Source organism: Anolis carolinensis, chromosome 5, assembly GCF_035594765.1.
Source record: "Anolis carolinensis isolate JA03-04 chromosome 5, rAnoCar3.1.pri, whole genome shotgun sequence".
NCBI classification, from domain to species: domain Eukaryota; kingdom Metazoa; phylum Chordata; class Lepidosauria; order Squamata; family Dactyloidae; genus Anolis; species Anolis carolinensis.
Window position 1 is genome coordinate 147,665,443 of NC_085845.1, and position 72,089 is coordinate 147,737,531.

The 72,089-nt window shown below is 38.4% G+C and overlaps 2 protein-coding genes and 1 long non-coding RNA gene across 6 annotated transcripts; 1 reads left to right on the forward strand and 2 right to left on the reverse strand.

Moving 5' to 3' along the window:
- Positions 1-12,311: 12,311 nt before the first annotated feature.
- On the reverse strand, positions 12,312-39,167 carry rpap3 (RNA polymerase II associated protein 3). 2 transcript variants are annotated; one of them, XM_008111090.3, is made up of 17 exons: positions 39,014-39,167; positions 34,693-34,858; positions 33,257-33,397; positions 32,061-32,183; positions 30,645-30,772; positions 29,453-29,574; positions 27,846-27,916; positions 27,362-27,493; positions 26,492-26,619; positions 25,132-25,253; positions 24,017-24,087; positions 23,762-23,878; positions 22,803-23,032; positions 20,596-20,794; positions 17,979-18,076; positions 13,835-13,935; positions 12,312-12,801 (listed from the first exon to the last, which is right to left on the reverse strand). In XM_008111090.3, exons 2-17 carry the CDS (start codon positions 34,843-34,845, stop codon positions 12,716-12,718), a joined length of 2,022 nt encoding a protein of 673 aa, XP_008109297.3. In that variant the 5' UTR covers positions 34,846-34,858; positions 39,014-39,167; the 3' UTR covers positions 12,312-12,715. The 2 variants fall into 2 exon arrangements, with proteins under 2 accessions (XP_008109297.3, XP_008109298.2); XM_008111091.2 differs by having other exon boundaries at positions 34,693-34,853; positions 39,014-39,150.
- A 131-nt stretch (positions 39,168-39,298) lies between these two features.
- atp23 (ATP23 metallopeptidase and ATP synthase assembly factor homolog) lies at positions 39,299-49,829 on the forward strand. 3 transcript variants are annotated; one of them, XM_062982522.1, is made up of 7 exons: positions 39,559-39,697; positions 40,232-40,376; positions 45,915-45,960; positions 46,079-46,160; positions 47,090-47,227; positions 48,013-48,096; positions 49,374-49,829. In XM_062982522.1, the coding sequence occupies exons 3-7, from the start codon at positions 45,944-45,946 to the stop codon at positions 49,575-49,577; spliced, it is 525 nt and encodes a 174-aa protein (XP_062838592.1). In that variant the 5' UTR covers positions 39,559-39,697; positions 40,232-40,376; positions 45,915-45,943; the 3' UTR covers positions 49,578-49,829. The 3 variants fall into 3 exon arrangements, with proteins under 3 accessions (XP_062838591.1, XP_003221233.2, XP_062838592.1); XM_003221185.4 differs by lacking the exon at positions 40,232-40,376 and having other exon boundaries at positions 39,305-39,697; XM_062982521.1 differs by lacking the exons at positions 40,232-40,376; positions 47,090-47,227 and having other exon boundaries at positions 39,299-39,697.
- On the reverse strand, positions 47,225-51,684 carry LOC134299508 (uncharacterized). Its single transcript, XR_010006727.1, has 3 exons — positions 51,336-51,684; positions 50,876-51,054; positions 47,225-47,529 (listed from the first exon to the last, which is right to left on the reverse strand). It is a non-coding gene; the product is annotated as an uncharacterized LOC134299508 (long non-coding RNA).
- Positions 51,685-72,089: the final 20,405 nt, after the last annotated feature.

Sequence of the window (72,089 nt, forward strand, 5' to 3'; positions counted from 1 at the left end):
ACTGTAGTTTTTGTAACCACCAGGGACCCAAACTTTGATTTTAAAAACCATTTGCCCCTTAACACTCTCCAGGGTCTTAGAGGCTATTTTCCTATAAACATTCCCTCTCCACCCAATAGCCCAGGCAAGGCCTATTTTTCAACATACCCTGTTTCCCCGAAAATAAGACATCCCCGAAAAATAAGACTTAGCAGAAGTTTTGCTGAATTGCTAAATATAAGGCCTCCCCTGAAAGTAAGACCTAGCAAAGTTTTTGCTTGGAAGCATTCTCACCGAACAGAACACCAAAGCATGCAGGATTGGTAAATGTAAGTACCATAGAGTGTTGTACATGGAAATAATGGTAGTAACAAGAAATTCTTGATAGGATTCACAGTTTGTCTGGTTATGCTGGTTTGTGATGACAACTACTGTACAGTATATAATAAATGTTCATTTTTTTGTTCAACAATAAATGTGAATTCCTCTTCATGGAAAAATAAGACATCCCCTGAAAATAAGACCTAGCACATCTTTGGGAGCAAAAATTAATATAAGACACTGTCTTATTTTCAGGGAAACACGGTAGAGTGACCTAGATATTGAGATTTATAGACAATTTGTATTTAAGTTTTTCTGGGTAGAAGGCAATGTGGGGTAGGGTGGTCTTCCAAAGAGGGGAGTTCCAGCCAAGAACACCATTCTCAGAGCTTCTCAAGGAGGTCATTCCCCCTTTCCTTCCCTATCTAATATTTTATTTTCTAACCAACACTCACGAATTAGTTGTATTAAAGATACTTATCCTTGCTGGGCTTAAGTGTGAGTGGTTAGATCTAGATTATATTAAATAGTTTTAAAAATTTTATTATTGTAAACTTGAGTGTTTTTCCAAGCAAGCTGATTCTCCTCCCTGCTATTTTTCAGTTGTCCCTTTTTCATTGCTCACTGTCTGGATTTGCTATTTAAATAAGAAAGACGTTTTCTACACCTAAAATAGCAGGCATAATACAGCCAGCATTGCTGAAGTTTAGTCAGAAAGTTTCAGTAATAACTTTATTCATTTCCCACACTCATTGCCCTGCTGTGGCTGTTGTCAAACCAAAACAAAGAGAGAGATCAAGCATCTTGATTTTGGAATTAAACTAGAATTAAAACCAAACAAAACTGCAGACATCTAGTGAGGTTACACATGGTGGGGTGAATAAAATAACCTTAGAGGCAAATACTGGAATAAATGAAAGGTGAAAGACCTGTTTACTTAGCAGGAATAATTTAATGAAAGCTGAAGGGTCTCTGTTTAGCGGTATGCCTGCATTTCTGCATAGCCCTATGTAACAGTTTGACAAGAGGAAATAAAAAGATCCCGCTTTTTGCTCTATTCTGTTTTCCTTCCAGACTGATGTACATATTGTTTATTTGCTAAATGGATGAGACTACCTCTATAAGTGAAAATTAAAAAGAAGAACCAAGTCATTTCATAGGACACTATTGAAAATACTCACTAAGAGAGCAATGAGTCAGTTGGCATAGTGGTTTGAGCATAGCACAATTATCCTGCAGAACATCTTTCTAATCCCAACTCAGTCATGAAAAACCACTGAATGACCTTGGGCAAGTCACAAACCTATCCCCAAAACCCCTCTCCCCCAAAAGTTTCAACTCAGGATTACCCTTGGTTAGAAATGATTTGAAGCCACACAAGAACAACAAAAGAGCAACCACCATCCCATTTAATGGGGATTGTAAGAGTATATTTAATCACGAATTTTAAAGTTGTGTCTTGTCTCCACTATATCTTAATTATTATTTTGTGCATTTTAATATATGTATTTTGTACAAATAGAGTTTAATATGTGTATTTTTAAACAACAATTGTGTATTTTTAGAGCCACAAGGAGATGAAGGTAAAAAATAGAATAATAATAATAATAATAATAATAATAATAATAATAATAATAATTGCTATTTCTCCACACATTAAAATTAGGCCTTCTAGAAATTGATTGACAATTTCATTGCACAGGCAAACAGATCTGTACTAGGACGCTTCCAGCACAGTTCCTGGATGAAGCTCGCTGGGTTCCATCAAATGACGCACAGCTACTTCCAGCAGTGTTCCGTCCAGGAACTGTACTGAAAGCATCCTACAATGAAACAAGGATTACATGGGTGTGGTGAATTTTAATCTACAGTCATGTATAATTATAGGTAGGTGGTTAAAGAGGTAAGTACTTAAAATAGCATGACAAGGGAATGGTGGCCAGCTCAGCTCATTCCGAGATGGGTTGCCATGGAAAAGGGGAGGAGCCACCTGCCACTTGGCAAGGGAGGCATTTTAAAAATAGGCAGTCTGTGGTCAGAGAACCTCAGGAAAAGTCGGTTCTACTGTGTTGAGAATCAAGAAGGTTCAGGCTTTTAGTCTGTGTGGTTTGGATAAGTCAAGTTGACTTATTTAGATTAGTAGTTAGGGTTGGAGTATAAAGGGGAAGAGAAAACCCAGTAAGAGTCTTTGTTGTAACAGAAATAACAGAGGGAAAGAATAGGCTAGAACCTGGAGTGATTTATAAAAGAAAGAACACATTCTGAAGTAAATAAGTATAAAATTTGTCTAGTGGAAAGAACAATCCTCTTAAGAGTTGTTTTATGAAAGGTTATAAAGGTAACCACTAAAGGAATGTACCTCTAGGAGTTAAGAAACATTGAAACCATTAAGCTTCTATACTTCAATAAACTTAAATACAGTTCCTCTTAAATTCAAGTCTCTGTTTCTTATACTTTCGAGTCAAGCCGCGCTACACATCAAAGGAAGATAAAAATCATATTACAGGCAAGTGGCTGTGGTGTCGATTTTATAGATTCATTACAAATTGTAGGAGACCTGACAAATCATCCCTTCAACCGGTGGCGTTGTTACAATGGGAAGCTCCCCGTGTTCTCAAAAAGCATTATGGGGAAAGTGCAGGGGGAAGTCGAGTAGTGATGCTTTCCCCCATGAGATGGAGAAGGGAGCAGTGTGGAGCATGGGGCAACAAGTTCCCACACTGCTCACTAGATTTGCCCTGCCATCCAACAAATGCCCCACTGTTCCCTGGCTTCAGGATCTCCATGTGTTGAGGTCCTTAGTGTGATCTTGGATCTGCTGTTAAAGCCAAAGCTCATCTGTTCCCTGATAGACCTCAGGACTAGGCTCTTCAGATCATCCTGGATGATCCCTTATAGCTGAGTACTAAGATTTTCTTCCAGAGGTAGAGTCTTGGCAGTGGATCCGTAAACGATTGTGAAGACATATTCTAGATCCACATGGTCTTTCCAGATGGAAGGCTATCACAACAAAGCTTTACCTGACGCGCCTTCCTCTTGGCATGTTTCTTCCTTTCACCATGTATTCGTGCCTCTTCAAAATCCATAGTAAAATCCATTGGAAACAGCTGACCTGGTTATAATGCTCCAGTGCCAGGGCTTTCTAATTCTTAGGGTTTATACCACATCTAGCTCACATGATTAATTTCTCCTTCACCTCTCAATTGTAATGAGACAATTTAAAAAATAAAGCATTTCCCACCCATCAGGCACTATTCAGTATGGGTCAGCATGTTTTTGGAAGCAACAGACAGTGATCCTGGATAATAATAGATTGTTGTCCCAAAGATGACACCACTCCCTTATGCCACATATAGAAGCTGACTGGACTGCTCATGGAATTCAGCTTCGATGCTAGGGAGCTTTTTCCTTAGTTTTCCCTATTTTAATTCATTTAGCCTGTTTAAATTTCTCTCTACACTTTCAATATTTTCCCATTTTAATTATTAGTCACAACATAAATATGTACAAATGGTGCATCTTCCACCACAACAGAGATCAATAGTAGGACAGTTGTCCTCTAACAGGACACAATGGACAAGGCAATGGTAGAATTAAGCATTGCTTCTTCATTTTCTAGTGAGGACCTCTGTTGCCAAATGAAATATGTTCCCATTCCCTCACAGTTAACATCCAGGTAATTTCTGGCATTATCTAATAAGATCTATCTCTCATGAGCAAAACATTACATCTCTTCCGTTAATTGAAGAAAAACATAGGGATTGCAGACTTGCCACATAGTGACAAATATAGCTTGAAGTTTTTGACGTGGTTTGTATCAGCTCAAAAGTCACAATGCCAATTTTCTAATCACCTGCATTTTATTCATGAATTCAACTGTCTTTGACTGGAATGAACTAATGTAGTAGGAGTAGATGTGATCCAGAGGACAGCATGACAGACTAGGCCTGGACTTTTTCTAGCAGGCAAGCAATTTCTGTCATTCTCAGATCCTATCCAAATAACTGTAGAAACAATTGCCTGCCTAATAGACTTTTCCTTTCTCAGGATAATAAGAATAAGGACTGAGACTGTCAATCACAGCCTAATAGTGGTATTGTTAATGTTACAGAAATTGCTACCTTCTACTATTATATTTTTTATCTCAAAAATGTGGGTTTTTAACTCTTGAAATCACATGTTCTACACAATTATAACACTATGATTCCATTGTGGCTACCATGGCAACATCCTATGGAAGTCTGGGGTATATAGTTTGGTGGAGTTTTAGAGTTCTCTTGCTGGGAGTTCTAAATATGCCTCCTTGAATTACAAATCTCAAGCTCAAATGAGGTTGCCATGACAGTTACAGTGGAATCATAGTATTATAACTACATGCTGTAAAAGGGCTCCATTGGCAGAATCTTTATCCCAATGATGTGTCCGTGAGAGTCTGGGTTGTTATACTCATTCCTACTGGTGTCTGATGATATGATGTTTACCAAATACAGATTGGACCCCTCCATTTGTCCATATGCTAGTGCTTCATGGGAAAATGTTTAATTTCCATCTATCAGCAACATTCTTATGAAAACGATGCATACATACATCTCTGCCCCTCTTGATGCCTCCATGCAAGAATTTAGTAAGTGGCAGAATGCATGAAGAATCTCAATTTTCCCCTTCCTTTAAAATATGTATTAGGTTTATTGCATATAGTGATACTACTGTATATAACACATACTAATACAACAAGAGACGTGTGTGTGTGTGTGTGTATGTATGTGTGTGTGTGTGTGTGTGTGTGTGTGTGTGTGTATATTAGGCTTATGCATTACGGGTAAACTGCTATCCGTTTCAGTGTCCCGGATTTCGGTGGGGGTCCCGATCTGTTTTTCAGGAGCCTCCGAATTCGGGAGGACAAAAATCCGTTTACGGTCTGGGAAGTCAACATATTCGTATTCTATCCAGCCCATTATGGGGGGGGGGGGATGACTTCCCAGGCTCCTCGTCATTTTAGCCATCGTTTGTCTTTATGTCTTTCATTAAGACTTGGATTAAAAGCATCAGAGTTAAGATACCACTTTTTCCATGATCCTTTCCCTTCTGTTTGTAGAGGAGACCTGAGTTTAATGCTTAGTTAAAGTTGTTTCTTCTCTAGAGGAGACAGGAGCTGCAGGTGTGCACACCAAGCAGCTCTATCCCTACAGGAGGCAGTTTTCCAAGGCATTTTAAGGGGGCTTCCCATTTACCAGGGAAGGAATAGGGATTGATCTGGAGGTATCCTACCCTGGGCTTCTTTAAAAAAAGCCCTCCCTTCTCTTGATTTGGAGGCACCAGAAAGGAGAACTTATGACACCTTAGAATGCCTTTCACCCCCTTGGTGCTTCAATCTTCTTTCTGCTTCCAAATCAAGAGAGAAGGGAGGGCTTAAAAACCCTGCTGGGATCCTTTCTCTTCTGACTTTAGAGATGACCTGGGTTGAGTGCTTCATTAAAGCTGTTTCTACTCTAGAGGAGACAGGAGCTGTAGATGCACGCAGCTCTTTCCCTGCAAGAGGCAGTTTTCCAAGACATTTTAAGGAGGCTTCCCATTTCCCAGAGAAGAAGGAGGGATCAACCTGGAGGTATCCTATCCTAGGCTTCCTTTAAAAAGCCCTCCCATTCTCTTTTGATTTGGAGGCTCTGGAAAGGAGAACTGGCACCTTTACCCCCTCATGCTTCAATCTCCTTTAAGTTTCCAAATCAAGAGAGAAGGGAGGGCTTAAGAAACCTTGATTCCTGGGATCCTTTTCTTTCTAGAGGCTGACTCCCTCCTTGCACTCCAAGTGTAACTAAAATAAACCGAAACCAGCCGGTTTTCGACAGCCACTGTTCTGTTGCAGCCAGTAAAAAAATGGGTGCAGAGCCCATGCTGTTACGGGCTTCCGAACAAGCCAAATAAGCTGAAGGCAAACGTCCAAAATTCATACATAAGCCATATATATGGCTTTTTGTACTGGAAACATAAACTTAAATAGTAATCTCTTCCTTGTTTATACACAATATATATCAATCTACCTATCTTTCTTGTACAAAGTATTTTAATATTCAAAGCCTCTATATCTTTAAGAAATATAAGAATGGTCCCTAATCCTTTATAAATTAGCCTGTTAAGTTCTCTTTAATCATTATTGACAGTTGATTCATTTCAGCCAATTTAACTACTTTATATATCCATCCAGTCATCTATTACACTATGTAACAAAATTTGAAATATTTGCTGTTCCTGGTTTGAAAGTATTATTTCATGTTTAATTGTGTGGTACTTACTTTGAAAGTAGTTGTCATATTTCAGAAACTTCGTTTTTGTGGCTGCAACAAACTATGTTGAATTGGTTGAGACTTGATGAAATATTCATTGAAAAACTCTAGCAACATGCATTGCAAGATGTCCTGCAAACACAAAGTTTTTGCAGTTTAATAGAACCAATTAGGAAATGACATTTATAACCCAGGAACAAAAAATGTATTGCATAGTGTTTTATATTTCTCAGTCTTTCCCCCAGTTTTGTGATAATTTTCTTTTCCAATCTCCAAATTAGGAATTTTGTCTCCCCAATGCCATTGGCATCATTTGTCTTAACTGCAGCATCCCAAAGTGACATGATGCCAAAACACATTTGAAATCTTCTTAATTACTGTAGAAGAACTTGATGCTAACTTGTTCTTGCATGAGCCTGGGATAATTATTTTAGCTCTGTGCAAAATTTCAGTTTCATGAAGTTTTCTCCCCCTTACATTTCAGGCGGCAGCAGCCTAATTATGAAAAATAACAGAAAGTGATGTCAGATGTTGGAGAAAAATAAAACTCACCAGTTTGGTTGCCTAAAATAACGACAAAAGGAAGGCTGTGAGAACCTTTAGAAATGCAATTATATCATGCACGTACACACATTTGGGGAGAAATGATATTTTGTCATCAAAATGAGTAGTTCACTGCCTTAGTCTGAAGTTAATGAAATGAGAACTACTTTATATTTCTGCATGTCATTTTCATCAGGAGAATCATTACATGAGATGGATTTCTGTGTGTGCATCTATTTGTGAATTGGATATAAGTAGAGTTCCATTCCTATACTGAGTATTTTAAAGAAACAATTATTTCATAACAAACCATGCTACAATTAGTAATAGAACACTTTTTTCTTTTCTATTTTTGCCTTTTTCATTTGCATTGTATGTTCCTTCTTCAGAAATTATATAGTGTGACTTGACATCTTGTTGGTTAATCCCAACTAGAACAGACCTATTCAATCAATATTTGACAGTTGGAATAGCACATATATAAATCCTATTGATTTAGGCCCTTATATATTACTGAAGAATTAGGCCCTTATAATTCAAAATTATATCTATCTCTATCTGTTTAAGAACGTTAAGAAGAGTTCTGCTAATATGACTAAATCCCAAATATCATACCGCCTTTGGGTCATAAAGTAGACAGTCGGGTGCTTATTTCGGAAGTCCAGAGTGAATAGCTTAATTATATTTTAATGTCCCCAAATTATGAACAAGATCGGTTCTGTAGTTCTGTTCTTCAGTTGAATTTGTTTGTAAGGTAGAACAGGTACATTTTAAAAGTGTAACTCCAGCCAAATATATATATATTTTAAAGCTTTGGATAGCATAGGGAAGGGTTGACATCCCTGTTGTGTTTAGCAAATCATTTTTACTAATGGGAGTGTCACAGACAGAACGCCAGCAAGTAAAACAAAACTCAGTTTATTGAGGTTACAGAACTAAAAAACGCCCGTAGGAAACAAAGAACAGGGCAAACACTTAACTTCAGTGTGATAAGTAACAAAAAACAGCTCAGTTTGAGCTTAAACGGTTCAAAGGAATAAACCAGGTTAAACAGAAGTATAATCCGGATTAAATCAAAGTGCTTACTTCAGCCTGGCAAACAATGCAAACAAAAGAGGATCAACAGGAGTCAGAATGTAAACAACAGACTGGTGGCAGATTCCTCTCTGCTACTCAGAAACAGCAGGGGGAGTAAACCAGGCTTGTTTATCCCTTCCTGCAGCGGACGAAAGCGTGGTCGTAGTCAGGATTCAGTTTGAGGTTCAGCGGTCAACGAAATCTAGGTCCAAGCACAGCAGTCAGGGTAACGGCAGTCAGCGGGGTCCCAATCCGGTCCAGAGGTCTATAGCCAAGAGTAGTTGTCCAGAAATCCAAGAGTCTCACCGATAGCCAGCAGAAGGGATAATCCGGAATCGAAGTCAATCAGTCCAGCGTCAATCCAGTAAGTAGGTATTGCCCGTCAAAAAGACGACGGAGGTCCAAGCTATTGAGATTAAACACAAGTTGCACAGAGAAAAACCCCGCACAGTTCCTCCCGCCGTCAATGCCCAGTGTCCTTGGTAAACTTACGTATCCAGCAATGAACCACACCCATCTTCAGGAAGTTCCCCAACAAGAGCCCAAGCGTCCGTCCAGATTACCTTGCCCAACGCAATTAGACATTGATCCCAAACCCCATTTTATCCCAGTTCAAGCTCATCATCGCTGTCAGCTGCCATCCCAATTCCAGACGCCCCAACATCATCCTCATCAGAGCTTAAGCACCTTTGACTACGCCCCACAGCATCCCCAGCTGTGGATCCCGCTCCATCCCTCCAGCCAGTCCATGGGTCTGATCCTGCAACCTGCCAATCACCTCCCATGCTTTCAGTGCCTGTTTCCCCAACACCCAAATCCTCCCTCACGCGTGTCCATTCCATGTCATCCTCCTCCGAGCTGGCCATCTCTTCCTCCAAGCCCTGAGAAAACCCCTCAAATGATTCCTCATCTGTCGGGTCTGTAAACAAATCCCGGAGCCGTTTTCTTTCACGCTCCTCGAAAGAGTCTGACTCTCGAGGAGTCTTATGACCCCTTCTTCTATTACCGGAGCCCGAAGGCTCAACCATAACAGGGAGAGTAAAAGAGTCTTTCTTTGTTTTCTATGATAAAGAACATGTTTCTTGAGTCAGAAGGTTTCTTTGCAAGTTTCCATTTGGGGTCACATGCCAGTATTAGACCTCCAAACATTATTGACAGGTGTTTTCCTTTAACAATCTGTATAGTCTCAAGATTGTTGTGGTCTTTGGGACAGCAAAGATTCTTATAAGTGTTGCTCATGGGAACTTGATGCCCTTGTCTGTGGGTGCCAAGAATTATGATGCTCACACTGCTAATGGTGTTGATTGGTTTAAATAATAGTAAAGAGACAAAGTTTTGTTTGGTTGACTTTTTCATGTTCTGTACACATGCCCTCCAACATTTCAGATTAAGATAAAGATACTGAATTTTGTCATGGTCTGTAAGCTGTTCTGAGTCCTCTTCAGGGTTGAAAAGAGCAGGTTATAACTACAGTAGTAAATAAATAAAATGTGAGCTAAGCAACAAAGTTGGTCAAAGCAGGAAATATTATTATTGAGGAAGAAAATAGCAATCAGAGGAGAGGCTGCAGAAGGAAAGGCAGTATTTCATCCCCTTTTCTCCCTTCTCTCCTGCTGAGTTGAATGGTTGCAAACTACTTGTGCACATTAAACTCAGTTTGCAACAACTGAAGTAAGGCAAAGGATAGGAGAAATTAGGACATTTTAGAAGCAGCTGAAAAAGTAGGACAACAGATTGGCACCTGTTGGAGGATATTGAATTTGTCTGCTGAGACAGGCACTTTGTTCTGTGTACGTTTGGCTTAGAAAGTTAGAAAAAAAATTCATCCTGTTTGCATAATTTTCTACTGCTGTTTCTTGGTTTTGCAAGATAAACCAAATGTTTTGTTTCTGTTTTACTTCTTTGTAAATGCATCTTCTCAATTCAGCTTGCATTCTGTGTGTGCATCCGTTGATTCTGGTCATCTCTAAACCTACCACCCTGTTACTTGGTTATTGCTGCTGAAAGCAAAGCTTTGGAGAAAAGAAGCAAGATGTGCCTTGGCTGTAAGCTACAATAGTAAGATGTATTGTGAGAAATGATTTTTTCCTTTGGCTGAGTTGAACAGAGTGGATAATCAGTCCACCTTGCAAGATTGGTGAGTAAAGCTAATTTACTTTTCTGGAGTTATCTGGGAGTGGGCTGTTACCTTGAATGGGTACTCACAGCCTTGAAATGAAAGAGTCAGCAGGATTCAGGGCTTGGGTCCAGTCTCACTAACTACTACGCCTTTTGACACTTGTTATGTGCTAGTTTTACTGTAACAATGCCCTTTATTTTATCTACACATTCTACAAAACTATACTTCATCAAAATCAGAGCTAGGCAAAATGTGGTTTTGATCATGTATAGTCTCCAAGGTGGTTGACCTCTCCAGGCTGCACAAACCATCATTTTGTGACTTCCCCAAAATGCAGACTTCTGGAACACCCAGGAATGGCAGTCTACTTTTTAAAATGGTTTGCAGATTTCCTGCCTTGGTAATTTAAACATAAGAAATACCTGAGATGCAGTTTGCTGGGGCATGTTAATTTTGGGGTTTCAGAAGCAAAAAAATAAATTTAAAAAAATCCCCTATGCTTGCTATGTTTCCCACACTTAATCTATACAATTCAGACCTGGTAGTAAAATATATAAAAGAATTTGATTCCTAATGTTTTCATGACAATCGTATTGCTATATAAACCAAAGGACACTCAAGTTGCCTTCATACTTGAAATATGAGCATCGCTTAGTATTACTATGACAAGTTCAAATAGAGTGTCTGCTTGAGTTAAGGGGAACAACAATTTCCAGCTTCTTATATTCCAAGAATAGTTTGCCTATTTCAGCATTTACTGAATCATATAGCTGGCATTTTCAAAAATAACATATATAGCTCAGCCAACACAAGATGAAACTGTGATTTGGAATGTCAAACACCGATTGACTGAAGATGTATGTTGTTTTATTCATAAATTGACAATTTGGTTTAAATTGCTCATTTCCCTGCCTAAGTATAACCAATGCTCATTTATACCTATGTTGAATAGAATATTATTCAGTCTAAAAATTATTATTGTGGACTAAAACCTATTATGCAATTCCAACAAAATGACAATGGAAATTAATCACTCTACCTATAAAATGTAAATTGGCCTAGTGCTGAATTTGTTTAAGAATTGTGTTTAATCTGGTTGTGGATTCACAGTCTGATTAACCAAAAAAGCTGAATGCTTATTTTCACAGAGTGTGTTCAGTTGAATACATCACAAAGCAGAAAACTAAGGGTCCATCTACATTGTAGAATTAATGAAGCTATAGAATTCCGGGAATGGCTGAGGCACCAGGACTCTTTGACAGAAAAGACTAAAAGCTTTACAGAACTACAACTCCCAGAACTCCATAGCATTGAGCCATGGCAGTTAAAGTGGTGTCAAACTGCATTAATTCCACAGTATAGATGCACCCTACATTATTGGGCAACAATATTATTCACATTTATCTCAGAATTGGCTCTACTGAAACAGGTAAGATTTACCATTTAACCAAACATTGTACTATCACTATACTGCCCAAGAACAGAATCTGTAAAACCAAAAAAGAAAAAAGAAAAGAAGAAGAAATAAACCCTGACACACAACAGCCCGAAAGACATACAACCACCCCAGAAATTAATTAGAATTGTGTTACTATTGTTGTGTGCCTTCAAGCCATTTCTGACTTATGTCATCCCTATCACAGGATTTTTTGAGGAAGATTTGTTCAGAGGGGATTTGCTTTTGCCCTCCTCTGGGGCTGAGAAAATACAACTTGCTCAAAGTTAACCAGTGGGTTTCCATTGCCAAGCAGGGATTTGAAACCTGTTTTCCAGAGTGATAATCCAATGTGCAAACAACTCTCAGGGTTATATTTTTTTACTCTTAACACATAGCACAGGAGCAAGTCACTGTCCTAGCATAGCTTTAAGCACTAAAGAGAAATGTCTCACAATAGAATGTTAAGTTAAAAATCTGTAACCTGTTTACCAAATATTCTGTCTCTAAATGGCTTCCAATTAATAATTAAATAAAAGGAATGAGGGCAAAAAAATCAACCTTTGTGAATTTATTTACAAGAAAAAAGATGCAGAATAATTTCTAACAAGCAAAATAATTAATATGCACAAAAATAAATGTGACCCTTAATTCTACGTGATGAAAGGGGACGAAAATTGCTTAAAGGAAGTTCAGCCATGCTAAATGCCCCACCATCTCTTCAAAAATGAAAGAATTATTTAAATGTCCTCAGAGGCTTTGATTCAAAGACCTCAGCAGTGAACAATGCACACAAAACAGAATGTTTCTTTCTTGGGGAGAAAGAAATGTACTTCCAATTTACACAAGTGGAAGGCAGTCTGTATTCTTCCAGCCATGGTCTCTCATCATCAGGAGCCAGTGCTTTCCAGGCAAATAATCCATTGCATTTGCACATATAAATACTCAAAGCTATTTGTTTCAAACACTGTATCTTTTCTTGAGTTGTTCAATGGAAGAATCTTCCAATCCCGATTGTTCTAAATGACCAAATATTGACCGTACAGCTATAAGAAGAGAGAAGGTTTTGATCAAGCATAGGCAAAATCTGTTGAGAATACAGTTTTAATTACAGGTATTATATATTCAATCATTGAAAAATTGAATTCAGATAGAGTCACCATACAATATTGTCTGAGAAAGTATCAAAAATACTCTGTTTTAAACTGAATAGAATAAATGCTACTGCTAAGCAGGTAAGAAGGAACAAATTATAACTACCATATTAGAAGTTCAAAAGAAAGGAAATGGGATTGGCATGAAATCTATTTAGTCTAAGACAAATTGGGTGGAGGGTTAAATTAGAAATCCTTAAGCATATCAGCTTGACTTACTGGGCTTCCTATTTCTGTGTGCTGCACAAGATGGGTATGTAATGGACTAACTGGGACATAACTGGTATGCCAACAGGTCAATCATTCCCTCTATTTGTTAATGATTGGCGTGAGTGCTGATCCTTATGTAGCCAAAACATCATCATGTGTGCAAAAGAGAAGTTCCAGACAATGGTGAAACTCCCATGTTGTCATAAGTATGAAAAATATTAAGAAGGAGCAGATCAAAATAGCCCAATAAGAATTTAGCATCCTGACTAGAGATGGGACACTTAATCAGGTAGAAAAGACACTGAAAAGAAAAACAGATGGTTTCAGTAATTAAATGAACTGGCTGGTAGTGCTCTGCAAAAATTAATGAACGATTTGGCAAACTAGAGGGGTTCAAAATGTTGTGATCAGTTGGGAATGGGGATAAAAGAAAAGTATACAGGGAGTAGTGGGGAGTAGACTATGCACCCCCTCCCTCTTTTTTGCTTGAGAAGCCTAAGCTACAAAATTGAAGTTTCTAAAGCCCCTTACATGTGAAATGAAAATTATTCTCATTTTCTTCCACAATTATACTGGATAGAAACCTAATTTTCAAGACGGCAATATAGCAGCCATTAGGCACTATGCTTTCATCCATTCTAAATTCCCAGTATTTCGGATAACCTCTCAACCTACTAAAAGATTCCAACAGTGATGCAAGAAGGTATTTACTTACTTTTTTTCTCTGAATCTGACATAAACATCACTGCCATATCAAATCTTTTTGATTCTGAGAGTTTCTGCAGAATATCTAAGATAAGCAAAGGCTCTTCTTTCCTATAGGAGATGGAGACATTAATATATACATATAAATAGCTCTTTCTGAATAGAAAAAAACTTCATATCTGAATATGTATTATTATAAGTCCTTCGAAAGTGGAAAGCAGAATGCTGTAATAAAAATAATGAATCTGAATATGTAAAATAGATAGATCAATAATCTGTAATCTGAAAGTCCCTTGCCAAAGTGTTTGTAATTTTAAAAATGAGATTAAATCTGGCAAAAGAAGGCATACTGATAAACCTATTTCTTAGATTAATTTTCTTCCAACATCATAGCCTTTCTATTACCAAAAATTTAGTTAGTCCTTTTTAAGGTGGAACTACATTGTTTATTTCCTTTGCTGTCATTTTGCTATGAAAAATAACCCATGTTGTAATATTCTGAAATATTTTCACAAGAGTGGATGTATGCTATTATTTACCTATTCCTGCCAAACTTATGAGAAATAGATATTCATCTGGTATTTATTTCCTTATTCTTGACAAACGTTATCTTTTCGTGTTGACCCCTTTTCAACTCATCCCTTTTGTGTGTTCAAAAAATGACAGAATATTACTAAAAGTAATAAAAAGGTGCTTACATCTAAAAATAAGAAAAAGCCCCCAAAGACACAAACTGCTTAAAGTGCAATATACTTTGTTAGCCGGACAGATTCTGCAAATTCAAGGGATCCAAAGTTCAATTATTGGCACTTCCAGTCCAAACCATCTACAACAACAGGTCCTGAGTGATAAAATGTTGTTTTTATTTAAGATGACTCACTGGTCTAATCAAAAGATACTTGTTGTAACAGCAGACACATCAGCCTTAAGAGACAAACATTATTCGACAACAACCTTTACTTCACTAAGTATACATGCTGAAAGCAGTATAGGTATAACAGCTTCTCCCAGGCTTTATTTTGTGATTAACAATGTCTCCTATTAAACTGGAACGGGAGCAAAAGGTGGCATCATGCTGACTTCATTGCCCTTGCAGAGTTCAGACTTCACTGCAGAAAGTGATATATGAGATGCTTTCTCTCCACCTTTCCCAAGCTACCAGTCTGAAAAAGGAAAGTTGTCATCTTGAAATTCAAACTGCTCTTCAGAGCTCAAAACTGCCATCATGGTACAAGGCGAAATGAGTGAAGTGAAATAACTGCAATGGTGACGTACTTGTGACTTGCACAGTAAGCTCTCTCAGGATTTTTATGGAAGCACACCAAGTACTCCCAACTACCGTTCTGCTATCCTTTGACAATGGTGGGATTGCATCCTCCTGGTAGGCTCTCCCATGTCAGACTGACTTTTGCTGAGGAGCCTGGACTAAATGCACCAAGCAACTACTGGGCAGCAATAGTGGAGGGTGACGCTGGTACAGGATTTCTCAGACATAACAGCAGTCACATCATAGTTCACACTTATAATTACAATGCAGAAGGAATATTAGTAAATCCAGAAGCCAGAAAAACTCTAAACTGAAGTCAAGGACATTGTCAGGAATGAGTGCAAAAACACACTAGATGCAGCCAAAACAAAAAGAAAGAAAGCCTTAAAAGGATGACAAATAAAACTCCGCAAGCAGTTAAGGATAGTTTGGAAGTAAAAATAAAAGGGAAGAGAAATAGGGTCAGAAGTATGAAAACAATTGATTGCTGACTTGTGCACAGGGACAATGAGAACTGTTTTTCAATGTAGAAAAATACAAAATAACTATCAAAAAAGGAAGAACAAAAAATTACATCCACAAGATCCTAGAAATCAAATGGAAATGTAAGCCAAGAATGAGTAGCTACAGTATATGAGTAGCAGGAGAACACATTATATAACCAAGTACTAGTAACATAATATGGAGCCCCCGATGGCGTAGGGGATTAAAGCCTTGTGACTTGAAGGTTGGGTTGCTGACCAGGTTCAAATCCCACCTGGGGAGAGCTCCCTCTATCAGCTCCAGCTCCATGCGGGGACATGAGAGAAGCCTCCCACAAGGATGGTAAAAACCTCAAAACATCCGGGCATCCCCTGGGCAACATCCTAGCAGACGGCCAATTCTCTCAAACCAGAAGCGACTTGCAGTTTCTCAAGTCGCTCCTGACACGAAAAAAAAGTAACATAATGGAAACAATACATTGAAGAGCTATATAAAAGCAATGAAAAGATAATAGATTCATTCAAGAAAGAACAAGTTGAAGATAAACCTACAATTTTAGAAAGTGAAGTGGAAAAAATGCTTTGGAGAAATAAATACCAACAGAGTTGCTTCAAGCTACAGAAGCAGAATCTACTGTAGTCTGTCAATAAATACGGAAAACAAAACAATGGTGTACCAACTAGAAATACTGAATGACACTAAATAAGTATGCTAATAAGCAAAGAAAGCGGACACCACGGATTGCAATAACTACTGGACAATGGCATGAATCTGTCATGCATATATGGTGGTAAGGAATGCCAGCTGTCTAAGCTGGGTTTAGGAAAAGAAGAGGCACTAGGGATCCCATTGTGAACATACACTGGATAATGGATAGTTTACAGCAAAGCTTTATAAACTGTGTAGATCATAAAAAACCTTTTGTATTGCTCTTAAAAAAATAAGTGTGCCACACCATGCGATTATCCTATTGTAATCAGGACAAGAGGATACTGTCAGGACAGAATGTGGAAAAACAGAACTGTCAGCATAGGCTGAGGGATACCATATGTGCGTATTTCACAGTTGACCACGATGGAGGAAACAGAATTGTTTCCAACAGACAAGGCTGCATTTTACCATGCTACCTGTTGAACCTGTATGCTGTACAAATCATATGTAATGCAGAATTAGATTTAAAGGAACGAGGCACAAAAATTGGAGGAAAGAAAATCAATGCAGATAATACCATGCTACTAGCAGAAAACAGATTTGAAACAGTTGCTGAAGAAAGTAATAGAAGAAAGTGCAAAGGCAGGCTTATAGCTGAACATTAAGAAAGCAAAGACAATGTTCAAAGGTGAGTTATATAACTTTAAAGTTGACAACAAAGACACTGAAATAGTTCAAGGTTTTCCATGTTTTGGTTCAGTTATTAATTATTAACAGATTGCAGTTAAAAAAATCAGAAGAGGCTTAAGGCTTGGAAGATCAGCTATAAAGAAATTAGACAAGATCCTCAAATATAAAGATTTATAATTGATTGCTACATTTAGGATTGTCCATGTCAGTATTTCTCAAACTCTGCTCTTTCAGGTGTTTTGGATTTCAGCTCCCAAAAATCCCACCCAGCTCACCAGCTGCTAGGAATTGTAGGAGCTACAAGATGAAGTCCAAAATACCTGGAGGAGCAGAGTTTGAGAAACACTGGTCCATGCCATTGTATTTCCTATTTATATGTGTGGTTGGGAAAGCTGATAGGAAGAAAATCAACTCATTTGAAATGTGGTTTGGCGAAGGGTTTATGGATAACATGGACTATTCAAAAGACAAATAAATGGGTCCCAGAGCAAATCAAGTTTGAATTCTCTTCTAACTAAAAACCAAGATGATTAAACTGAGACTGCTATACTTTGGTCAGATCATGATAAGGTAATTCACTAGAAAAGAAAATAACGTTGGTAAGGTAGAAAGTGGTAGGAAATATGTAAGACCACATTACAGTTGGATAGACTTAATTCAGGAAGCCAGATCTGTAAGTCCTGAGCAGGGTTGTTGATGACAGAGTGACCTGGAGGTCTTTTATTCATTGCCATCAGCTGAAGTCAACTTGACAGCAGTTAACAATAGCTACCTTGAGACAAATTCTAAAATGTCACCATAATGGTTCTGCTGCTATTTCCCTAGACTTTTGAAATTGTTTACCATGCTTAATAAAATGTCCTATATCTTATCAGTTAATCTCAGGCAGTATTAATTCTAGATATTGGAATCCTGCTGGCCAGGCAGAACAAATCTATCTCCTAATATAGCCATAAATATCCTGTAGAAATCATAAAAACTGCTTTTCAGCCACAAGCCCGGGCCAACTAAAGAGCAGAAATGTTTAACAGTTAAGTTGAAAAAGCCACAGATTTAAACTTACCCAATATAAAAATCTTGAAGAATTTTCAGAATTTGGCTAAACACATCTGGATCCAGTGATTTTTGGAATAAATTAGGATAGAGTGAAGGATCAATTTGCTAAGAAAGAAAAAAATTACATCAGAACATATCTTAAACATTATGAACACCCCACATCTTTCACTATACCTCCATTACTTTATTTGTAGATATTCTAGCTCCCCATAACTACTTTTCACATTATTCTGTGGAACCCTGAATTCCTCTGGACATTTATCAGTTTCTCAGATAGGGCAGTAAAAGCTGCATAGAAACACAGGCTGTGAAGAACAGTGAAAGGTCTATTTGTCTACCTATCTTCCCTTTGTTACAGTTTCCCCTTGCAGTGGGCAGTGTCAGAAAAATGCTTACAAGTGAAGTGAAATGAAAAACAACACCCAATTCCCTATGTAGAACATACTATAAGGTTATCTTGTGATCATACATCTAGGTTCAATCACACACACTCTCTCAAGCTACCATATCTCACATAGGGATGCACTGCACCAAGTTCTATGGAGGAAGATGTTGGCATAAATGTAATTTATCTATAACATCCATAGCTTCCTCTGCTGACAATATGATGCAAAACGGGGTTACAGAAACTAGAATGTTTGTAAAAAACTCTTGTCTACCACTGATTGCTCTAAAAACGGTTTCTGCTTAATTATTTCTTCCTCTGATAGGAAAATGAACATAGGTTGTACATTATCATAGAAGATGCAGGTACTTGTGTACAAGAGGTACAAGGGACCTTGTTCAAGTAATGTAAATTATAGGGAAAGGATATGATAGTGTATTTCCTACTGTTGCTTCTACCCAAACTGATGTGAGCTGCACAACTAATACTGGCAGAAAAAAAGCAAGAAACAGCCATGCTTGGCTGACGACAAAGAAGTACCTACTTTTTGATTCCTTGCCATCTGATGCATATAAACTAAAGAGGGAACTGCAGAGGATGTATAAGTCTTCACTAGATCAATTTTAAAGTTGCACAAATGTTCTGGAGTTTAGGAATCAAAGAGCGAGGATCAAGACACTCAAATGGGAATTTGAGCATCTATGTCCTAGGAATATACCATTATCCAAGAAATAATGGGGGAGGCTGGAGTGAGCTTATGCCCACTCGATTTCCAAAGTCATTATAGTACTGTATAACCATCACTGCAGCTCTTCTAAGACCAAAGCATGAATATCTGCGATTAGACTCCATGGAACTGGAACTGGCGATAGCTGAATCTTCACAGCCTATTCGCCTGAGATGGGCACTTAAGCAGTAAGACTGTATTATATGAGAGTTTAATGGAACAATCTGACTCTCAAAAAGATCTATTTACATACAAGGCAAATATGTGTGTGTGTGTGTGTGTGTGAGTGAAATCTGGACAAAAGTTGAAATTTTTATCCTAAAACAAGGTACAGTAGAGTCTCACTTATCCAACATAAACAGGCCGGCAGAATGTTGGATAAGCGAATATGTTGGATAATAAGGAGGTGTGAAGACTTGATGTGATGACAGGGATGGAATCTTTTTGGATCCCACCGCTGCCACCAAAATGTGAAGAATTCACCTTCTACCTCTATGTATTTCACTTTTCTATGTTGTCGCTGCCACCACCTTTGAAAGATGCTTTGCTCAAATAATAAGCAACATTTGAAGAAACAGTAACTTGTTTATTTATAGCACAAAGCTTGATGGTTGCAAGAATGTTATAACTTGAGGTGAACGATGTTACTTCTGTACAGTAAGTGTTGCAAGATTTCTCAATAGTTTCACTGAGCTTAGTATGGTATCAGCTTTATATTACTTGTTTCTTTCAGTTAGGAATACTGTCCTTCTTGAACTTAGTTGACCTGTACCCGATCAAACTTGGATTGGGGAGTTTAACTGGTTAACCCTAGTCTTCCTTGACTTAGGGATGCAGCCTCAGCTCTTTAGTTATCTCTACTAAAGGCTCAGCAACTTTAATTTTAGCCCTTCTCCGCTAAAACTCTCTAGCTGCTCAACTTCCTCCCACAATCTCTTTTTTTCGATCACCCTCCTTTCTCACTGAACAGAACCAACTGCTCTGCTCAACCGACAAACTCCAACTGCCCAATTCCAACTGCTAAATTTTGAATTCTAAGGCTTCCACCAGCAAGGTGAAGCCACGCCCCTTTTCCTGGCCATGTCTTAGAGGCTTCCAGCTTCTGTATAAGAATAGCTGAAATATATAACCTTAAACAGTCAACCTAAACATAGCAATCATGAATAAAACACAATGATCATGACATCTTTACAGGAGGCATTAAGGAAAAGCCTATTAAACACCAAATTAGGTTATGATTTTACAAATTAAGCACCAAAACATCATGTTATACAACAAATTTGACAGAAAAAGTAGTTCAATATGCAGTAATGCTATGTTGTAATTACTGTATTTACAAATTTAGCACCAAAATATCACAATGTGTTGAAAACATTGACTACAAAAATGGGTTGGATAATCCAGAACGTTGGATAAGCGAGTGTTGGATAAGTGAGACTCTACTGATTGCATGATGTCATTATGTTTTGATAAAATCAAACTTGGTCCCCCATAATGCATCAGCTATCTTACCTTTAAATATGAGAATAACTGATCTGGGTGTTCTTTTAATTTTCTGAAATCTGATTCAAGCTGGAAAGAATTCACAGGAACTGGAGGCACGGAAAATGCAAACACAGGAGGGAGTGTTTGGATTTTCATCTCTGTTTGTTTTTTCATTGAACAAGACTGTGGGCTTGATTTTTCTTTCATTGTACCTTTTGTAGGAGGCCTGGAAAAATAAAACAAGCATGACAAGGATGATTATTTTGCCTTCTATTTAGAGACATGTTTAAGGAAACATACTATTCCTTGTATATAGCACAGGGCATATTACCCTCTGTTGCACAATCCCTTGAGTTCTTGAAGACATCTCAAGGCCATTCTTTAACTACAACTCAGTAGATGTTCTCAAATGTGTTACTTGCAATATGTATCTTTATACAGGAAGGAAGGAAGGAAGGAAGATAAACCTAACAAAAGGAAAATACTTCCCAGGATTTAAAAAAATTACTTGGCTTAAGTGAGATTCCCTGTCTGAAAACAGAGGTAAATTATTTTGCATGAGAAAAGTGCAAACTTTTCTAATATAAAAGTTGCCTGAAAGACGACTGAACACACAGCACAACATCTATTATAATTAAAATAAATGTAATCTCACATGCTTTTTTGAAGGGCAGTTCCTTCAAAGTATGATTCTAAAGGGTTATATTGCTTTTGGCAAACATACAGCAGAGCTTGATGATTAATAGGGAAGCTGAAATAACAACAGTTCTTTCAAAAAAGGGTTAGATAAAGTGCTACGCACCAAGTATTTCTAAAACACTGTCATATGAATCTTTATTTTTAAGATGTATTAGGTTTATGGAGGAAAAGAAAGGAGAACAAGCACATTTTATAGCCTTTTTTAAAAAAAAATGTATGTGGAGCTTAAACACCAGAAGAAATTTTCCACAAATACAAAAGTAAAAGCCTCTCTGTAATTTCATAGCATAAAAGAAAATGCATGCCAAATACACAAAAACCCTGAACACTGATTATAGCATAGCCATTTGCTCACTTGCAATTTATTTGTCAATCAATTTGACTTCTTTTCAGGGGTTAAACTTTTGCCACAATAATTTTTTTTTTTATAAAAAAAGTACAACATAGACAATATTTTCTATAAAGTTAAAAAACTTAAAAAATAGCAACCATGTTCTCCCCATCTGTATACTTCCATAACTCGGTAGAGATGAAAAAGAAGCCTTTAAGATTAATTTAAACCACGCTGGGCAAATGTGGCTCAGGCACAAACACCTCCTAGGTAATTTCCATTTGTTTTGGGCAATGACTGCATTGTTGATTCCCATCCCCACATGAGTCAAAATATGTTTTGGTTTGCCCCTAATGCATAGAAGAGGGTATGTGTGCTAGTGGGCATTCTTCTGTCTTTTGAGTTGTTGTTGGAGGCTTCATTGTTGTTTCTTAGTCCTGAACTGCCACGTAAGTTTGGAAAACAAGACCATCTCAGACTGCAAGGGGAGGTGGGGTACAAATTTGATTTTATATATAGCTCAGTGCCTTTTAAACCTAACCTTTTCCTATATTTCTTTTTTTGTTTTGTAAGCTGCACTAAACCCTAACATTTGAAGAAAAGGAGAGTATAAAGTAATGGAATAGGGTGGAAATTGAGGAGCTTCAGCCTCCCAGGTTTCTGTGGGCGACAATGTAGACCCCAAAACCCTGGCAAATGCCCACAACTAACTGTAAAAAAGTATACAGACCCCAAATTATAAACAAATTTACTTGCATACTCCTAGGAATGAAAATTCATTACTGGAAAGTTATCGTGAAAAAAGGTGTATTCAGCAAAGCTGTATCACCAATCCTTATTTCCACAACAACCAAAATTTTTCAAAAACCAATTGTCACAGGGACAGAAAGTGAGGTCAAATTTTCTGAATAGGGGCAGAGATTGCAAAACAAACATTAACAGAGGTGTTGATTCTTCCCAATGTAGTTCAAAACTAAACAAAAAGGTTTTGGCATAACCCGGGGAGTACCTGTACTTTATCAACAATTTCTAATATGAACAGTATTGACAAAAGTCAACATGTAGCTTTAAAAGCCTTTTTAGAATAATTAATAAAACTATAATCTTTTTTCTTAAAATCCCATTAATAGAGCATTGTAATGCCCAGAATATTGATTTAAATGAATCTCCTATTCATATTTGGTACTAAAATCAGTATGCTTACCCCATGTTTATAGAGTCACCTATTTCTTCTATTTTCAACAGCTTTGCTTTAGGAGTATCACTTGAAGAAGAAAAGTCATTCTCACTTAGATCCTTGGCAGACACAAAGGCCTGTGCTGCTTCCGCACTTGAAGAAACAGGCTGAGGAGGCTCTAGACTAGCAGTAGCCCCCAGATTCACGCTCAGCATCTCATTACCAACTTCTTCAATGATGATTCTTCTCAAGGGTTTCTAAAGAGAAAACGGCCATGCAGCAAGTTAATTACAGCAGAAGCACAGTTTTAGCATACTGCTGAGCAAAATGTATTCTTGAAGAGTAGCTGCATCTGTTATAACAAAAATGAAAAGCTTTATGGCATACTAAACTATTAACAAGTTCATTGTGGCATGAAACTCAGCAGGCGGAACATTGGTTTTCTTCTTCAGACTATACTGCCTCTTTAGCATAAAGCACTACAAGGAGAATTTTGTCTCAAGTATATGAATTTCATGACATAAATGAAAAGAAACATAGATGCATATTCTAATTCTACTATTGTTTACTGAGACATCTTAACATATTTTTTTCTTTTTCCAAACATTCCCCATTTGTGAAATTCAATCTTTTTTAACAGCAAAAATTGTGTTCATAATTCAATTTATGATCCTTTTGTTTCCCAGACCATTTGGTATTCTCCTCAACATAAATTCAAGAATGCAGGAGTCTGTCCTTTTCATACCAATTTTATTTGGTATGAAAATAAAATTGCATGAGAGGCTTGGATTTTGATAAAGGGAAAAGGTGAAGAGGAGCTAGCTGCTGATGAATCAAGAGAAGAGCAGACAGGAGCATGATCCTAGATTGACTGTTAGCAAAGATGTTTATACATGCACAATTTTTTTTCTCAAGGGTTTACTGAAAAAACTGTAGTTTATAGAGAAGGTGCTTTCTTTAAAATATTCCCCATTACTTGTACTTACTGCTGATCTAAGATGTAGAGGCTTGTCAATGGGTTTCACTTCATTCTGTAATTCAGTTTCATTCTGTGATAGTCTAGGATGTTCCATGTCTGTCCATAGTCCCTTGGAAATCAATTCCTTAAAAAGATTTAGTAAATTAACTATTGAAGCAAATTTGACTGATTTAAAACTCACAAAACATCTGTAAAAAAACAACCTTAAGTTTCCTTCACAAACAAAACAAGCATAGGGATACATATGTATTAAAGCACTTACATTCTTGATTTTCATTATTTCATTTATGGCTTGCTTATTACCAGGTTCCAGGTTCAAGACTGTCTCAAAATCTGAAAAAAGCCCAAAGCATTAACAATAAAAGTTGCTGTATTGTCAAAGGTTTTTACATCCGGAATCACTGGAGTGTTATGAGGTTTCTGGGCTTAATTGCCAGGTTCTAGAAGCATTTTCTCTTGATGTTTTGCCTGCCTCTGTGGCTGGCATCTTCAGAGGATATCCTCTAAAGATGCCAGCCACAGATGCAGGCAAAACTTCAGGAGAAAATGCTCTAGAACACAATCATACAGCCCAGAAACCTCACAACACTCCAGTGAAGTTACCGTTAATGAATAATTTATGGAAAGTATAGGTCCTCTAAAAGGAAAGTCTTCAACTACACATCATTATAAACAATTGTTCAAACACAATCATCCAGCAGGACTTCAAACTAGATTTCTTCTACTAAAATGGCAAGACTTGCTTCAAGGTAGAATTTGTGTTTAATTTTAATGCCAGATTGGTATACAACCAGCTTGTAAACTACTATGGATTAAATTTGGTCCTAAAATGCAACAGTTTGTGAATGTTTGGGCAATAAGAATTGTAGCAAGGGCATGGATATGGAAACTAGGTATACATACTTCTGAGGTTTTTTGCAATTATGCACATACAAAGTGTGGTACCTTCACACAAAGCTATTTTTTTGGCTCAATTAAACTAGCAGCATCTATTGTGAACTTCAATAATTAATACAGCAATCCTATACATGCCTTTTCAGAACTACTCCTTATTTCCTGACAAATGTGTTTAGGAATGCAATCTATGGGTAAGTTGATTATACTCTCAAATTACAATTCAGACTAAGTTCAGATTTTGCCATGCCTTCTTCCATGGAGAAGCATTTTCCCCTTATGTAAATAAAGGCTTCAGTGTGAGAATATGAAACAGAAAGGAACCCACACATCTGCCCTTACATAATGGGCTAATTATCTTCAGCATCGTAACAACAAAAGAAAAAGGTGTGAAAAGGTTAGCTCGTCTATTATTACTAATGCTGGAGTCAGACTGTTTCATAATGTAAACAGGGAAAATCTTATCTTTATTTGATATCTTACCTTGCATAGCTTCTTGCAGTTTTCCCAGGGCAGTTCTAGCAGTTCCTCTTCTGGCATAAGCTTTAGAGTATGAAGAATCTAGTAATACAGCTTTAGTGCAATCTTCTTCTGCCTCTTTGTATCTTATGACCAAGATAGTATTAAAAAGTATTACTTTTTGGTGCATGTATGTATGTGTGAGACATATATACATACACACATACTCACACAAGATACATACAGACCACAGGTTTTATAAAACAACTAGTTGTGCCCGGCCACACGTTGCTGTGGCGAAGTATGGTGGTATGGGAAATAAAGTATTGAGGAACTGGTGGTAGTTAAGGTAAAGGGTAAAGGTTTTCTCCTGACATTAAGTCCAGTTGTGTCCAACTGCACACTGAAGTGGATTATATGGCAGTGTGGAGTCAAGTTAATCCAGTTCAAAGCTGATAATATAAGATTATAAATGGGTTATATAGCTGTGTGGAAGGGCCTAAACTGCCATATAATCCAGTTCAAATCTGATAATCTGTATTTTATAGGCCTAAGTGAGGTCTAACTCTGCCTGTCCCCTGGACTGAGTGGGTTGCTAGGAGACCAAGTGGGCGGAGCTTAGCCTTTTAACTGGCAGCAATTGGATAAAACCAATTATTGCTCTCCCTCTAATTAGGACTTTATTTTTCTTTTCTTTTTGTTGTATGAACGTAGAGGCATGGATGAGGGGTTGTGCTGCCAAGTTTAGTGTTTCTGGGATGTGTAGTTTTGTTGTTTTGTCCTAGGCTGAAATTTCATTACCCTTTTATATATATAGATACAGAATCAAATGCTTTATTTTTGCACAGCCATGACATTAACGAGTGCTTTCATGAATAGGTTAAAGCTTTAAGCTACCATTATTTAGAAACTTCTAGTAAACTTGTTATAAAGAATGTAGTTAATTCAATCATTAGAGAAGATATATGATTCTGACATTACTTAAATGTTCCTTGCAGGCTCCAGTAGGAACCTGAAATATCTCAACTTTTGTTCGTGTTTCTATAAATGGCTACAGGAAAATGAATCCCGAAATCAGAAAGCAAAGAATTAAAGTCCAGAACCAGGTGCCATAGGGTTGAAACACACACATTTGTGTGAGTTTATATGCAACTAAAATATATGTGGGAGAAATCTTAGAGCTAACCCCTTTAACAGTGTTACAAAGGAATGCTTGGGTTAATTAATTGTATGAGTTTTAATTTCACATGCACACTCTTTCCAAGCCATCTTAACAATATAATTAACATTAATTTAAAATGGTAAGAGTCATTAAAGAAGGGAGGAAACAGATTATCAAGGAAATCCACAGTAGATTTGGAATGCTATGTTCAACCCCACTCACTTCTGAATTTTCAGATAGGCCATAGCTCTGTTGGCTGGAAGAAGGGCATTGGCACCATCTGCTGCCATTCCACGTGTATAGCATTCGATTGCTGCCTCATATTTACCTTCTTTGAAATACCCATTACCCTGTGATGTTTGGGAAGAGGAAAAAAACATAAACAGTCATGTGGGACATCTCTGTATGCTCATACAAGTGAGTAACATTTTTAGATGTTATTCCACTAATTCCACCAACAAATAAAAGGAGGAAAAAAGTGGTGGTCCATGGAGATGTTTTTCAGATAGTTTTGCAAAGCATTTTATGTTTGGCGGAAGGCAACATAATCTATTGTGTGGCATCTGCACTAAATCTACTGCCATGCCACCTTGCCAAAATAGCAGGAACAAATACATCCAATTAATATAACATTTAGTTGTTTAAAATTATTGTCATATAGGACTTAATGGTAAAGTGTAATTAATGATTAACTATTAAATGTGCATCCATTTCTTTCTCTTTTTTTGGTGAATTTTTTTAAATTATTTTAAAATAAAAGAATGGATCCTGGCCAATTTTCATGGAGTAAAAAAGAACCCAGAATGATCACTGCATAATCAGCACCTGAGCTTAGCATCTGGAATTCCAGTTTCCAGAGGTGGCTATTCAACATTTGCTCTTATATATTCAGAATTGGGTTGCAAATCCAACCCAATTTCCCCATCTTGAAAGAGGAGTTAGTGTTCTCTTTAGCTATCCACAAAAAGCCTCCATGTATATCCATTTCTCACTAGATATACATAAAGAATGTCTGTTTTGGTTATACAAAGTATTTCAGATTAATTCCAAATATTGTGCTAAACCATTCCTTTTAAGTACTGTTCAATTTACCAAATCTTTTTCTGCCACAGCCTTTTGTTTAAGTTGTTCCACTTCTATCTGCCTCACGTCCTCTTTTACAGAATCCAGAGTCTTGCTGGCATCTCCTCCATCAGGCTGAGGATTTTCTTTCAACATAAGTACCTAATATAAGATGTACAAGATTTATATTAATGTGTTGTCGAAGGCTTTCATGGCCGGAATCACTGGATTGCTGTGAGTTTTCCAGACTGTATGGCCATGTTCCAGAAGCATTCTCTCCTGGTGTTTTGCCTGCATCTGTGGCAGGCATCCTCAGAGGTTGTGAGCTCTGTTGGAAAGATGTCACAGCCTCTGAGGATGCCTGCTATGGATGCAGGTGAAACATCAGGAGAGAATGCTTCTGGAACATGGCCATACAGCCCGGAAAACTCACAGCAACCCGGATTTATATTAAATTTGCAAAAAAAAAATGAGTTTAATGGAAATGTTAGATAAACTGATGGGTTTTTTTTACCTGTTCAATCTTTCGAAGTTCATTTTTTGCTTCAAAGTTGTTGGGATCTAGTTCCAAAACTTTTTCATAATCTAAAAAGTAAAATGATATTAAAATGTGGTGTTGCAATTAAAAGGAAGATGAATAATTTAACTAGTGCACACGAGATAGTGGTTTGAGTGTTGGACTAGGAAATCATGGGTCAAATCCGCAAATCCCTGATGGAAACCCTTGCGCAAGTCACTTTCTCAGGATGCATATACACTGTAGAATGCAGTCTGAAACCACTTCAATTACTGTGGCTCAATGCTATGGAACCATAGGATTTGGAACTTTGTGAGGCACCAGCACTCTTTGGCAGAGGCTAAATACTTTGTCAAACTACAACTCTCATGATTCTATAGCACAGAGCCATGGCCGTTAAACTGATATCAAACTGTTTTTATTCTACAATGTAGTGAATCCTTGATCTCAGAGCATGGCAACAGCAAAACTTTGAATAAATTGCTTCAAAATCTCAAGTAACATTGATTTTTCTCTCAACAAAGGTTTAATAGATGTCAAATATAGGGATGGATCTTTTAAATATGAACCTGCCAGGTCACTGTGTTCATCAAGTGAGGGCCTCCTCTTGATACCACTCCTGACCCAAACCTAGCTGGTGGGGGCAAGAGAGAGGGCAAAAGAGATTTAAATGGCCACCACGCTCTCCTCTTTCAGGAAACGATTAAAAAAAATACCTAATGCTCCCAGGCTTATGGAGAACAAAACGTTTGAATATCTGGCTCCCACACAATGAATGGTGTATCAACAGGGCTTTGAAGATGGTATGGCTTTTAATTTACTGATCTGGGTTTTTAATCCTGTTTTTAAATGTTGTTGCAAATTGTGTTTCATTGATTGCTATTATGTCTTGTTGTATTAACTATTTGCTTTTAATTTGAAGATGGTATGGCTTTTAATTTATTGATCTGGGTTTTTAATCCTGTTTTTAAATGTTGTTGCAAATTGTGTTTCGTTGATTGCTATTATGTCTTGTTGTATTAACTATTTGCTTGTAGTTGTATTTTTGTGTATTTGTGTGGCATTGAATGGCTGCTATACATGTTGTTAGCCACACCGAGTCCCCATGAGGAGATGGGACAGGATACAAATAAAGTCAAATTGACTTAAAACTAAATTTGACTGGTGTGAAAGAAAGCATTTTGTTTATAGCTGATCTGTAAAATGGTCTAAAAGTACCTTTTTGTTTTTTTAAAGAAAATACATTAAAATTATATTAAATGCAGATGTTCTGTCATGATAGAAAATCAAGGCAAATCTATCACACAATTAACATGAATACAATTGTTGCAATGTTACTAGGAAGAAGGAAGAGTATAAGTGTATCTCAAAATTGAGTTCAAAAGAGACATTTCTAACCACCACCACTAGCTGTATTTTTCTATGCATGCTTCAAGGAAAATTGAGATAAAACTAGGGATTTATGCTGAAATTAGCATCTGAATGTGTCTCTTATTTGAGTCATCAAATGTTTTTGATCCAGAGGAATAGCAATCAGGAAATGTACAGAAACCCAAAGAATTCTGCCCAATATGATTAAACTGACACTACAAATATATATGTACCTTCTTTGGCATCTTTAAATTTTTCCAAAGCAAATCGTGCTGCTCCTCTTCTGGCATAAGCCTTTGTATGGTTTTTATTTAGAGCAAGTGCCAAGTTACAATCAGATTCAGCCACAGAATACCTGCAACAATAATATATGTATTTCACTACAAATAGATATAGACACAAAGGTTTATGATAATATGAGTATAAATCATAAGAAAAGCACAATATTCAGTGGCAAGGAAACGTTCAGCAAGGCCCCTTCCACACAGCTAAATAAAATCCCATACTATCTGCTTTGAACTGGAATGTATGGCAGTGTGGACTCTGGGCCCTTTCAGACAGGCCCTATTATCCCAGGATCTGATCCCAGGTTTTCTGATTTAAACTGGATTAAATGAGTCTGCACCATCAGATAATCTGGGGTAAATAGAACACCTGGAACACCACGGCATAAAAGTACTGCACCACCTGTGCCCATTTTTTGGTGATATATTACTTTAACTTACATTTTTGTTGCATGTCCCATAGTGACAGATAACTTGATTACAATTGGACAAGTAGAACACAGGCTATGAAGGGCTGATATGTGGTTGCTTTGTGCTGAATGCAGCATTATTAATTTTTATATAGAAAATGCTGTTTTCCATTCAAATCAACTAGATGTGAATTTGACACATAATAAATCCCCAATTACAGATTTTTTTAGCACAGAAAACAGTATTCTCTGCCGAGGGATCAATATTTCTGTACTGAATTCTGTACTTCGTATATAAAATCTTGTTGTCTGCATAGAACAACTTCTCACCCTCATCACCATTAGTGGGGCTCAGTAGAGGGCCTTTCCAGTAGATATTCTCAGATTAAGGAACTGCCTTCTCCTATGGGAGGTTTCTGCCAGCAGAGAAAGACATTTTTATTTAGACAGGCCTTTGGTTCTTAATTAATGTGGCAGAAGGGTTTTTAAAGGGCATGTGCTGTGCCTTTATCTTTTTAAATTATGTTTTAAATCAAAATTTGTTTTTGCTTGTGATAGGCATTTTTATTTTGTATTAATAATTTTATATGTTCTGTGTTAAATTGTTGTGACCTTCCTGAAGAGAAGAGCAGAGTATAAATTAAATGAATAAATAAATGAATAAATACAAAAGAGACATTCTTAATGTTTTATGTGAATTAAAAAACAAAGTTGTGCAACAAAAGCCTTACTTTTTCAGTCGGAAAAAAGCAGATGACCTATTTGTAGGTAAAACCGGATTATAAGGATCTGCATTCATTCCTCTTGTGTAACATTCTATTGCAGCATCATAATTTCCTTGCTTAAAATAATTATTGCCCTGTTAAAATAAAATATGAATGACATGAGTATGCTGCCAATTAAATCTGATTTTTTGATACTATTCAACTATTTGGAATGGCTGAATGGTTTGGAACTTGCCTATCTCGAAGAATTAATTGTCTTCATTCAACTGTTATTCATACGCACCCCTTGAATCTGGTTTTCCCCTCACTGAACAGTTCATCATACAGATATCCAGAAACCTCTCTACTCATCCTTTTCTTTAATATTTTCCCTTTCCCAAAATATTCTAAATCTGGCATCCTACATAATCTAACATTTCCTGATTAAATAAATATACAACTTACAAAATTCTGACCTAGTGCTCATTATCTGGATGAACATTTATAATGAACACACTGTCTATAAATCTGATTGCTTAAATATGAATCCCTCTGAAAAACATTATGGTTGACAAGTGGTACAAAAATATTCACGGAAGCCAGGGAGGGCATTTGTTTAACTAAAAGAACTATGCCACAGCTGTGGCTGTTCCTTGATGATACATGACTTACATCCTAGTTGGATGTGCTACAGTGACAGATAATGTGATTACAACTAAGATCCTGCATTATGTGATATCATTATAGAATCACAGAATTGGAAGAGATCCCAGGGGCCATCCTGTCCAACCCCCTTCCATGCAGGAAAAGGAAAATTGAGGTATCACCAACAGATGGCCATTCAACCTCTGCTTAAAACCTTCAAGGAAGGAGCTTCCACCATACTCTGAGGCAGAGAGTTCCATTGCTGAACAGCTTTTACAGGGAAGGAAGTTCTTCCTAATTTTCAGGTGGAATCTCATTTCCTGTAATCTGAACTCATAGCTCTAAGTCCTAGACTCCATGGCAGTAGAAAATAAAGTTTGCTCACTCTTCCTTATGACATCCTTTCAAATATTTAATAGCAATGTCTGATATTGTCAGCCCTGCAAAATCCCACTTTTTCAGCTGGGCAGTGTTCCAACTGAAGGGTTTACAAAATCCTGGTTCTGGCAAATGATGTCTTCAATGCCCTTCTGGTTGCAGGCATATCAAGAACAGGCAGCTGGAGAGGCCCTTCGGAGTCCTGGTCATTGTCTGTCTCAATGCACCCAATAGCCAAGGGACACTGCAGACACTTCCTAAGGAGCCAATCTGCATAACCCCATAAATCCTTCAGTTGGTGCTCTGCTAGGGCTGATAGAAAATATACTACAAAACATAACGGAATGCCACACATTTCTTAGTCTGAGGTAAGTTTTTGAAAAGGCACAATCAGAAGAAAAATACACCGCCATGGATTACCTTTTCTTTTTCAGCAATAGCCTTTTCAATATCTATATGAATCCCGTCTTCTTCAGAATCTGATTCTAGAGACACCGAATCATGCGTGCTGTCTTCCTTATCAAGTTCTTCAAGTATCTTATCCTGAAATGAGAAATAATTAATAATTAAAACAATTAATATGTTCAAAAAAATTAAATACATTTATAGGGAAACACTAAACAAAAGGGAACAAATGCTGTACCAAAGAGGATTCCATAAAAAATGTGGTAACACATGGAAAACATGTAATGTGCACAAACACCCTAGGTACAATGCTACACTCTAATGTTTCAAACAAGCCCCTGAACAGACTCAGTGGGCAGATCAAAAGACAACCTGGCAAGATGGCACTACCTGGAGGAATCCTCCACCTTGTGTGACAATGGAGCAGAACTAACAACTCTGTATGTATGCTTGTCCACAATGTCCTGTCTCGTGTACAGAGAAAGAATTGTTTAAAGCTACAGACAATGTGGTCGCTGTTGCCTGCTTTTGGTCTAAAACTATTTAGCTGCATGTGATCCCTTTATCAGTTTTAAACTTATTTATTATGCAATGCTTTTGACACAAAATAAATTATATTTTAGAACGATGTTTAAGAATTCTGTTAACTCCAGACAATGAGCACAACATTCCTCCACTATACAGTTCACAGAAAAATAATGTATCATCATGCATTTTACCATATGCCTAACATCACAGTCTCTCTACAAATAAGGAAGAGACATATTGGTTAACCCAAGCACCTCATTTTAGGGAATTCATGAATTAGGATTTCCAATTTAAGCTATGCAATTTATGCATTTTAGAATTTTTTAAAAAAAATCATGGCCACGTCTTGAGAAATAAAAAGTGTATATCTTAAATAAAAAAATATAAAATGGCTATATTAGTAAAGGCTGAATTTACACAACTCAAAAAATGTTGTGTCAATTCACAAACAGACAAAAGAAAGGAACTTTTTTTTGTTTCAGCAGTGAACTATGATATTTTCAAATAGAATGATAGCTATTATGAGAAGGACTGAAACATGTTTTGATAGAAGTAGACATGGATTTACAAAGGTAACAGTTCATATTAGTTTTGAATTTTAAAAAAGTATGGAAAGCTTAAATACTATGTATCAACATTTCCTAAAACAAAATTCAGATGTTTTGCTTAATGTTCTAACTTACCACATCAAGCTTTCCCCATGCTTCATAATCATTAGATTTTATTTTGTTCTTTTTATTTTCTTCAGTTGTTTTTTTGGATACTGTTCTAACTTTGGTTTTCTTCTTTTTTTTATAAGCTTCATTTCGGATTGGTGGCAAATCCTTAATAGCAGAAAAGATCACAGTTCATCTAAACATAACTTCAAATAAGCAACAAATTATTTATAAAACTTATACAAATCAGTGTAACATGGTTTAGGTCCTGATACAACAACAACAACAACAACAATATGCTTTATTTATATCCCGCTCCCTCTCCCCGAAGGGACTCGAAGCGGCTTACAACAAAGAAAATAGGAACAAATGATAATAAACACAGACACTGTCAAAAATAGTAACAATAAAATAAGCAAGGAAAACACAAAATATAGTACAACTCAAAAATGGCAACTATAATCAAATAATTATAAAATATAGTGATTTAAAACCACTTAAAACACCCCAGAACCTACTTTAGTTTGTAAAACAATAGGATCTAGTCAGAGTTTGATCCGTTAAGATCTCCATCGAAGTATATTACACATTAGCCATCGAAGTATATTACACATTACACATTAGCCATCTTACTGGAAGCTTTTAAACAATATGCTAGAATTCTCCAGGAACCATGGCAATACAATGGGGGAGCTGAGAGCTCAGGCAAGTTGCTTGTTGCACAAGGAAAGGTAAAGAAGTCTAACGTTTGAACCCAGCATAGCAGAGATCTCCTGGCTTGACACTCCAAACAATCCAGAGAACAAATCCTGAATTATTTCTCTAACAAAGAGAGATGCAAGCCAGAGATACAGCTGCTGCTGGGTTTGCCCATTGCAAAACTGGACAAACATTCATTATGTGCTTAGCCATTCCCACTGCAAGTAGATAAACATAGTGTAAGTAGTTCCATGTCTCTTTTCACCAAAGATGAAAGCTGAGATGGCCTTTATCTGGATAGAGTTCACATGAAACCTAAAAAGACTCAATGCTACACACTGCCTGCTGACAATATGAAGTAGGCATCCTCAAACTGTGGCCCTCCAGCTGTTTGGGCCTCCAAATCCCAGAAGCCCTAGCCAGCTTGTTCAATGGTTAGGAATTTTGGGAGTTGGAGGCTCAAATAGCTGGAGGGCCACAGTTTGGGGAGGCCTGATGAAGGCTCTGATTTAGAAAGGTTCTGCCCCTGAACAGAGTTTATTTTGTAATAATCTGGAGAATGCTATCAAAACACTAGAGAGTGCCGTCAAAACACATAGGCAACTTCTCTTTGTAAGAGGAAAGGTCCGTACAATTTAACCTTCAAGTACAACATGCTATCAAAAGATAACTAGTTTGTAGTTCTACCTGCAATCTAAAGAACTACTTAATGGAGTCAATTTTTGCTTGAAGTACCCGTCTCAATACTTCTAAACCATAATTACCCTTTCTGGGACTCCATTCTGTCGTCTTAAATCGCAATCCTTTTCTTTAATATCCTTTTCCCAACCTTCTAAATCTTTCACATAATCCTGGAGCTCTTCAGCATTTTGCCGTATTTGTAGCTGCAACTCTAACGCTTTATTTGGTGAAGTCATCTGGTGGCCTGTTCTATGAAGGACACAGAGAAATAACAAGACAAATCCAATGAAACAAGTAATCGTATGTTAGACCCATTCTAATATAGCAGATGAGAGTGGATCTTACTTGTACTGCAAAAGGTACAGTAAGCAAACAAATATTAAATAATATATATGTTTTTAAGGTTTTTATAATGTGTTTTAACAATGTTATTAATGGATCTGTTTATAGTGTTTTTGTTATTATGATTGCATTTTGGGCATTAAATTTTGCCAATTTTTGTAAGCCGCCCTGAGTCCCCTCGGGTGAGAAGGGCGGGGTATAAATGTTGTAAATAAATAAATAATAAATAAATCTCCCTCCTTTGGTTTTGCCAGCATTTAGTGGCCTCTTCCACTTTCCCCACTTCTAGAGCAAAAAATAAGGAGTACTATCCAGAGCACTGAACTGCACCAGGTAAAGTGAGGAAGAATAAAAGACGCAGAACCCATCAGCTATAAAGCCTTTCAAATACTTAAAGATGGCCAGCTGACCTCCTGCTTTATATGGGTATGCCACAAGTAGTATAGACGGATGTCAACTTGGACAGCTTTAAAGAGAAATTTCATTTGATTTATTGAGCAGATCTATGTCCCACCTTTTTCCAATCACCTATTATACATTTTTTGTATTTTTGTCATAATTTTAATAAGTGGAACTGCAGTAAATTGCATATAACAGAACACAAATTAAAATGGTCACAGCATTAAAACATGTTTTCTAAAACAAACATCAGTGTTGAATCAGCTAAACTCATGGAAGTTAGGACCATCAATGTACAAGCCAGGATGGGTATATAGGTTGAATATCCCTTCTCTGAAATGCTTGGGACTAGAAGTTTCAGATTTGGGCAGGGGGAGATTTTGGAATAGCTGTATTTGCATATATGTACATAATGAAATATCTTGGGAGATGAGGATTCAGTCTAAAAATGAGATTCATTTGTGTTTCCTATCTTCCTTATAAATATAACCTCAAGACAACTTTATACAGTATTTTTTTTTAAAAAATCTGTGTATGAAGCAAAAGTGGGTGTACCATCCAAAAGCAGCCTCTGTGTGGGCTTTCTGGAATTCCAGAAAAGGAATGCTCAGTCTTTATATAATTTATAACATCAGAGACAATTTAAACATTTGATACCATGTATCAGTCGCTGGAATAAAAAAAAAACTTGACTCAGATCACTTTTACTATTAAAGGGAATATGTTACTATGTATCAGTTGCTAGGATATCAGAACAAGACCTGAATCAGATTAGAATGAACAAAACAAAAAGGTAAGAAAATATCAATAAAGATTTTGATATTTATTATGAAAACAACCGGTGCACAAATGGAACAACTTTAGAAGATTGGTTACAAATATATAAATCATTGCCTCTTTTCGTGTCAGGAGTGACTTGAGAAACTGTAAGTCGCTTCTGGTGTGAGAAATTGGCTGTCTGCAAAGAGGTTGCTCAAGGGACACCCGGATGTTTTTGATGTTTTACCATCCTGTGGGAAGCTTCTCTCATGTCCACGCAAGGGAAGCTGGAGCTGACATATGGGAGCTCACCCTCCTCCTGGATTTGAATGACTGACCTTTCGGTCAGCAGTCCAGCCAGTTTAACCTATTGCGCTACTGGGGGCTCCAATCATTGCCTGACAAAGCAGCATAGAGGCAATTATTTCTGAAGAGCAACCAGTAATGGTAACAAAGTATCAATAGTGAAGTATCAATATTTTCAAAGTATGTGCCCCTGTAGGTGCCTATGGTGACCCCATTAACTTCACTGGGTTTTCTTCACAGGTGATTTTGCCAAACCCTTCCTCTGAAATATAACCTATGGCACTTTGTAGTTAGTGATACTCCCCCATTCAAGTACTAACCAGCTTAGCTTCCAAGATCAGGTGTGATCGGTTGCCTTTAGGATACAGGTGTGTTTATTTGGACCTGCATCAATTCAGTCTATCAATGAAACAAAAAGAAAAAAACTGGCCAAATCATCTGATTGTTCCTGGAAATTAGTGGGGCTGCCACAAGATAGTAGGCAACTTGAAGGCACTGTTTATATCAGGCATAGGCAAACCTTGGCCCTCCAGGTGTTTTGGACTTCCAACTCCCACAATTCCTAACAGCTGGTAGGCTGTGTTATCGAAGGCTTTCATGACCGGAATCACTGGATTGCTGTGAGTTTTCTGGGCTGTATGGCCATGTTCCAGAAGCATTATCTCCTGACGTTTCACCTGCATTTATGGCAGGCATCTTCAGAGGTTGTAAGTTATATTGGAAACTAGGTAAGGGAGGTTTATATATCTGTGGAAGGTTCAGGGTGGGAAGATGAACTCTTGTCTGTTGGAGGCAGGTGTGAATGTTTCAACTGGCCACCTTGATTAACACGAAATAGACTTTCAGTTTCAAGGTCTGGCTGTTTACTGCCTGGGGAAATCTTTTGTTGGGAGGTGTTAGCTGGCCCTGATTGATTCCTGTCTGGAATGCCCCAGTCTTCTGAGTGTTATTCTTTATTTACTGTTCTGATTTTTAAATACTGGTAGCCAGATTTTGTTCATTTTGATGGTTTTGTCCTTTCTGGTGGAATTGTCCACAAGCTTGTGGATTTCAATGGCCTCTCTGTGTCATTTGACATGGTAGTTGTTAGAGTGGTCTGCATTGTCAAATAATATCCTGTGTCCATCAAGTGCTCTGCTATGGCTGACTTCTCTGGCTGAATTAGTCTGCAGTGCCATTCATGTTCCTTGATTCATGTTTGGGCTATGCTGCATTAGGTGGTTCCTGTGTAGGCTTGTCCACAGCTGCATAGTTTATGGTGGACTCCTGCAGAGGTGAGACAGTTTCTCTTGTACTTCGCTGAATGTAGCATTTGTTGGATTTTCTTAGTGTGTCTGTAGATAGTTTGTGTAGTCTATGATTCTATAATGCGATTTTCCTGCTTCTTGGACTGGATGGCCCATGAGGTTTCTTCCAACTCTATGATTCTATTTAGGTTGTGTTTCTTCACCAGCTTCTCTATGTGGTCAGTGGTTCCCTTGATGTATGGTAAGAACTCTGGGTGGATCTTTGTCTTTACTCTCGTGACTTGTTCTTGGCCTTGCATCTCTTCTGATGCTTGTGGTGGAGTATCCATTGGCCTGTAGAGCCCAGTTTTGGTGGTTTAGTTCACTCTGGAGGAGGTGGGGTTCACAGATTCTTTTTGCACAGTCTGCCAGGGATTTAATTGTGCTTCTTTTTTATTTTTTGGGTGATGGTTGGAGTTTTTATGTAGGCATCTATCTATGTGTGTAGGCTTTTTGCAACAGCCGATGGGCTGTTAGGAATTGTGGGAGTTGAAGTCCAAAACACCTGGAAGGCCAAAGATTGCCCATCCCCGGTTTATACGTATTCATTCGTATCTATCATACCTAACTACATGCACATATACAGTAGAGTCTCACTTATCCAACATAAACGGGCTGGCAGAATGTTGGATAAGCGAATATGTTGGACAATAAAGAGGAATTAAGGAAAAGCCTATTAAAAATCAAATTAGGTTATGATTTTACAAATTAAGCACCAAAACATCATGTTATACAACGAATTTGACAGAAAAAGTAGTTCAATACACAGTAATGCTATGTAGTAATTACTGTTTTTACGAATTTAGCACCAAAATATCATGATGTATTGAAAACATTAACTACAAAAATGCATTGGATAATCCAGAACGTTGGATAAGTGAGACTCTACTGTACATCTATATAGCAAATATGTATGTGTGTGTATACAGTACATACACAAACATGGATGGCAGAACATGCAATCCTGAGACTTCTCTGTTTACCAGTTGCTGGGAAACACCAGGCCAAGGACTTAGCACTGAACTCGGGACCTATTTGTGGGCTTCCTCTCGTGGCTGCAGTTTTGAGCCAGATTAGTCTGATCCAGTGCAGCTCTCTTCTAATTTTCCTCAGGGACTCAAGAGCCTCATCAACACTCTGCAGAAGTTGGGCATCAAATGAGAGCCGCCTCCTTTCATGACATAACAGGGTCGGAATAAGCATGAAGCTTCAAACTTTAACTGCGAAGATGGCCTCTCTGTATAGGGGAACATTATTCAGTGTCCAGAACTTATTACGCAAGGCAAATGAGAGAAAACAACACACTCCCCACCTGTGCAGCTCAGGTGCCGCCTTCTGGGCTTTCAACCGCCACTCCGGCCTCTTTCCTTTCCCAGAACACCGTGCGCGAGAAGAAGGAAGTCCAAGCGGTATTGCCGGAAGGGTAGCGAAGGAGGCAGAAGAAAAGCGTGCGCAGTCCGCATGCGCACTGACTTCCCTTTCTGCCTCTGGTGTCATGGAGCCCAGGCGGTCTCTGTCCCTACTTCCGCTCCGTTCCTGTTGGGGATTGGTTGGAACAGCTGTTCCCAAATCGTCGGCTCTGAAACCATTTGAACTTCAACTCCCAGAGTTCCACGCCGCCGGCCATGCTGGCTAGGGCTCCTGGAAAATATAGTCCAAAACATGAAGAGGTGTTACATTGAGATGTAAGTGAAGGGAGGTGTAGTTTATCCCGTTGATTAGTGCGTCTGTCAGCCAACCCGCGTGGCGCTTCGGGTACGGTAGCCGGGAAGGTATAAAAGCTATAGAAACGCGAAGCCTGTCAGCTGGGCTCGAATGGCTTCGGAGCAACCTGAGAGCGGACGTGGGTCCAGCGAGGAGGAGGATGACTTCGGCTACGGCCTTTTCCCGGAGCGAAGCCGCAGCGAGAAGAAGCCCCCGAAGAACTTCGTCTATAAGAGCCTGTTCACCTTCAACTACAAGTGCCAAGTGATGCTGAAGATCGCACTGGAGAACAGTAAGAGCTCTGGGCCTGAGGGGACATGGAGGAGGGACACACGCGCCTCTTAGAATGCTTCTTTGCAATTCCTTAACATACACAACGCCCCGTTTTTATTGTTTCCCGCCGCTTTGTAGTGCAGTCTTTCCTGTGGGGGGAGAAGGCAGGGAGCGTGAAGAGACCTGGAAGCCCCCTTCCCTAATTTTCTGTGTTTGAGGAGATAGCAGAACTTAACTCAGCCAGACAGTAAACAGCCATCTGGTTACGGCTAAAAAAACAAAAACCTCTAACATAGGTTTTTAAAAAATCAGTTTTAAGGATTTTTACGGTTGGTTTTTAATTAATACCATCGATGTTTAATTCTATTTTAATGTTTGTATATTATTTATTTATTTATATCAATCTAATCCGCAATAATATACAAACATTAAAATAGAATTAAATACCAATGGTATTAATTAAAAATTAACAGTAAAAATCCTTAAAACCTAAATTTTAAAAACTTTTGTAGGTTTTATATAAAAGTATTTATATTTATCTATCTTGTTACAGGGGGCCCCTGGTGGCACAGTGTGTTAAAGCGCTGAGCTGCTAAACTTGCGGACCAAAAGGTGCCAAGTTCAACTCCCGGGAGCGGAATGAGCGCCCGCTGTTAGCCCAAGCTCCTGCCAACCTAGCAGTTCGAAAACATGCCAATGTGAGTAGATCAATAGGTACCGCTCCGGCGGGAAGGTAACGGCGCTCCATGCAGTCATGCCGGCCACATGACCTTGGAGGTGTCTATGGACAATGCCAGCTCTTCGGCTTAGAAATGGAGATGAACACCAACACCCAGAGACGGTCACGACTGGACTTAATGTCAGGGGAAAACCTTTACCTTTGCTATCTTGTTACATCTCGTTTGAACTATTGCAACACACTCTACGTGGGGTTGCCTTTGAAGACTTTTCAGAAGCTGGAACTAGTCCAACGTTCCGCATCCAGGTTACTAACTGGAGCGCCCTTCAAGGAGCATACAACTCCTCTGTTGAAGCAGCTCCACTGGCTGCCTGTTAGCTTCCGGGCACAATTCAAAGTGCTGGCTTTGGCCTTCAAAACATTAAACGACTCTGGTCCAACTTACCTCTCAGAACGTATCTCCCCCTATGGGCTGTCCTGCAGATTAAGATCTTCGAGTGAGGCCCTGCTCTCTGTCCCACCGCCGTCACAGGTGAAGTTGGCGGGGACAAGAGACAAGGCTTTTTCAGTGGTGGCTCCGCAGCTGTGGGACTCCTTGCCAAGGGAGATTAGGAAAGCCCCCTCACTCATGTCTTTCAGGAAGCCGCTGAAGATCTGGCTGTTGGATCAAGCATTTGGCCCATCCTAAGATATGAGCTGATATGACCTGATGGATTAATATTAATTCGAACACAGACTGGCTCTGACTTTGGCTTGAAACTTCCCCTTTTGTAATGGTCACATGGTTTTAATTGTTTTAATTTGATTTGGATACTGGCTTTTATTTGTGTTTTATGTTTGGTTTTTCTACATGTTGTATGTGGTATTTAATTCTGCCATTATGTAAGACCGCTCTGGGTCCCCTTGGGGGAGAAGAGCGGTATACAAATTAAATAAAGAAATACATAATCTACGTGGAAGCCCCAGGTGGCACAGCATGTTAAAGTGCTGAGGTGCTGAATTTGCGGAGCAGAAGTCACAGGTTCAAATCCGGGGAGCGGAGTGAGCGCCCGCTGTTAGCCCCAGCTTCTGCCAACCTAGCAGTTTGAAAACATGCAAATGTGAGTAGATCAATAGGTACTGCTCTGGTGGGAAGGTAATGGCGCTCCATGCAGTCATGCCAGCCACATGACCTTGGAGGTGTCTACGGACAATGCCAGCTCTTCGGCTTAGAAATGGAGATGAGCACCAACCCCCAGAGTCGGACACGACTGGACTTAATGTCAGGGGAAAAACTTTACTATCTAATCCACAAGCTAGCCCCTGGTGGCGCAGCAGATTAAACCGCTGAGCTGCTGAAATTGCTGACCGAAAGGTCAGCAGTTTGAATCTGGGGAGCGGGATGAGTTCCTGCTGTTAGCAGTTTGAAAACATGCAAATGTGAGTAGATCAATAGGTACTGCTCCGGCGGGAAGGTAACAGCGCTCTATGCAGTCATGCCGGCCACATGACCTTGGAGGTGTCTACGGACAATGCCAGCTCTTCGGCTTAGAAATTGTGATGAGCACCAACACTCAGAGTTGGACACGACTAAACTTAATGTCAGGGGAAGACCTTTACTAATCCACAAGCATGTAAACAATTTCAACAGAAAGGGGAAAAAACCATGAAAATTAACAAAATCTGGCTACCAGCATTAAAAAAACCTCTAAAATCAAGATAGTAAATAAAGAACAACACTCTGAAAACAGGGGAATTCCAGACATGAAACAATCAAGACCAACTAACACCTCCCAACAAAGGAATCCATCGGGCAGGAAGCAGCCAGACTTTGAATCTGCAAGGCCATTAAATGCTAATCATGGTGATCAATTGCAACATTGACACTTGCCTTAAAGAGACAAGAGTTCTTTTTCCCAATCGGGACAGTCCACAGATATATAAACCCCACTTGTGTAGTTCCCAACAGACCTCACAACCTCTGAGGATGCCTGCTATAGGTGTAGGCAAAACGTCAGGAGAGGATGCTTCTGGAACATGGCCATAGAACCCAGAAAACTCATAGCAACCTATATCTAACTTGCTTTTCTCCCATGTCAGGACTCACTTACACTTCCTCTAACACTTCATAAGACATACATGCTTCTTGGCGCACAAACCGAGGAAGCTCTACTTCTGGTAATGGAAATGTGCAGTGTCAGCAATGGTTCTCAGCTGGGAATTGCCTCCTAGGGATCCATTGCATTGCAATACTCTGCTTCCATAACATTGCAAGCTATAAAAACAGTAAAATTTCCTCTTGTGAATGCAGACATGTCAACTCTATTTAACTGGTATTTCCCCCCTTATGCAGAGTTAGCAGGGGATTTGAATGTTGAGGCAGGTGATTGGAATATGGATATTAAATTCTGGTCTGGGCATAGATTAACAGAGTCCCCTATGATCCTCAGGCCACCAGGCAACTGCCAAACAGCTTTTACCATCAGGAAAATTTTCCTATTGAATCTGTTTCCCTACAATTTGAATCCATTGCTCCATTGTGTCCTGCTCTCCAGAGCAGCAGAAAACAAGCTTGCCTTTTCCTCAATGTGCATCTTTTCAAACATGTATATGTGGCTCTCATGTCCCTTCTCAGCCTTCTTTTCTCCAAGCTATACCCAGCTCCCTAAGCTGCTCCTCATAGGGCTTGGTTTTCAGACCTTTAACCATTTTGGTTGCCCTCCTCTGGACACATCCCAGTTTGTGAATATCCTTTCTGAATTGCAGTACCCAGAACTGGACACAGTATTCCAAGTGAGATCTGACCAAAGCAAAATAGGGTGGGTGTATGACTTCCCTCAGTCTTGACACTATAGTCCTACTGATTCAGCCCAGAATCACATTGGCTTTTTAAAGCTGTTGACTCATGTTCAGCTTGTGGTCTAAAACTCCTAGATCCCTTTCCCATGTACTGTTCTCAAGCCAGGTGTCACCCACCCTATATTTTTACATTTCATATTTTAATCTTTGCATTTTGTTCAGCTTTGATCCTCCTCCTCTGGACATGTTCCAGCTTGTCAGTATCCTTGCCTCTCTTGGGTGATTTTATTTTCTCCAGCTTTGTTGAGTATGCCTTACCTGAAATGCTTGAGATCAGGAATGTTTTGGGGTTTTTTTGAATTCAGGAATATTTGCATATACAGTAGAGTCTCACTTATCCAACACTCACTTATCCAACGTTCTGGATTATCCAACGCATTTTTGTAGTCAATATTTTCAATATATGATATTTTGGTGCTAAATTTGTAAGTACAGTAATTACAACATAGCATTAATGAGTAATGAACTACTTTTTCTGTCAAATTTGTTGTATAACATGATGTTTTGGTGCTTAATTTGTAAAATCATAATCTATTTTGATGTTTATTAGGCTTTTTCTTAATCTCTCCTTATTATCCAACATATTCACTTATCCAACATTCTGCCAGCCTGTTTATGTTGGATAAGTGAGACTCTACTGTATATAATGAGATATCTTGGAGATGGAAACAAAGTTAAACACAAAATTAATTTAAATTTGATCTAAACTGAGACCAGAAGGACAGAATTGGTGACAGAAATATGTGGGACAGGTATATCTGTTCTTCAACAGAGCACCTGCCAAACACCTGCCCTTACTGTCCTTGCTTACTTAGCTTAAGGGGTTTGTCTTGCTTTGCCCAATAGAAGGTCCAGTTTTTCTTCATGCCTTTGTTTACAAGAAGTTTAGAGAACTAATTTTTAACTTAGGAGGGAAAGTTAACCTTTTCCATTGATATGCATCTAGTCATGATTGTTATCTTGCCAAATTAATCGTTAATGTCAGTTCTCTTGACTGTTGTGGGAAAAAAAGTCTGATCAAAAGGGTGATGCAAACATTTCATGTTCTTTCCCAGTTAGCATATGCTTTTGTCATCAATAATAGAACTGGTGTTATCTCTTCGTTGTTTCTCTCACCATGTAACAAAATTTGAAAGATTTTCTGTCCCTGGTTTGAAAGTGTTATTTGCTGTTTAATTGTGTGGTACTTACTTTGAAAATAGTTGTTATACTCCAGAAACTTCATTTTTGTGACTGCCACAAATAATGTTGAATTGGTTGAGACTCTAGGAGATATTCATTGAAAAACTATACCAACAATGTGCTGCAGGATGTCCCATAAAAACAAAGCTTTTTATAGTTTAATAAACTTTTCCCATGTTTTTATGATAGAACCAATTAGGAAATGACTTTTATGATCCAGGAACAAAACTTGTGTTACATAGTTCCCTTAGGCAGGCCCTATATTCCAGAATGTGACCTCAGGTTTTCTGTTTATCTCAGATTATCTGGCAGCGCGGACTCATATAGTCCAGTTTAAAGCAGAAAACCTGGGATCAGATCCTGGGATATAGGGCCTGTCTGGAAGGGCCCATAGTGTAAACTGAGAGGATGTGTTTTAATCTTTGGCTACTTCATGTAGATCTGTATGAATAATGCATTGTGAAGTCAGTTCATATAGACGTATACTTATCTTTTGCATTAGGCACAATTAGTAATATATCTCTGGATGAACTATGATTGAACTCTAATCCCATATTTATCTGGGAATAATTTACAGAGTCCTCATACATTGTTTGCAGCTTCAAGGCACAAACACATACAATCTCTATGGATGTTACTACTGCACTATTATAGTTTTATAGTTCACTATGCTCACCTACGTAAAGAACCGTAAGTTCTTAGCTCTCTTCTTAATCTAGATATTTTTTTCTTCTTGAAGTCAAAGCTGGTATGGTTGAACATTGTTCTTTTTTTAAAGTTAAATTCTGGGAGGTCAAAAAGAGTGGGGAACCTTCAGATGGTCAGTGATAGACTGTGGTTTAACATGGTTTAACACTGACATGGAGCCCTGATGGCGAAGTGTGTTAAAGCACTGAGCTGCTGAACTTGCAGACCGAAAGGTCCCAGATTCAAATCCCGGGAGCAGAGTGAGCGCCCGTTGTTAGCTCCAGCTTCTGCCAACCTAGCAGTTCGAAAACATGCCAATGTGAGTAGATCAATAGGTACCGCTCCAGCGGGAAGGTAACGGCTCTCCATGCAGTCATGCCAGCCACATGACCTTGGAGGTGTCTACAGAAAACGGTGGCTCTTTGGCTTAGAAATGGATATGAGCATCAACTCCCAGAGTCAGACATGACTGGACTTAATGTCAGGGGAAACCTTTACCTTTTTACCTAATACTGACATTTAATAATGTTCTTGTATGTGCTCTTAGATATTTGTGCTGCAGCCCTATACACACCTACTTGGAAGAAAGCTACTTTTAATATAGTGAGATTTCCTTCTGTGTAACCATAAATTGGCAAATAAGTAGGCGATAACCACTCAGTGAATTAGGCCAATCAGTTACTATCTAAACTGTGTCAGGTTTAAGTTTTACTGACACTTGGAACAAACAAATAATGAACTATGACAATAAAAATGTTCTTTTTGCTGATAATCTAAATTATATAGAGTGCAGCCTTTGCTTTATAGAAATCACTTGCTTAGAATACTTTTATTGATTTTTTTCCCCTAGATCCATATGCTAAACTGTTACTTGACGCTATGAAGAATTCTGGCTGGTAAGCTTATTTTTGACCCTACATAATTGTGTTTATACTGTAGTTATATTAGTTGCATTTTGGTTGAAGGTGGCTATTATACTTGAATCTTACATATATTGTTCCTGCATTTTTAAAGCACTGTTTTCAAAGACCGACACTTCTCATGTGAAGATTGTGATGCATGTGTCAGTGGAGGATTTGATTCTTCAACATCACAGGTAAATCACTGAGCAGTCACCTCTGGTTGCTTTAAATCACATGTGTTCTAAGATAGCAAAATAAAATTATTGTTTTAACTGAAAATATGCTTAAACTGAAAGCCTTTTTAATATTCAGTATTTTGGCTATAACCATGACTGCTCTGAGCCGTTTCTTTGCTTCATTTTAGTGGTGAACAAAATCATTAGCAGGCCAGTTTTTTGTGATATATTTGCCCATGTCATGAGAAGACATGACTCATTAGAAAAATCAATAATGTCTGATAAGGTAGAATGTTGATGGTAGAGTGACTTGAAGATCTCTCATCCATTGGGTCCCCATAAGTCAAAGTCAGCAGTTAACAACAATAACAACGAGAAAAGCTGAGGTAGAAGTTCCATTACTTTGTAAGTCTTGCTAGGCATTCATTTCTCAGAGCAGACAGGGGATGAGGTGACCTAGCAGACCTCAAGCCTTCATCCAGTAGAAAGGAGAGAACAAAATTAGAGGTGGGAAATTGTGGAGAAAGGCAACCTATGTTTCTTATATTGCATTGCTTTAGTCACACTGCAGACCAAGGTGCATGGTGTCACCTTTATGACCTTATTCCCCACTTACACCATATAGCAGCTAGCATATTAGAGGAACGGACTGCGGCTCCATTTTCACTGACCATTTCATGCAGTTCTAAGCTCGTTTCAAACTATGGCGGCCAGCCTACAAACTATCACAAAAGAAAGCCCAAAAGAAAAGTATAAGCCAGATATTGACTCTCTCTAAATGTTGACTTGCCAGTTCAAATGAATGGTTGATCAGTGCTACATAGAGATCAGGAAAAGCTTGAAGGAAAAACACACTGTTTAGGTATACCAAAACATACACAATTTGTAGCTAAAGATAACATCCCAATTTTCTCATGAGATTTTTATCTTTCTTATTTCCTTGATAGATTGTTTTGTGCCAAAACAATATTCATTATCAATCTCATATGGACAGAGTGGTGACTCATGAGCTCATCCATGCCTTCGATCATTGCCGCGCTCATGTGGACTGGTTCAATAATATGAAACACCTTGCTTGTTCAGAGGTAAATTAAAATTCTTCATTCACACGCATCTGAATTAATAGCATTCCTAGGAAGCATGCTGCATATGTAGCCTCAAATATCATTGTGCTTCCATTTGAATGTATTCCGTGGTTTTCCTTCCATCTTCAGTTTTTGCATCAAGAGCAATAGAGTCCTTGTTCATGCAGTGAAAAATGGGGTCATTTTTACAGTTCTGAAATCCCAATGTTTGTAATTTTAAAAATGATCAGCCATAGTATGTTTGAATTGGTTATGTATAAAATGAGTGAATGCACCTAGTTGAGATGTTCTCTTCTCTGTTGCTGAAAGAAAGGAGTAACAGTCAATGGTAAATTTAGAAGACTTTTGTTAAAATATTACCTTTTTTGATACATAATATCAAGAAGACCATTCTTGGTGCAGTAGGTGAATCTTAAGAATGTGTATGTGTGAAGAATCATACATTTTTTCCTTCATTAACTTGTCTAAATTGATTCTTAAACCAGTTACGAGCCAGATTACAAAAGAGATCACTGAGACATTGTGTTTACTAATGTTTAGCTACTGGCATCATATATAGAGAAATCTTGGGAACCATAAGAAGCATTGTTTTTCTCTGAGCCAGAATTTCTCAAACTGTGCTCCTCCAGATGCTTTGGACTTCAGCTTCCATAATTCCTAACAGCTGGTAAGATGGCTGGGATTTCTGGGAGTTAAAGTCCAAAATAGTTGGAGGAGCACAGTTTGAGGAACACTGCTCTAAGCTGTCCATATTCAATTTTGGTGGTCTTGTGTTTCTCTCACAGATTAGAGCTGCCAATCTGAGTGGAGATTGTACACTTCTTAATGAAATGAGCCGGTTTAATTTTGGATTAAAGCAGCATCACCAGGTAAATTAATGCTAACTGTTACGAAGAGAGAGATTTACAAACTATGGGTTATATTCAAGACAATAATTGCCATCACTAAAGGAGTAGAGATGCCAAATTTTAAAGCTATAGGGGGAAATAAGTTGCCCCTCCTTTTGTGTGTGTATTTATGGAGGAGAGTGAAAAAAATGCTGTATTAGCAACTATTTTGTTACTTTAAGAATATAAAATGCACTATATAGATCTTCCTTCAGCATAAAACTAGCATGCTCAGTATATTAAAGCAGGGGTGTCAGTTTCATTTTCACTGAGGGCCACATTAGCTTTATGCTTACTTTCAAAGAGCCGTTTGGTTATAAATGGAGATTGAGTGTAGCGAGTGGTCAGTTTTAAGTTCTTGGGTGTTACTGTTAAGGGAGACCTAACTTGGGGTATTCATATTGTGGCATTGGTTAAGAGGGCCCAGCAGAGATTGTATTATCTGAGACTTTTGGGGAACCAACAATTGAATGAGAAACTGCTGGTGACTTTCTACCACTGTGCTATAGAGAGTGTTCTAATCTATTGCATCTACGTATGGTCTGCTAATTGCACAGTGGCAGAAGGCGTTCCAGAGGGTTACTCCGGCTGCCCAGAGAATTATTGGCTCTCTCCCCTCTGAAAGAACTGTATAATAGGCTTGTGCACAGATTCGGTTTGGTTGGTTTCCCTCGGCCAATCTGGCTTGTTTGGCTGGCCATAATGGTAAAGACTCGGCTGCCAAGTTTTTTGACTGAAATGGCCCACATGACTGCCAGGCGCAGCTTCTTCCCTTCTATTTGGGAGCATGCAGCACATGCTTCCTTAACCCCCATTGGTCAAACCCAGACTTTCTTAAAAGGAAGAAAGAAAAGGATCCCAAGAAGGATGCTTCCTTAACCCCGTTGTTCAAACCGAGGTTCTCTTGAAAGAAATAAAGGAAAGGGTCCTCACACCCTCTGAAGATGCCTGCCATAGAAGTAAGCAAAACGTCAGGAGAGAATTCTTCTGGAACATGGTCATGCAGCCCAGAAAACACACAGCAACCCAAGTGGAAGTATTGTTAATTGTGAATTTAGAACACCAAATTCCTAGAAAACCAGCACACATTTTTAGAAAGCCTTTATGACCCTTAATTTTACAGGCCTGTGAAAAGATGCCTCTACAGGATCCAAAATATTTATCTTATAGAAAACAGTTTCCTATTACTAATTTAAATGTATTTCTTGATTAGACTTCGTAGCTTGTGACCAGATCTTGTTTTCTTTTACATTTCTCAGGCCTGCGTTAGATACAGAGCTGTTCGCTCCATCTTGGCTGTTAGAAAAGTTAGCAAAGAAATGGCAGAGAAAACTGTAGATGAAGTCTTTGAATCCTGTTTCAATGATCACGAACCTTTTGGCAGAGTGCCTCACAGCAAATCTGATGCAAAGCATGCATATAAAAATTTTCAGAACCGTGACAGATACTATGGAAATTTATAGATGAGCCTATTCATCTCCACTTCTGATCTGTGCCATTTGAGGACAGTTTTGCAGAAGATTAAAAATGAAGATAACTAAAGTTCTGGAAGAAAGAATACCCACATTGTTGAATCTCTGTTCTAGTTTTCATTCAGCATAAGAATGGATCTAGCAATGTTGTTGTTTCACCAATGCGCACATAAAGGTATATATGTCTGTTACTGGAAATTTATTTTGTAAATGCCTTGGTTGAATAAATGTTATTTTGTTAAATGTGTGTGTCTATGTGTGAATATGAATAAACACATATATACATATATGTATATATCAGTCTTTCTCAACCTAAACCCCTCCAGAGTTTTGGACTGCAGCTATTATCAGTGTTTGCCAACATGACTAATTATCGTTTGCTTCTCATTCCAGTAAAGCATAGTGGGGAAAAAAACCAAAATACACAAATACATTTAAAAATACACTAAAACAACATTGTAATAATTCTGAAGAGGAACAGTAGGAGCTGTGGTTCAGAATATTTGGGAAAGCATGGCTATGATGAATACCTACTTGAATAGGGAGAGGTAATAATAATAATAATTATTATTAATAATAATAATTTATTTATATACCACCCTATCTCCCCAAGGGACTCAGAGCGGTTTCCAACATTAAAAAACATACAGTCAGTTAAAATACAGCAATTTAAAACATTAGACACAATAGCAGATGTGCATAATAAATAATCAAGAAAACACATAATCCGCCATTTAAAACATAATAACAGAACTCCATCAATGAGCCCAAATACAGTGGCCAAGATTTAGCGTTGGAATGGCCAACTATAAAGTGCTAATTGTACCAGGTATTCCAATACCGGGTTGGCAAGAGTGGATAAAAAGCTAAACAAGGGCATAGCTGAAGGGTCTAAGGGCTCTATTCAAAAATTTGCTTAAACCACCAGGTTTTCAGCTCTTTACGGAACGAGAGTAAAGTGGAGGCTTGCCTAATCTCTCTAGAGCCGGGGAGCCACCACTGTCCCTCGTTCCCACCAACCGTGCCTGAGACAGTGGCAGGAGCGAGAGGAGGGCTTCTCCGGAGGATCTTAAGGCTCGTGCTGGTTCATAGGGGGAGATGTGATCATAGAGATAGGTTGGTCCTGAGCCGTATAGAGCTTTATAGGTCATGACCTGCACCTTGAATTGGGTAGTTGGATGTTTTGGTGATGTGTTATTCATGTAACAGAACTGGGTGATTTGTAGAGACCGGGTAAAGACAGTGGACCGTAGAGTTATCTCCTGATAAGCTCCTAGGGGAGAACTCACCACTTGTGGATTATCATCGGTTCTGAGATATCTTGGTCCGGTGGTGGAGTTCTTCCAGGCAAGGATGAAACAGGTTTTCCTGAAGACTCTACCTTTGATAGCTTGCCAAGGTATTTGTTTGTGCCTCAGGAGCCAGAGGAGACAGGAGTCAGGAAAAAATAGCCATCTCAGCATGGCAGCTGTGTTAAAGCCACAACAAAAGAAATTCCTTAATTGCCATTTTAAAGGAAGAATGAAGATTTTACCTTATGAGACTCACTCCTGCGTGTTGGAAAATTACTCCCATCGGCTGTAACTTCTATCGTTGGAAGATGTGAGTAATCTCAATTTATTATCTGGAAACTAGATGCAGACACTGCTAACTCCCTCATGTTGTTGATGGGCTTTAAAGAAGATTGTTAAGAAATGCCAAGTCTATTACATTTTGTGGGATAGATTGATTGTAACAGCGTATACATACCCATCAAAGGATTCAAGTATTGTTTGTCTATGAAGCCAAAACAAAAGAAATTTTAAAGGGAAAATAAATATTTGAACTTCTTAGAGTACAACTGTCCCTTTTAGGGGAATTTAGTTGTACATAGCAACAGCAAGCCAAAAAAAAAAAAAAACGAAGGAAAAAAATTGTATTCTACTGCCACCTGCTGTTTAGCTATAATAACAAAATTTGGCTTAATCCAATTGAATCTGATTCCAATGAGGTTGTGATTGTTCTCATTTTGAATTAAGCCAAATTTTCGGTGAATTGAGATTGCTGAAAAAAGGCTTAGCATCATAAATCCAAGAACTACATGCTTGGTGCAATTGGAATTCAGAAGAAGACAGCAAGGTTGAAAAAAAAAACAACCTTAAAATAAAGGATTCTGGATGGACTGTTTCCTGAAGCAGCTTCATCTGGAAAATGAGAGTTTTTGATAATAGCTCAAGAAGTTTTTAAAACTAATTGAGATGGACAAAAGATTTTTAAAGAAACATTAAACAAAGATTCTCAGTTGGCCCTTACTTATGTTTGGTTTCATCTCTCACTGCTATGGATACCGAAATCTGTAGATGCTCAAATTCCATTCTATACAATGTCATAGTAAAATGGTTTCCCTTATGTAAAAGGTCCTACTCAGCATTTTAACCTAGCCCTGGTCTTATATTCTGCTCTTAAACAAGTCTATGCCCAGCCCTCTCTAATCTACTCATGTCCTAGTCCTGGTTCTGGTGGTTGAGTTGTTTGTTTTACTTTCAATGATGTTTTTATACCCTGCTGTGTTTTTAATTGTATTAATTGGATTGTCAATATGTTATTATGTTTTTAACTGTGCTTTAGTTGCTGTAATTGTGCATGTTCTGGGCTTGGTCCCGATTGTTAGTTGCCCCTAGATCTTTTGGGGAGATGGTTGGTGGGGTATAATTATTATTATTACAAAATGGAAAAACCGTAATCAATTGACACAGCTTTAACTGCCTTTTCTCAATGTTATGGAGTCATGGGAATTCTAATTTTATTAAGTCTTTAACCTTCTCTGCCAAATAGTATGATTCCTCACCAAACTACAACTTCCGTGATTCTATAGTAGTGCACCATGGCTGTTAAAGTGGCATTAATTCTACAGTGTAGATGTATCCTAGATCAAATTGTCTTTCTTTGCCTGTGGATAGAGCAGAGATGGGACAAACACACCTCCACAGCCTGGTAGTAGCCACTGAGAAGGTTCTGTCCAACAACAACAACAACAACAACAACAACAATTTTATTTGTTATCCCCACTCCTCATGGCTCAAAACACACAATCACCATAAACAATCTATAAATTATACATATTAAAACATATTTCTACAGAATACATATTAAAATACACAGAACAAAGATTAAAACACAAGATTCTAGATTACAATTTATGATTAAAACGGACTAGGTAGAGTTGGAAGAGACCACATGGGCCAACCCTCTGCTATGCAGGATAAGCACGAAGTACCCCTGACAGCCTCTGTTTAAAAGCTTCCAAGGAAGGAGCTTCCACCACACTCTGAGGAAGAGAGTTCCACTGCTGAACAGCTCTTACAGTCAGGAAGTTCTTCCTAATATTCAAACAGAATCTCCTTTCCTGTAATTTGAATCCATTGCTCCGAGAGTGTTCAGAGTAGCAGAAAGCAAGCTGTCGCTTCCTTATGACATCCTTTCACTTATTTATACATGGCTATCATGACTCCCCTCAAACTTCTCTTCTTCAGGCTAAACATACCCAGCTTTACAAGATGCTCCTCATAGGGCATGATCATCAGGCTTTGGATGATTTTAGACACCCTCTTCTGGATACGTTCTAGCTTGTCAAGATCCCTCTTGAATTGTGGGGCCCAGAATTAGGCCTGTGTTGAGGTTGGGGCTGGAGAATAACTTTTTCTTGAAGGTCTTAAACCTTACTCAGGTTTGTATCTTTTATATACACTGAGTATAGAACACTCAGTGTAGAGTTTTAACCAGTGCTTGGACTTCTGCCTGGAAATAGATTGGTAGAATATTGGATGATTTTCACTGCAGAAGTAACTTGCATGGAATACTTGCTTGATTTCTCCCCATTTCTGCAGTTTCTTCAGAGTAGTGCATTTAGTGATACAAATACCAAGAAGTCCAGAATGAAGAAGTCTGTGTAAACTACCATATTATTTTGAAGCATGGGAAGTGTCATATCTTGAACTAGAATCAGGAAACATTACTTTTTGAATTACAATATCCAGAATTCTTTGCTATATAATTCTGAGAGAAGTAGTCAAAAAGGTTAAGTTATCCAAGTTCCATTCTGAGGATCATGTACAGGCAGGAAAGAATGAGCTTAGTTTAGATAGGAATCCTTTTAAAAGTAGCTTGAACTGTAATTTATCAACTGTGATTAAGGTAATTTTTGTAATGTATTGTTATGAATCAGGGCTTATATCCAGAGCTAAAGTTAACTTCTGGGGTTGAAGTAACTTACAACTCAAGCCTAGATATGACTACTCCAAAGAAAGTCTTATTGTATTAAATTATTCCAGGAAGGTGTGCACATGGTTATTCATCTTGTCATTCACCGGTACACAGAGTTAGTTACTTCGTCTTAGTTATTTTACGATATATTGCTTAGTTATTTTGCTATATATTGCTTCCCATTTTCTTCCTCCAACGTCTCATGTGGAGAATTTTCTAATCTTGTTTTCAAGAGGTAATTTTATCAGTAGCCCACTGTTGCATAGCCGCTAGCTGTAACGTGGCTGAATATCTGAACAAAAGCTGTTAGAGAAATACTTTCCACACCTATGGAGAAAATTGCACACTAAATTCTAAAAGTTCCCTCCTTTGATATAATCTAGCCGACCTTCTGCATTTTTTACATTCCCTGGGGATAAGCTTAGCCCTGCAATGGCATAATCTGGCTCGTTAATATTCCTTTAACCTTTGCTTTTTTTCCAGCTCTCCATTTCTGATGATGTTTTGCATGAGACTGCGTTTTCAGGAGGCACATAAAAGTCATGCATATAATATCTGTCCTTCATCTGACACTTGGTGTGACATCATTGCTGTAAAGATTTTGATTATATTTAAATCATACTACTATGTTTATATCAAGAATTTTCATCCTGAATTTTTAACTCACGCAGGCATTACTTTTGTCAGTTATACAAGCTGGCTTCGTTTCACTGAGACATAACAATGCTGGTGCATAACTTGTCCTGGAAACTCTGCCAGTACCTGAAATTTTGTGATGATGCCAACGGAGACCATAGATTAAGAACTTTATGGCACGAGGCAGGCAAATCAGCATTGCAGCTGGACTGTCGCTTTGAGCATGATGCTGTTGGCATCGCTCTGGCAGTTTCCCTCTTCCCTGTGATTCTGCCATCTCTAGCTCTTGATGGATAGAATAATAATAATAATAATACAGAGTACAATGCAGTCAAAACACATCAACATAAAATGCATTCAATATATTAAAAAACATGGAACAAAGATTAAAACTCTGCAATACTCAATTCTGCAATGTCCTCATCATCTACCTTGGTGCAAATATATATATATAATTTATTCTTGTACCCCGCCCCATCTCCCCGAAGGGACTCGGGGTGGCTCACATGGGGTCTTGCCCAACATCACAATATAAAATCAAAACAAAAACACAAATTTACAACAATAAATCAACAATATCGGTAAAACAATCAAAAGGACAATCTTACAAGATAAAATGTTAAAACAGGTATATCAAACACAAGTCTGGGCCGAAAGGTGAATGTGTCAAATCAGGAGGAGATAGTTACATAATTGACATAGTCAATAAAGTACTATAAATGACAATAGTGACAATAAAAGGGGCAGATCAGTGGGTCTATTATTACATAGGCAGGCATCTTAAACCAACAAAAGTCACTCATCAAAGGCTTTCCGGAAAAGCCAGGTTTTCAGATTCTTCCGGAAGGAGAGGAGGGAGGGGGCCAGCCTAATCTCCCTAGGGAGCAGGTTCCAAAGCTGGGGGGCCACGACAGTGAAGGCCCTCTCTCTCATTCCCACCAACCGCGCCTGCGAGGGTGGTGGGAGCGAGAGGAGGGCATCCCCCGACGAGCGAAGAGATTGTGCGGGTTCATAGGGGGAAATGCGGTCTCTAAGGTAGGCGGGTCCCAAACCGTTTAGGGCTTTGTAGGTAAGAACCTGCACCTTGAATTGGGCTCGGAAAGTAAGCGGCAGCCAGTGGAGCTCCTTAAACAGAGGCGTTGAACGTGTCCTGTAATTTGCTCCAGTTAGAAACCTGGCTGCCGTGCGTTGAACTAATTGCAGTTTTCGGACCGTTTTCAAAGGCAGCCCCATGTAGAGCGCAAAGAGTTCCTTTCACTTCTCTGTTCACAAGCTGGTTGTAAAGTGGCCCCAGGAGATGGAATTATTGTCTTCATCTTCTCTTTCCACTATTTTATAATTATATTTGCTTTTAAAATTGCACAATGGTTTAAAAAATATCATATTTTAAAATTAAGTAACACCAGCAGTGCAAGAAGGCAAGGTATGCACAAGAACCATTGCAGGACCTCAAATCGGCAAATTGATGCATGTACAGCCACTTCTCCATATTTCTGTGTTTGACATTAGTGGATTAATATATTAATTGAGGATTTGATTATAGGCGTTCTTTCTAGGAATCTTTCGGTCCTCCAGTGTAACTCTCTGACCAATCTCCACCAGAAGTTGACCACAAAGATATGCTGTAGAACCTAGAGTTTCCAAGAAGGAGCACCTCTCTTGAATCTCTAGGTCCTCGAGTGCAAATCTATGGCCATCTTCAGTGGATGGAGGACCAAGAGATTCCTAAAGAGATGTTCTTTCAAGTTTAAAAAAGTGTGTTTCCCACAAATTAGTGATAGGCCTATGATCCTACTCCCAGTGGATGTGGATGTCTGACTATATTTACTTATTATTTTTTAAACCTTCCTCCATGGTCATCATCATAGGAGATCATGGTGTCCGAGTATGATTGTGTTCTACAGGTATAGTCTTGGCGGTATATCCGTAAATGATTGTTAAGACCTATTCTGGATCCAGATGGTCTTTCACACGGAGGACATAGATTTCCAAATGAAATGCAGTCGCGACAAGGATTTGCACCTTCCTCTTGACACATTTTTTCCTTTCGTCCTGTATTCGTACCTCTTAAAAATCCCCAGCAGTATTGACAACAGCTGACCTCCCATTATAATGCCCTTGGCATACTTGAAGCTCTGAATTTACTTTATTCTATAGGTATAGATGTAAGCTTATTCACAGCTATGAGGGGACATTATTTTCTACCAAAATCATAGGGCCTTATTTCAGCATGTTGGTCAAGAACCCCTCAGGGGAATCAATATGACTACATATGGCACTGGAATTTCTCTTTGTGTGATCTTTTTTAAAAGCCATTTGAGGATCTTTCTGCAGCTTCAAGATACTAATGCTAAAATGCAATGTCTCTAAGTTCATGTTAGCCATATCCCATGAGATAAATGAGTGTACACTGAGGTATAAAATTCTGTAGATATTTTGCCACAGATTTGAATAAAATGAAGATACATAGGCATGTAAGTTCCAACTTATAATCATCTCATGCTACATTGGTTGTTATACCAAAATTAAAACCAGTGATCTTATCAGCATTCTTACAATGTGATAAGATAAAACATAATACACAAGGGGACGGAAACAGGTCTAGGAGTGTAGGAAGCGAGATACCATGTCAAATGTCAATTCAGAATGAAACAAGAATAATAATGCATGAAATGACACACTAAAGAAACAGATAAAGAATTTTTTAAAAAGAAACCAGGCACAGTTTTGGTAATTGGCTGTCTGCTGAGAATGGGGCTTGTTACCAGCTGGAAGCTGTATTTTACTTAGTGAAGTATTCTTCAGTTGTATTTTAAAATGTGCTACTGCTTTAATTCTGTTTTGAGCTTTATTGAATGGTACTGCGTGCCACCCAGAGACCCATTTCTGAGAGAAAGGGGGGATATTGATCCAATAAATAAAGGAAGAAAAACAGTGCAAGGATGGGAGGAGGATTCAGAGCACATGAAACAGGAACATAAAAATGAAAATGGGATTGTTAACACGGCAATTCCTTTAAATGGTGCCAGTGATTTGTTCTATATATATTTCTCTTAAATATTTATAAGTGTTACTATAACCATGAAATAAAAATGAAGTGAAGAAATTGTGCATGACAAATGAGGCTTAAAGAGAAAACTGTAACTTAATCATATGCAGGTTTATTTGGAATTCAGTCCCCTGATAGTCAATGAAGGTTTACTTTAGAGAAAAGTTGTTGTCCTAGATACACAATAGGTTCTCAACCTGGGGTACCCAGATGTTTTTGCCCTTCGACTCCCAGAAATCCTAACAGCTGGTAAACTGGCTGGGATTTCTGGGGGTTGTAGGCCAAAAATATCTAGGGATCCCAGGTTGAGAACCACTGCAATAGAGTAAAATCTCTATGAACACTGTGGGACTTAACCTTTGCTTAACTTGTATATGATTGTGCTACAGGTGTACATAGGATTGCATCAATACTCCCTCCAGACTAGGCTTGGGCCCAAATCACTTTGAACGAAAATGATTTGTAGTATTTGGTGGCCCGTTTTATATAATCTCCAAAAACAGAATGGGCAGGAGGGAGCTGCAAAGCCTGGTAAAATGGATTAAGAGAAACAGATTTTATTGGTTCCTGGAGAGGAAGGAATTAAGTCTGCAATATACCTGAGGCAGGGATCTACCATGTATTTTCTCCCTCCTCAGCAGAAGCAGCGTCCATCCATTTCTTTTTGGAAAATTTCCTAGGTTCCTCTTCCATAAAGGGCCCTACTGGCAATTTGCTTTCCCAGAAGCACTTGCATAGGGTGGGCATTAAAAAGTCTCCGAGTTCCTCTCAGAGCATGATGGGAGTTGAAGTCTCTCTCTCTCTCTCTCTCTCTCTCTCTCTCTCTCTCTCTCTCTCTGTTTCTCAGCCAATAAAAAGCCTGGTTGTGTCCATGCTCTGATTGGCTGAGAATGGATATAACAGTTGATTGCAATTTCCAGAACCCTCTCTTGCGGGTTGTCTTATTTTGAAAAATGTTATGGTTAAAACCTAAAACAATTCTTAAAAAATTGGTGAATTGTTTTGAAACTTGGCAGACCTGCAGTTATAAATGGAGTCTAAAACTGAGGTAGGTTTCATGCAGATAGGTCTTAAAATGACTGGAGATTGGGCTTTTTAAGTTCCTCATTGTAGCCTATGAGCCAAATTTGTTGAATGAAAATGGCAACACCCCTCCCAATTTGAGTAATTTCCTGGTACACAGAATGAGGGGTTATCTGACAATGGACCCCGTTTTGGCTATCCTCTACTACAGAGAGGATAGCAGTATAAAACCAAATCTCAGAGAAAATATAGTGAAAATTAATAAAATAAATAAAATCAGTAGAAGAAATCTAAATTCTACCTGATATAGAAAATAGATACATGTAGTTAAAGGAAAAATAGAAAGAAGAATTTAGAAAAGCAGAAAATAAAAATCCACAACAGACTCTTGTTGGATACAAAATGCCGAAAATTGTAATGAGATTACGTCAAGGAAGAGGTTGGGAATTCATTCTGGAGACTGAATGAAAATGGTTGGAGCTTGAAAAGACTGGGCAGGATCCAGATTTAGTCTTATCTTGGTTTCTTAAGTTCCCCTGATTCCAACATTAAAAACATTTGGCTGTGCATGTACAAGAGATATTAGGAGAAGTCTAAAAAAATATCTCATGGTCTGAAAATGGTAGTAGGATGATAGCAGACTGAATGAGAGAATCTCTCATAAACAAGAAGACCTTAATGGGAAAGAATGGGGATGGGATGTGAGATGTTGATGGGATGCTATAGATCTTCATAGAAATTTGCTGTCCCATTCTTTTAATTACGTAAGACTTAACGACTAGAAAGAATAATTTGTATCTAAATAATTCCAGGACATTCTTGCCATACTCTCTTTTCTTCGCAAAGAGTCACTTCTGTGCTCAGTAGGAATGGAATGAATTACATACTGCTTTCCTTAAACATGAATGTACTGAAAGTGGGGCATTAGCCTACAGACTTCGTGGCTCATGTTCTACCTTCTGTCTGTAGTGTCGGAAGACTAGTGATAACTTTGGATTTTGAGAAGTTTATTATTGCTATTCTGGCGATGGTTTGTGGGATTTATGCCAGTGGGGTGGTGAATTTGTTCTAGGTTTTGGCCTGGAGTTGCTGCCCAAAGTGCCAAATCCTATCCCCACAAGAAGTTTAGTACCTTGGATAATTCCTTTCAATTTTGAACTAAGACACAAAGCAAATTTACCACCTCACTGCAACAGGATCCAGAAGCTACCATCAGATAATTCCATAGATAAAGCCTCACTGAAAGTTGAAAAATTCAGGTATCTGTGTTGATTCATGTGTATGTATACATGTGTCTTTTCATTATCTTTTGTAAAGCTAGTGGGACTTTATTAAATGTTACAGACCAAGCTACCCCAAAGTATTTTCCCCATTTCAACAGGATAGTTTGCAGCAATATAAAATAAGATCCCTATATTTGTGGGGTTGAACCAGATTTTTTTTGGGGGGGGGGGGGGTTGAACTGGATGACCCTTGTAGTCTCTTCCACCTTTATGATTCTACCAATGGGGGATTGCAGTTACCTGAAACCACATATATGAGTGAACACAAATAATTATCCAACTTCTAGTCTCAGCATGTTATAGAATTGAACTGAAGGACCTAGAGATATCTAGAGAGGTATCCTCTCCAGGAATGTTCTATGTTCTCCAGGAAGACTCTGTGGTAGCTTCCATGGGAAGCATCTCATAAAATCAACTGGCGGACATAGTAAATTCCTAAAGAGATATTTTTTCTCCAGATGCAGGGAAGCAAAGCTGTGGATATGAGCTCCTTATGAGTTTCTTACTGTATTGGCGCTGAGGAAATCTATCCCACATCCACTTGCATTGGACCTACAGTCCGGAGGGAAGCCTCAAGAGTGTAGCAAGTGTTGTCATCATCTCTGCTAATTCAAAGATTCTTCTGAGGCCCTTCCACACTGCCTTTATATCTCAGGATCGAATCCCAGATTACCTGCTTATCCCATACTATCTGGCAGTGGGGACCCATATAATATAGTCTAAAGCAAATAATCTGGGATGAGATCCTGGGATATAGGCCAGTGCAGAAGGGGCCTGAGACTTGGCTCCACTACAACACTTGGCAAAGAGGGACAAGCGTAGCCTGAAGCATTTCCAACACTGACTGGAAAAGTATGTATCCTGATGTTCATATATGAGAGCCAGTGTTGCATAGTGGTTTGAACATTTGACCAGGACTCTGGGAGACTCAGATTTGAATCCCTATTCAACTACAGAAACTCACTTGGTGACCTTAGGAAAGTCACACTCTCTTAGCTTTAGAGAAAAGACAAAGGGAAACCTCTCTAAACAAATCGTAGCAGAAATATATGTGAGAGGTTTATCTTAGGGTTTCCATAAATCAAAAATGACCTGAAGTCATGCAGCAACAACTATCTATATCTCTATATAAAATCTATTTCAGTCATAATGAAGAATGCATTCACCTCCTTAACCTGTCAAGAGAAAAGGACAGTAAAAAACCAATGCATTAGTGTTTATTGTCTCAAGGAGCTATTTTACGGCTCTATATATTACATTAACCTGCCACTTTTCCTCATGGTTTACCTCATTGTTTCAGGAAGATATTTGACTCCTGCCTTCACATCCTCTGGAAAGTCATCTGTACAGCAGAGGGAGCTGGTGTATCATTGGAAAGTCCTCTGCAGTGAGGCGGATGAAGGAGGAGGGAAGTCTAAAGTGACTTCAGCATGCATTTCCATTTTTATTTAAATCTGCATTTTAATCAAATTTACATAACTCTAATGTTAAAATAGATTAGAAATTAAACACACTTCCACTGCATTGTTCAGCTCCCAGAGAGTTCAAAAATGAAATATTTACTTCCTCATAATAATGATCTGGAGAATGCAAGTGGAATATATTTGGCTAGTATTGCTGCTGCTGCATTTGCAATGAGGATGTGTTGATTAGGAAGTTAAGATGCTCCAGCAGAGAGAGAGAGAGAGAAAGAGAGAGAGGGGGAGGCTAAAGACTTTGGTATCAAATATTTTGTACATACTATTAGAGAGAAAGAGAGCGATCCAGTGAGCATAATATTATATTCCCCATAATATTAGTGTCAGGGCAATTCACCTAACATATGAACCAAGGTGACTGCTACTTTCTTTGACGTCCTGCAGTGGTATACTTTCTGGGCTTGCTGTGAGGTCAATTGTATTGAAGAACGTAAGCATACTCCTTTCTAAAACAGAAACTTTCCATTTATAATATAAACATAAAACTTTTCATTTAATGAAGAGGACTTAGAAAATGGCCTTAAGCAGATCCAATGAATTAAATGGAACTCACTCTATTGAAAATATTGGGGAATGTAAGACTGCATCTATACTGCAGAATTAATTCAACTTGACACCACTATAGCTGTCATGGCTCAATGCTATGGAATCATGGGAGCTGTAGTTTGGTGAGGTTCTCTGCCAACGAGTTCTGGTGCTTCAACAATCTGCAATTCCCAGGGTTCCATAGCATTGAGCCATGACAGTAGTGGTGTCAAACTGCATTAAATCTACAGTATAGATGCATCTTGAACCATGAAGTAGGTTAGACCAAAAAACTGCAGTAAGAGAGAGGGTATGTCTAGGTCCAACAAACAGGAAATTACATTAATATATTCGATGCCTAAATTGCTAAACTGATTATAGTCATGCTGAGGTTGCTATCTCTAACAGAAAGTGGGCATAACTACTCACCCTGAAATATGCTTAGCTTCATTTGCACCAGTTTCCAAATGTTAGATATACCGGCATGGACTTCACAACGCATCGTTTTGCCAAGAGCAAAAGCGGAAACGTGAGACATTTCTCATAGTTTGTCACGAAAACCATCATGTAAGGAGACACATATATATGTTTCTGTGTGTGTATTATCACACCTTTTCCTCCCTCTGGAAGAACAAGAACTGTGAAAGCCTCACACTACCATTGTCAACATCCTTATGGCACTATTCAAGTGTTATCAATACATATGTAACGTTTATTTGCCTCTGACTAAAAGAGGTTATGCTTTTGCTGGCAAAGACTGCTATTTGTCTGATCTTTTCACATTCATTCTTATCTGACAAAGTGCCATTTAATTTTGGAAGTTGTCTTACAGTGAATTATATTATTCTTGTTTACAAGTACACTGCTGGCTCTCAATTTTTTGGAATGCCATCTCCCCTCGTTTTTCATTTTGTACATCACAGGGATGCATCTAGTGGTATCATTCCAAATTATTAACAGCTGGTTCTATCTAATGTTTTGCTCAAACGTGTTAACAAAGAAAAAAAATCAATTGTTGAATAATGTCTTATTGCAGAAATGTGTGTGAATGTGTGCATTCACACATTCTGAGCCCATTCCACTGGCTGCCAATTAGTTTCCAGGCAAAGTGCAAGGTGTTGGTTTTTACCTTTAAAGCCCTATATAATTTGGTTCCAGGTTACCTAAAGGATCGCCTTCTCCGTAAAATCCGTCCCAAACACTTAGGTCCTCTGGTGGGCAGCTACTCCAGCCTCCACAAACCTGACTGTCAATCACCACTCAGAGGACCTTTTCATCAGCCATCCCAAGACTCTGGAATGACCTGCCAGAAGAGCTCCGACAGCTAGATCAGTTGTCGGCATTTAAAAACCATCTAAGGACACATCTCTTCTGGCAGGCCTACCCAGACAGTTCTTAACTATGAATCTTAAACTCATGTCCTTTGTTTGATGTCTGTTTTGTGTACTTTAATATGTATTTTATAGAAATGCAGTTATAATGTGGATCTTTTATAGAAAAATGTATATTTGTTGAATTTTTGCAATGTTCATATTTTTAACTGTGTTGTAACCCACCTCGAACTGCAGGGAAAGGTGGATAAGAAATAATAATAATAATAATAATAATAATAATAATAATAATAATAATAATAATAATACCTGATAAGGAGAAGACCTGGCTATGGCTCACGAATGGGACACTGAAGGAGACAGAAGGTCTGATCCTTGCAGCCCAGGAGCAAACCATCAGAACAAATGCAATTAAGGCCAAGATCGAAAAATCAGCTGATGACCCCAAATGCAGACTGTGCAAGGAAGCTGGTGAAACCATTGATCATATCCTCAGCTGCTGTAAGAAAATTGCACAGACTGACTACAAACAGAGGCACAACTATGTGGCCCAAATGATTCATTGGAATTTAAGCCTCAAGTACCACCTCCCAGCAGTAAAGAACTGGTGGGATCACAAACCTGCAAAAGTATTGGAAAATGAGCACGCAAAGATACTGTGGGACTTCCGAATCTAGAGTGACAAAGTTCTGGAACACAACACACCAGACCTCACGGTTGTGGAAAAGAAAAAGGTTTGGATCATTGATGTTGCCATCCCAGATGACAGCCGCATTGACGAAAAACAACAGGAAAAGCTCAGCCGCTATTAGGACCTCAAGATTGAACTTCAAAAACTCTGGCAGAAACCAGTACAGGTGGTCCCGGTGGTGATCGGCACATTGGATGCCTTGCCAAAAGATCTCAGCTGGCATTTGGAAACAATAGACACTGACAAAATTACGATCTGCCAACTGCAAAAGGCTACCCTACTGGGATCTGCGCGCATCAGCCGAACATACATCACACAGTCCTAGACACTTGGGAAGTGTCCGACTTGTGATTTTGTGATACAAAATCCAGCATATAGATCTCATTTGCTGTGCGATACAATGTCATTGTGTCAATAATAATAATAATAATAATAATAATAATAATAATAATAATTATTATTATTATTATTATTCCTGGGGCCCACTTTGCTTCCTTTGGCTCCTCCTCTCTCCTTTCCTATGTCAAGTTGATGCTGATCCTGATCCTACTAAATCAAGACAGTTGGAGGGTAAGATCTAGTTGAGTATTTTTTGAACTTAACATGAGGTCTTCCAGATTTTGTCACATTGCAACTCTGAGCAGTCTTAACCTGTGAAAGCAGTGGTTAAGAATGATGGATGTTGTCGTTCAGAAATTACTAGAGGCTCAAACATTCCCCCCTCTAGTCTACCTTGACTAGCAGGTACCATACAAAAGTATCATACAGGTACTCCAGCGTATTATACAAAAGCTTTTCTTAGTTCAACCTGTCAGGGAGGAAACTGAAAACTCCTGTATGCAAAACATGTACTTTACTTATACTTTTTGCTTGGGGATGATAACCTGCTATTTCTATGATGGGATTTGGATAGGAGGTTCTCACATAGGTCTCAGAGATATTCTGAGAAAAGAGAGAAAGGCACAGCTTTAGTAGTAATTCAATTCTTCACTAATTTTCTGCTTGAAGAAAGAAATATGTAATGTTAGCCATTTTCCTTCCGATGCTACACACACACACACACACACACACACACACACACACACACACACACACAGGATTATATGTTTTTTCAAGTCTATTCACAGTTTGGGATATATTCAGTACAAAATTTGCATGCAGATGATTTGCATCAACACCAGCAGTTTCTGCGCATCAAACTGTTTTTTTCTGTGCAATTTTTTTTTGCTCAGAAAATAATTTTTTTGTAGTGAAATTATTTTCTGTGTAGAAAAATATGTTTCATACACAGGAAATACTTTTTTCTGTGCAATTAATCGTGTGTAAATTTTGCAGAGAAATCTTAGGCTCCATCCACACTGCCGTATAATCCAGTCTGAACAGCTTTATAATTGGCAGTGTAGACCTGGCATGGGCAAATTAGGCCCTATGGGTGTTTTGGATTCTAACTCCCAGAAATCTCAGCCATCTTACTGGTTGTTAGGAATTGTGGGAGTCCAAACATCTGGAGGGCTGAAGTTTGCCCATACCTGGTGTAGACTAATATAATGCATATTGAACTGCATCAAAGTGGATTATATGAGTCTATACTGCCATATAATCCAGTTCAATTCAGTTACTCTGCCATCTGAAACTGGATCATATGGCAGTGTAGATTTAACTTTAAACTCTGAAAACTTTTGTCAGTCCAGGATTATTTCATCAAGATTTTTTGACATTCATAAGACCATTTTTGAATAGAATTGGACCTCTTCATTTGCAGGGTTGACATTTTGTGGATTTGATTAGAAAGTTCTCTCTAGGAATCTCTTGATTTCTTCTTTGCAACTCTATGATCAACTTCTGCTGGAAGTTGACCATAGAGTCATGCTGGAGAATTTAGAGATTTCTAGAGAAATATTCTCTCATGCTAAAAAGTTATATTTTTTTAAAGCCACAGTTTCCCCACTCTCACAGTGATCTTACACCTAGCCCCAGAGAATGTGGAAAAATGACTGTATTTCCAAATATTCTTTCGATTCCTAAGATTTGGCTGCTGCAAACAGTACTCCAACCTAGCCATTCATCTATGCTTTAAGCCATTATTATGAGTGCTTCTTATATTGGACTAGCTGTGCTCGGCCATGTGTTGCTATGGCGAAGTCTGGTGGTATGGAAAATAAAGTATTGAGGAACTGGTGGTAGTTAGTATATTAGGAACTGGTGGTAGTTAGTATATTTTATTTCTTAAAGCTTGTGGATATATAATATTTTTGGTTGTTCCTTTTGTTTTTTTGTTGGAGGTAAGTATGCATGCTGCACTTAGCCAGAATGATTGGCATGTAATGGCCTTTCAGCTTCAAAGCCTGGCTTCTTCCTCCCTGGGGGAATCTTTTGTTGGGAGATGTTAGCTGGCCCTGATTGTTTCATGTCTGGAATTTCACTGTTTTCATAGTGTTATTATTTGCAATATTTTCTGTTCTTCTACTGTATGTGTAGATTAAGAAGTACCCATATGCAGTGCTTGAGCACACACGCTCAAAAAGAAAGGCTGTGACCCTCAGAAAACAGGATTTGCCAGCTTTGGTGATGCAAGGCTATTCAGTGCTATTCATGCTGGCCAACAATGGATTCCCCTAGATAGGAAGCAGTCAGGCAAGTGGGATTTATATCCCTGTGGAATAATGTCCAGGGTGGAAGAAAGAAATCTCGTCTGTTGGAGGTAAGTATGAATGCTGCAATTAGCCAGAATGATTAGGATTTAATGGCCTTTCAGCTTCAAAGCCTGGCTGCTTCCTCCCTGGGGGAATCCTTTGCTGGGAGGTGTTTGCTGGCCTTGATTGCTTCCTGTCTGGAATTCCCCTGTTTTCAGAGTGTTGTTCTTTATTTACTGTTCTGATTTTAGATTTTTTTTTACTACTTGCAGCCAGATTGTGTTCATTTTCATGGTTCACAGCAACACAATAAATAATAATAATAATAATAATAATAATAATAATAATAATAACAATGACTCTGATAACATACACTACTTCTGTCCCTCCTCAGCTTCCTCCCTGGAGGAATCCTTTGTTGGGAATTGTTAGCTTGCCCTGATTGTTTCTTGTCTGGAATTCCCCTGTTTTCAGAGTGTTGTTCTTTATTTACTGTCCTGATTTTAGAGATTATATTGTTTTGTTTTTTTTATACCACAGTAATGTTTATATATTATACTAGCTGTGCCCGGCCACGCGTTGCTGTGGCGAAGTATGGTGGTATGGGAAATAAAGTATTGAGGAATTGGTGGTAGTTAAGGTCAAGGGTAAAGGTTTTCCCCAGACATTAAGTCCAGTCGTGTCTTACTCTGGAGGTTGGTGCTCATCTCCATTTCTAAGCCGAGAGCCGGCGTTGTCCGTAGACTCCTCCAAGGTCATGTGGGATGACTGCACGGAGCAGCGTTACCTTCCCACCGGAGCAGTACCTATTGATGCACTCACATTTGCATGTTTCTGAACTTCTGGGTTGGCAGAAGCTGGAGCTAAGAGTGGGGGCTCTCTCCGCTCCCCCAATTCAAACCTGTGGCCTTTCGGTCCAGAAGTTCAGCAGCTCAGCGCTTTAACACGCTGCGCCATCAGGGGATATTATTTCCTAAAGGTTGTGAATATACAATATTTCTAATTGGTTTTGTTTCTTTGTTGGAGGCAAGTATGAATGCTGCAATTAGGAAAAATGATTAGGATGTAATGGCCTTGCAGCTTTAAAGCATGGCTGTTTCCTCCCTGAGTGAATTTTTTGTCGGGAGGTGTTAGCTGGCCCTGATTGTTTCCTGCCTGGAATTCCCTTGTTTTCAGAGTGGTGCTGTTTGCGATATTTTATGTGCTTCTACTGTCTGTGGCCCTGAGAAAACAGAGGATTTTCCAGACTTTGATGATGGGAATACTTTGTTGGGAGGTGTTAGCTGGCCCTGATTGTTTCCTGTCTGGAATTCCCTTGTTTTCAGAGTGGTGTTGTTTGCGATATTTTATGTGCTTCTACTGTCTGTGGCCCTGAGAAAACAGGATTTGCCAGACTTTGATGATGGGAATACTTTGTTGGGAGGTGTTAGCTGGCCCTGATTGTTTCCTGTGTGGAATTCCCCTGTTTATTTACTGTCCTGGTTTTAGAGATTATATTGTTCTGCATTATTCTATCCCAGTAATTATTTCATATTAAAGAAGAATCTCACTTATCCAAGATTCGCTTATACAATGTTCTGGATTATCCAACGCAGTCTGCCTTTTCATAATCAATGTTTTTGTAGTCAGTGTTTTAAATTCATTGTGATATTTTAGTGGTAAATTTGTAAATACAGTACAGTAGAGTCTCACTTATCCAACATAAACGGGCCGGCAGAACGTTGGATAAGCGAATATGTTGGATAATGAGGAATTAAGGATAACCCTATTAAACATCAAATTAAGTTATGATTTTACAAATTAAGCACCAAAACATCATGTTAGACAACAAATTTGTCAGAAAAAGTAGTTCAGTACACAGTAATGCTATATAGTAATTACTGTATTTATGAATTTAGCACCAAAATATCACGATATATTGAAAGCATTGACTACAAAAATGCGTTGGATAATCCAGAATGTTGGATAAGCGAGTGTTGGATAAGTGAGACTCTACTGTAAATACTACATAGCATTACTGCGCATGGAACTACTTTTTCTGTCAAATTTGTTGTATAATATGATGTTTTGGTGCTTAATTTGTATAACGATTACCTAATTTGATGTTTAATTGGCTTTTCCTGAATCCCTTCTTATTATCCAACATATTCACTTATCCTGCCGGCCTGTTTATGTTGGATAAGTGAGACTCTACTGTATATTGATAATCTTATATTATCTGCTCAGAACTGGATTATATGAGGCTCCTTCTTCACAGCTGTATAAAATGCACACTGAAGTGGATTATATGGTAGTGTGGAGTCAAGATAATCCAGTGCAAAGCAGATAATATAAGATTATAAATGGATTATATAGCTGTGTGGAAGGGCCTTGAGTCTACACTGCCATATAATCCTGTGCAAATTAGATAATCTGTGGAAGAAGTCTAAGTGAGGCCTAAATCTGCCTGTCCCCTAACTGAAACCTGGCTGTCCCTTGGTTGCTAGGCAACCAAGTGGGCAGAGATTAGCCCTCTAAACTGGCAGCAATTGGATAAAAAAAATTATTGCTCTCCCTCTAATTAGGACTTTATTTTTCTTTTCTTTTTGTTGTATCAACCTTGAGGCGTGGATGATGGGTTGTGTTGTCAAATTTTGAGGTTGGGGGGCCTGTACTTTTGTTGTTTTGTGAATTGCCGTGATGCCATCACTTTTTTATATATATAGATTTATAATCTTATATTATCTGCTTTGAACTGGATTATATGAGGCCCTTCTACACAGCTGTATAAAATCCACATTGAACTAGATTATATGGCATTGTGGATTTAAGATAACCCAGTTCAAAGAAGATACTGTGGATTATCTGCCTTGGCATTCTGGTTTATATAGCTGTGTGAAAGAGCCTTGAGCCTACACTGCCATATAACACTGCCAGTTTAAATCAGATAATCTATATTTTATAGGCAATGTGGAAGAAGCCTAAGTGAACCCTGTCTGTCTCCTGGGCATCATTGTGGCTGAGTGGGTTGCTATGACACAAAGTGGCTGGGGCCTAAAGGGGGCGGGGCCTAACCTTCTGACTGGCAGCCAGAGGGTGAACAGCTATTCCTCATCACCCCCTCCCCCGCTTTATGTTTTTGGCGGTTTTCTTTTTTTGGACTTTATATTTCTAGGTTTATTTGATTGAAAGACATAGATTGGATGACTATGTCTTTTGTGGCCAAATTTGGTGTGATTTGGTTCAGTGGTTTTGTTGTTTATGGGAAAAAAGACATTACATATATATAGATAATAGGAGCACACTTTGATCAAAACTTGTACTAGCCAGAGCTGGGGACTGGTTCTCCTCTCTCTCCTCTTTAGAAAAGAGCAGGGAATGGCACTGATATCCTACTCACCTTCAGTGCTCCTGCCATGATAAAAAAAGTCACTCCTGGTTTTGGATTTGTGGTTCTGTAGAAAGCTTTCATTGTTTAGTTCTGAGAAGCAAAAGCATGTGTCACAGAAAAGCCACAACTGTGTTCTTTTTGCTTCTGTACAAAAATGTTTTAGATAGGAAGCATGAGAAATAATTGAGAGCACACCCCCCCCCCAAAGATATTCTAAAAGAAAATTAAATGGCATTCTGTGCATACAAACACAAACAAAATTTGCTGCCTTGAAGTATCAGTATGCAGGGTTAGTCTGAGATATTTTGCTGCCTGAGGGAAACAGCATGATGACACCCCCTCCTGTTTCTTGTACAAAAGCTAACTAAACCAGCAGTTGGATCTTTCTTTAACTCTGAGCAGCTTCCTTCACTATACCCGAAAGTCACAAATTAGCTCAGAGAAAACATTTTCCTAGAAGAAAAAGGAAAGGATGTGGATCCAGCGAGGAAGCATTGATTAAGATCAATCCCTTGGAAGTAGAGTTTGGAAAACTTTCTGTTTACATGGGAGTTTCTGTAAGCAGATCCCCAACTCCGATATGATAAAATCAGTGCTTACAAAATATTAAAAGGAGATTCAGGGTGTTTTCTTTCTTTTAATGTACAATCTGGAACACTTATTTGTCAATTAGGGAAATAGTTGTAAGATTTTGAGTTTCATATCTGAATAACATGCTCTAATCATCTGTGGCTGGTGCTTTGGCATCATGCTTAACGACACCACCAGGGAAAATCTCTGGGTCTCAGCTTTTGGGCATAAAATCTCATGGCCTGGGATGCTGCAAGCTTGAGAAAATGACTAAATCTCATAACAAAGATCCTATGGTGTAATTCTTGTTCCAACGTGGCAGTCTCTACTTTGCTGGCTGAGATCAGTACTGTAGAAGCCATTGGCCTCATCTACACTGCCATATAATCCAGTTTGAAACTATAAAGTATAATTCAGAAGGGAAACAAATCTTAGACATTCTACCAATTCTTAGTGCAGATCCAGGAGTTACAGTAACAATACATTGTCCAGAGTAGTTTAAAGGGCTCTTTGGCTCAAAGTGCAGGGATTATTGTATTTTGCACATCAGCACTACATAGACGTTCTTGAAACAGTGTAAGGGAAACTTGTACAGAAAGGTTGCACATTGGTAATATTTCCATTTATACACTGAGCTACCTTTCCATACAGTTTATGTGTGGAAGATCCAACATTAAAAACCATGGGATGTGCATCAGGGTTTGTACACATGAACCTCCCTGCCTCTGTCTATCTGGAAAAAAATATTCAGAGAGAGGATCCTAAAATGGATCAAAAGGACCCTGTGTAAGTGGAGTCCATAAAGTAAAGGAAGAGAGATCCAGGAACCAATCCAAGTACAGTAGAGTCTCACTTATCCAACACTCGCTTATCCAACATTCTGGATTATCCAACACATTTTTGTAGTCAATGTTTTCAATACATCGTGATATTTTGGTGCTAAATTCGTAAATACAGTAATTACAACATAACGTTACCGTACATTGAAATGCTTTTTCTGTCAAATTTGTTGTATAACATGATGTTTTGGTGCTTAATTTGTAAAGTCATAACCTAATTTGATGTTTAATAGGCTTTTCCTTAATCCCTCCTTATTATCCAACATATTTGCTATCCAACATTCTGCCGGCCCGTTTATGTTGGAAAAGTGAGACTCTACTTTACATCTCAGTTAATGAAGTAATCTTCCTGGGCTTTATACCTTTAATATCAACTTTAATAGCAGAGGTAGAAATAATATGGAAAGAATAGGGATAGGTTCCTTCACAACACAAAAAAAGAGCAATTAACACATTTAAACAAATCTTCTATTTAAAAGTAATGTTACACACAGGTAAAATGAACAACTAGGTCTCATAAGCAAAAGAAAATCTTCTAGAGACCACTTGAGTTTGCTTCCCATTTTTTCCTAATATTTGATAGTTTTAATATATTGTTGTTTTGTCTCTTTTGCAGGAAGTCTGTACTTTTTTTCCTGCATTCTCATATTTCAGTTCCTCAAAGTATCTCAGGTTTTTTTTTCCCTCCGACTTCTTCAAATTTTCTAATGATTTCCATTTTGGTAGAAAACTCTATTGCTATGCTTTTTTGACATGTCAGGTTAGTTAATGAGACAGGCAAACCAGCCTTCCTGTTTTACTCGTCCCATTCACTCAATAAGAGATTCTGATGT

Excerpts from the sequence above, each read along its gene's own strand:
- atp23 (XM_003221185.4), top strand. The coding sequence starts at position 39,517 with ATGGCTTCGGAGCAACCTGAGAGCGGACGTGGGTCCAGCGAGGAGGAG. Across the intron at positions 39,698-45,914 it reads GAAGATCGCACTGGAGAACA|ATCCATATGCTAAACTGTTA; the intron begins GTAAGAGCTCTG and ends TTTTTCCCCTAG. Across the intron at positions 48,097-49,373 it reads GATTAAAGCAGCATCACCAG|GCCTGCGTTAGATACAGAGC; the intron begins GTAAATTAATGC and ends TACATTTCTCAG.
- rpap3 (XM_008111090.3), bottom strand. The coding sequence starts at position 34,845 with ATGACTTCACCAAATAAAGCGTTAGAGTTGCAGCTACAAATACGGCAA. Across the intron at positions 33,398-34,692 it reads AGAATGGAGTCCCAGAAAGG|GATTTGCCACCAATCCGAAA; the intron begins GTAATTATGGTT and ends TCTGCTATTAAG. Across the intron at positions 32,184-33,256 it reads CATGGGGAAAGCTTGATGTG|GATAAGATACTTGAAGAACT; the intron begins GTAAGTTAGAAC and ends TTCTCATTTCAG.